Source organism: Podarcis vaucheri (assembly GCF_965113315.1).
Source record: "Podarcis vaucheri genome assembly, chromosome: 1".
Lineage (NCBI taxonomy): Eukaryota > Metazoa > Chordata > Lepidosauria > Squamata > Lacertidae > Podarcis > Podarcis vaucheri.
Window position 1 is genome coordinate 56,958,376 of NC_138759.1, and position 72,089 is coordinate 57,030,464.

The following is a 72,089-nucleotide window of genomic DNA, read 5'->3' on the forward strand; positions in this document are numbered from 1 at the left end:
CATTCTGCACAGTGAAGTCAACATTCAAGGTTTTGTACCACAGCTTTGTGTAATGTTCCTACAGGCAGGCAAGCTTCTTTCCTTGGGAGATTTCTGACTTTCCAGATACACCTTACCTTCATTATTCAATATGAGGTAACAGATGAAGCCTTGCATGCTTAATGTGTTTTAAGAAGGGCCAACGTGTGCATAGAATATCTGCTGCCACTGTTTCAGGACAGGCGGGCAAATGTCAGCAGGAGATTACTTGTCAGCTCTTTATTTGTGTGTGCCCCCAGATGGGATGCACAAAATGATGCTCAAAGGGTCTTCTTACCATTTGCGCATATCAAGGGGAATGTTCCCTTAATAAATAGTGAATGAATTCACTGCTGACTGCAGGATCAAGCACATCAGTAAATGCTGTGCTAACATAGGGGAGGGAGGAAAGGAGGAAGAGCACATTATCAAACTTAATGTTCCTGTGCATATTCTCTCTCTCTCTCTCTCTCTCTCTCTCTCTCCCACTCTCCTCCAGATCAGGCTGGGAAAAATATCTTTGGGGCATGTTCAATGAATGCATTTGTGTGTCTGTTGCCTTTGATCCTTAGATATATTTTTTAATCTGATTAGATCATGAAAATTCACTACACACCTAAGTAAATGCAGTTTGCCTCTCCTTGGGCTTTCAGCAAGTTTCAGGCTCTTGTGATCAATGTCCTTGGAATACTGCCAGCAGAAGCACAGTCAGGGATATAATAAAACACATACACACACCACAACCATACGACAGTGAGCCAGATTATCACCGCTATCAGACTATAGGCCTGAACAAACAGGATCTTTCTCTGCATTCCATTCAAAGCAGAAGCAAAATAGCAAGATTTCTTGATAGCCAGAGACATGCCACCCAAGGCCACTGTATCTCTCAAAAATCCAAGATGGGTTCATTGGTTTGTTTGCCATAGATGGCGAGGATGATGAGTTTGGTAATCTGCGAAATGTAATATCCTGTGTTTTTATCTACCCCTTCTTTCTTGGTCTGCAATATGATGAAAACGTTTTGAGAGGACTTTTGCAAAGTCATACAGAAGTTGTGGCATGCTTTTCACTGAATAAAAGTGGCATTCAGTGAAATGAAAGGAGATAAAAGGACATAGGAGTTGAGTTCAAAGGAGCAGTAGCCCGATAAAATGAGACAACCTGCTAAGGCATAGAGTTGAAGCCATCTTAACTGATGTAATCTGTACTTAACTGTTTATAAACAAACTTTATTTTTGACTGTATTATTTACATTGTACAAGTGTGATTTGTTTTTTAGGGTGGGTGTTTGTTTGCTATATGTATTTTTAGAAAGAAAGAAAGAAAGAAAGAAAGAAAGAAAGAAAGAAAGAAAGAAAGAAAGAAAGAAAGATTTAAGGGCAGCTTCTCACACCAATTCAGAACTATAACATAAAAGGCTGCATCCAGCTCAGTACTGTAATATTATGTATTTCAGATTCCTTATCTATTTGAAATAGAATAAAATTGGGCAAAATTATATCATGAGAACAACGTTTGGTTTTAGATCTATTTTTATTGAATTTAAGCTATAACTTTTCTTCTTTATTAAAGGCTTAATTCAATACAGACATTGCTTATTGCTTTCACTGGAAAGAAAATACTTGCTAAGATATCATTAACGAGAGAGCATACAGGAAAAAAAAAGCATAACTGCAAATCTAAGACATGTGGAACTGCTTATTGTATACCACAATGCTTACAAATTGTAAATTCCCCTTTGAGCAGAGAAAGAAATTGGCATTTTACGGATGTAAATCAAATGTGAATGTGATGTTTTCTCCTCCACTGTTGTCTCTGGGTGGTACTTTTTATTCCCTGTCTCCTCAGCCACTTTTCACAAATCTTCAAATCTGCCAAAGAATTTTCTCACATTTCCTCCCAGAATTTTCTGAAGAGTTTCTTTGTTTTAGAAAGCTTTCATTCACAAGGCATCCTGCAGGGGACTACACTTCACAGGGCTCCAAAATAAAGCTATAATGGCATAAGAAGTAGAGTCTATTGTCATATATATTTTTTAAAAAAGAGGACTAACTAAAGTAGACCAACAAGACTCAGTATTGTGTCTGAGCTCCAAGGGACTCAGCTACATTAGTAAAGAAACAGCAATTTGAATGCGCTATAAACATTCAACATCAGATGGCATCAGAGAGCAGGAAATTTTAAAACACGATTATCCATAGAGATTTTTTCTTTTGTTAAAACAATCTAATTTCTGTTTTGTTTTTTTTAAAGATATTTATTGAAGTTTTAAACAATAAAACAAACCTTCCAATCAAACCAAAGAAGTAACAACATTATCACACTCAAAACAAAACAAAAAAAATACAGTAAAAGACATAAAAAAGTAAAAGATAATGAAAAAAAACATAAGAAAAAAACATAAAAATCCAATTTTTTACTTATTATTTTCATAACCCTTCTTCCTGACTTCCTCACGTCTCCCTTTTCTGTGTTCCTTTTTACACAGTCATGTTCAGCAATATCTTACACTCTTTCAAATCTTGGTCTATATTATACATTTCAACCCATTGTGTCTCCAATTTTCCCCCTTTATATCCTTTTGTTAATTTCTGACTTATTTATAGTGTCTAGATCCAACCCTAGTCCTATTGAAAAAAGGAGCTATGTGATACTTCTTAACCTTCACCTGGTGTCCCAGACCCAGACCAGCCCTGCCCGCTGATATTCATGCTTTGAGCTTGAGTGGGACCTTCAGAAGAGGAAACTATATGTGTTCATGGGTCACTTTTCAGACATGGATGCTGAATGAATGGATATCAGGAGCAGGGCTACTCCAAGCAACTGATGGGTGTTCAACACGTGTATCATGGGAAAGGGCTCCTCCGAGGCTCAGATGTGAGACTCTGGCACTGGATCATTCATTGATGCCCTAGTAAGACAGCTAACAAAGCAGTAGTACAGTGGTCCCAGTAAATGGTCTGCAGCCTCCATGCTGAAGGTAAGCAGGTCCAGGTCTTGCCACTACAGTGGTACCTTGGTTCTCAAATGGCTTGGCACTTGAACAAATTGGGTCCCGAATGCCACAAACCCCGAAGTAAGTGTTCTGGTTTGCGGACGTTTTTCAGAAGCAGAACATCCAACATGGCTTCTGCTTGAGTGCAGGAAGCTTCTGCAGCCAATCAGAAGCCGTGCCTTGGTTTTTGAACAGTTTTGGGAGTCGAATGGACTCCCAGAATGGATTTAGTTTGAGAACCAAGGAATGGCTGTACTTGGAACTTGGTTCAGTGAATGCCTGGGTAGCAAATGTATGCCACCTTTGATTCAACATTGGAAGAAAGATATAAATGTGGGGAAATGAATAACATAAACTATTTCAAAAAGTACTAGTAGAGTCTCCTCCCACTCTCTCATCAACCATAATCTGTAAATCATATTACTAGCACAAGGATTAATTTGGAGTTGGCCCACACTAGAATCAAGCTCCTTATTTCCTTCTTTGACAAATGTGGAAGACTGCTGGAGAAAAAGTACCTCACACACTCATTTACAGATGCATACTGACTCCTCGGTTGTTTTATTTCCCACCATAAAATTGTGCATCCTTGAATATAACGGGTGAGGTTTCCTTCAGAGGCTGCCTTGCTCCATTTTCTTGTTTACAGCCAGCAAAGGTCAGAGAGCACTGGCTCACATCTTCATAGATGCATAAATGCTAACACCTTTTATTCAGCCTAGTAACCAAGGCTGGACACATCAAAGAAGCATTTCAGTTTAAAGCGTTGTAAATTTAAACAGGGGAAAACAGGTAGAGAAAAACGGGACTCTGCATCACCATCTGGTGGCACAATGTTATATCACACATAGAGTGCATATAAATGGCTTTTTCTTTACCCTTTATTCCTTTCTAGCTGATTTGTCTAGCTGAGTCCTGATTCGTCTGGTGGAGTTCATAGATCACAAAGTATCGATGCCTCATTCTTGCTGTGACAATTGTACTTAACAAGTCAGCTGCTGTCTTTTGAGATTGCTTCTCTTTACCAGCTAATGTGAAGAGTAGCCCTTCAGAATGAACTCTTCTCTCCTAAGCATTTTGGCTTCCACCTTGTATTTTAAAGCTGATAATTTCCTTCAGTAAGTGGACCACTTGGGTCATATTGGTCCCCCACTCCTGTGCAGGCAAGTCGAAACCTGCATTCAGAAAAGTTTGTCTAATAAAGAATAATAGAATTGTAGAATTGGAAGGGACAGTGAGGGTCATGTAGTTCAATCCCCTGCAAAGCAGGAATCTTTTGTTCAACATGGGTCTTGAACTCACAACCCTGAGATTAAGAGCCTCGTGCTCTACCGACTGAGCTATCCAATGCATCAGAATGACTGTACTAAGGCTCAAGATCAAAATTTATATTCTCCTCCACATATTATTAGCAATATTTACAGCAACGAGTGTCATCCACATCCTCATAAAAACAGCAGATCAATATACAGCAAAAGGTTACCAATGGCTATAAAACAACCATACTACCATTAATTTTAAAGGCAAAGAGAAGAAATAATTAACTCCTAAGAATTCTTTCATCAAACATAAAAATCAAATAAAAATCAGTTTTCATACAGAGGAAAATGGAAGAGATATATTCATGATGAATTCTGTAATTGATTCATATTTATTTAATACAGCAACACCCACTTTTCAATAGAGTTTAATATATTAGTGCATATGACACAATTAACATTTTCTTATGCTTTGGGGGAAATGAATTATCAGTGGTATATACTCAATAAATTAGCAGTTTTTATTTCACTAGAATTCACATTCATTCATTCATTCATTCATTTGTTCTTTCTTCAATGCCCAGTTTTCTTCAGGGTCCTCATAAGTTAGAGAAAGGCCTTCCCCCAATCTCTATTCACTGTTGGGAAATTAAATAAACCAACCACAATGTTTCCTTCCAAGAGAAATTTATATAATTTATAGGCATAGTAGACCCCTCCTATACCAGGATGCATTAAGCTTGCCAAACTAGAGAGCTATAGGTCCAGGGTTCATTTTTATTTGCATATGGATGGAGGGGTATCTATAACCAGCGGCAGTCCAATATGTTTGGCACCTGAAATGAATCACAAAATGCCCTGGCTGCACCATGGAAAAAGAGGGGCGTGAAGATCTACAACAGGAACAAGGTGGGGAATAAATATCATCATTGGTAGCAGCAGGAGGGTGGAAACCAGCAGCGCCACCAAGAGGCCACTGTGGAGGCAGCATTGGGGGCAGGGCTGCCAAGGAGGTAGCATATCTGGCCTTCAAAGAGCATGCTGTGTCAACTACTGCTGCCATTGGCCCTGCAGGAGTAATGGCAGCCAATGCATTCCTTGGAAACTGGATCTGCCGTCTCTGTGGATTCTGCCACCTGAGGCAGTCACCTCACCTTGCCTTATGGGTGGGCTGGCCCTGCCTATAACATAATTATTGATTTACAGAATTTGAAAAAAAAATGTGGGCAAAGTAGCCTCTACTAAAAACGAAACTTGTCATATTTCAGAAGGATAACCACAATGGTTTTCCAATGAGAGTATACCTGGAGGGGAAAGTTGCTGTCAGGTTGGTCCAGTGGTTTTTATGTTTTTAAAGTTGATTTGTGGGAAGAACTCTCCCCCAAAGCACTGGAACTGGACAGTTTTAGGTAAAATCAGCCCCTCTGACTATTAGCTTGACCTGTCAGTCACAATCAAGTGTCAGAATCATATGCAGTCCCTGCTCTTGTGCAGGAAGCACTCATGTGTTGTGTGTGCTTCATACACAGTTCTGTGCAATGCACAGTTGTGGGTGGAAGATTTAGTGTAGAGGCTTAAAGTGGGGCCCCACCCCTCTCTCTATCAACGCATGCACAGGGCTTCAGTAGGATTACATACGCAAGACATCCAGGATTGAAAGTGCGTCTGCATGCAAGTGTGTTTGCGTGGTTGTGTTTGTGTGTGCACAATGCACATCCAGATTATGCATGCTCTACTTCATGAAATTATGAAGCTGTAATAATTATGTTTTTGGCTTACATGAAGAAAAGATACCATTAAATCAGTACTTCATAGCTACATTCAGACTGCATTATATAATAAACTCTTCTATGGCATTTAACGATTAAAGTGCCCTTCCCTACCCCTACCCCAAAATAAGAGAGATCATGAAGCGGGGATTTAATCTGCCCAACAAGCTTTGTGTTTTCTTCACCAGTGTAAATGTTTGAAAAATATTCATGACAGGCAACATGACCAATCCATTCACGCATCTTTGCCCACATACAATTCCCTTTCAACAAGGAGAATTGTGGGCTTTTATGTGCCACTAATTCTTTCTGCAATCCATTAGCTGTTTGTCAAAGGCTGGCTACAGCTAGAAGGAGCAACTACTTCCCTGTAAAGCTGCCACTAGGGGTTAGCAATCACTTGTAAATTGCAAGGCAGCAAGAAAGCAGAAATTGCACACTCTTAGCCCCAGAAAATGTCGCTTATTTTGCGGCTGCTATTCAATGCTATATTGCCTTTCATGAAGAGGGCTAAGCTAGAAAGGGAAGTGGGAAATGAAAATATGATTTGTTGTGCATCGCTGCAAAAGAAGGGGAGCATTCACCTATTTAGGAAGCATTGCCTTGAGTATGTTTTGTATGAATTATTTCACAATCTGATTAGCTAGGATCACTCAGGTGCTCAGCCCAGGAAACATTTTCCTCAAGGCTGCAAGGTGAACTTACTTTAGAGTAAAGCAGAACAGAAGGGAATTAGGGTGTAAATCAGATTTATTAAACTGGTTATTTATTATTAGTTATTCATTAAGAGCATCTATATGCTGCCCAATAAAAGTGTTGTTGTTGTTGTTAATATGTTTATATGCCGCCCATCTGACTGTGTTGTGTGTTGTGCGTTCTGGGCAGCTTCTAACAAATTAAAACACTGAACACAATAAAACATCAAACATTTAAAACTTCAGATATCTTCTAAAAGTCAGAGAGTTATTTATTTTCTTGACATCTGATGGGAGGGCATTCCGCAGGGTGGGTGCCACTACTGAGAAGGCCCTCTGCGTGGTTCCCTGTAACCTCACTTCTCGCAATGAGGGAACCGCCAGAAGGCCCTCGGCGCTGGATCTCAGTGTCTGGGCTGAATGATGGGGGTGGAGACACCCCTTCAGGTATACAGGGCTGAAGCCATTTAGGGCAAATATGATTGGCTGTATAGCATCTGACATCTTCATTGCTACTATGATTCCTGATTAGTTTGGAACACACTTTGAAGGATAAGGATGCCTGGGATGCACGTGAGAGAATGGCACAGAACAACAGCCCATTGGGGGTACAGTAGCAGCAAACAATAATAAAGTAGAAAGAACAATGTGTAGGAGCAGTATTCAACTGCCACATCCCCTCATGGACTTTCCTCCTTCTATCCTGCATGTGCCCTGCATCCTTCCCAGATGTACTCCAGAGGGTTGGGGAAGCTCAGATTTTGGGAGTGCACAGGGGAAGGAGAAGGGGATAACATTCAGCTGCAAAAGGAGGAATCCTTGACTGACAGAATGAGAGTGCTACGTTGGATTATACCCTTGGTTTGTTTTTTGTTTTTTTGGGGTTTTTTTTAAGGAAATATCTTGGGGTCCAGGAAAGAACTGCTTTTGAACCCAAAGCCCAAATGAGTGAATATTTAGTTCAGCCTTTTTTTGCTCAAATGTTCTTGCCACATGGGGCATTTTGATGCATGTTGGGAGTAGAGGAAAGGGATCTTTACTTTAAAGCAGCTTGCCAAAATTAATTTTATACAGAAACTTCCTAAATTCAAGTTCTTGCATTACCCAAATACATTTGCATCTGTCTGTCATCCTGATCCTAAGCACATTACTTCAAAATCAATGAGAATTACTTCCAAGTAATATGCTTAGGATAGGAATGTTAATCTTGTTTGTCTCTGGATATACTTTAAAGAGAAATAATCCTTCCCTTGGGATGCTGTGCCTTCTGTCACCCCCATTAGAAAAGCTGGTGGCCAACAGCTGTGACAGGAGTGCCAACAGCAAGATGAGAACATAGCTGATGATTTCAAGGGCATGATCCAGCACCATCTAGTCAACTGTGTTTCAAGACACACTGATTGTAGGGGGATGTAAATGTTCTTAAACTGTGCTCTAGTTTGCAAGCTAATACGACACCAGGGACATTCTCTTCCAGCTTCATCCAAATTGCCTTAGAATGATTCAACAGTGAATAGGCGTGTCAAAGGTATTCAAACTGGTGTTCATGTGTGTGCTTTCACAGGTATACAGAGATTGGTCTGCTCTAATTTTTGCAAGCAGAATTGAGGAGAGTACAGTCTGTTGTGAAATGGCCCTCTGCTTTAATTCTGCTGGCACTCATTCGCTTGTTGCCACTTCATTCTTCCTAAGGAACCCAGCCAGAAGGGCAGGGTATAAATATCATCATCATCATCATCATCACCAAGCAACACTGGGGAACAGTAGAAGATAGGCAAATGTTATTAGGCCTCTCCTTCTTCCATAATTGCTGGCCAAGTAATGCTGGCAGTCTTTTTTTTTTCAAATGGAGGAATGAACTTTTCCTTTGCAGGAAAAAGACATCATAACTCCCTGTAGACTTATACTCTTTTCCTATAACCGAAGCTGAGTTTCCTCTCCCCTTCAGAAACAGGGATGAGATAGCAAGAGGCAGAGTACTGAAAGAGAAAAGAAAAAAAAAAGAAATAAGGAAGGAAGGAAGGAGCCCTTTGAGCATTTTTTGAAAGTTTAGATCTCCTTAAGGGGGTTCTGAATCTTGAAATGGAATTATGGAAGCTCCTGTTACATATCTGAGGCAAGCTTCATCCATGCCAAATAGTGTCCACCCATCTCAAAGAGTGAATATCGACACAATATTGGTGCAGCAACATTGCTCACCTGACTTAGAATCATAGAATCATAGAATCATAGAGTTGGAAGAGACCACATGGGCCATCAAGTCCAACCCCCTGCCAAGCAGGAAACACCATCAGAGCACTCCTGACATATGGTTGTCAAGCCTCTGCTTAAAGACCTCCAAAGTAGGAGACTCCACCACACTCCTTGGCAGCAAATTCCACTGTCGAACAGCTCTTACTGTCAGGAAGTTCTTCCTAATGTTTAGGTGGAATCTTCTTTCTTGTAGTTTGGATCCATTGCTCCGTGTCCGCTTCTCTGGAGCAGCAGAAAACAACCTTTCTCCCTCCTCTATGTGACATCCTTTTATATATTTGAACATGGCTATCATATCACCCCTTAACCTCCTCTTCTCCAGGCTAAACATGCCCAGCTCCCTTAGCCGTTCCTCATAAGGCATCGTTTCCAGGCCTTTGACCATTTTGGTTGCCCTCCTCTGGACACGTTCCAGTTTGTCAGTGTCCTTCTTGAACTGTGGTGCCCAAAACTGGACACAGTACTCCAGGTGAGGTCTGACCAGAGCAGAATACAGTGGCACTATTACTTCCCTTGATCTAGATGCTATACTCCTATTGATGCAGCCCAGAATTGCATTGGCTTTTTTAGCTGCCGCATCACACTGTTGGCTCATGGCAAGTTTGTGGTCAACCAAGACTCCTAGATCCTTTTCACATGTACTGCTCTCAAGCCAGGTGTCACCCATCTTGTATTTGTGCCTCTCATTTTTTTTGCCCAAGTGCAATACTTTACATTTCTCCCTGTTAAAATTCATCATGTTTGTTTTTGCCCAGTTCTCTAATCTGTCAAGGTCGTTTTGAAGTGTGATCTTGTCCTCTGGGGTGTTGGCCACCCCTCCCAGTTTGGTGTCATCTGCAAATTTGATCAGGATGCCCTTGAGTCCATCATCCAAGTCGTTGATAAAGATGTTGAATAAGACCGGGCCCAAGACAGAACCCTGTGGCACCCCACTAGTCACTCTTCTCCAGGATGAAGAGGAATCATTGATGAGCACTCTTTGGGTTCGGTCAGTCAGCCAGTTACAAATCCACTGAGTGGTAGCATAGTCAAGACTTCTTAACACTGAGAGCTTGTGGCTGGGAGTTTGTTGCAGTGCCAGAGCAGCACATAATCAGTGGTGGAGTCAATTCTAGGCTTCCCCTGCTTCACCTGCACCAAGCTCTCCACTGCCTTGCTCCTCTCCATATCCCTCTCAGAAACAAGCAGCAGTGTTCAGCGTTAGGAAGCCAGGTGAGCAATGTTGCCCCACTTGCCCTGCCCCACCAAATGCTCCTGTATTGTGTTGCTGTTCACCATTTGAGATGGGGAAGAAGACTGGAACTTGCTCTACATCTGAATCAGGAGCTTCAAAAAATCCATTTGAAGATTCTGACAATCTCAAGGAGATCTGAACTTCAAAAACAAAAAAAGAGAGGAAACTTTGTTTTTTTGTTTTGCCAAACCCCACCTCTTGCTACCTCTGTGTGAAGGATTCCGTTCTGAATTCTTTCTCATCTCCTGCCTCCTTTACTATCTACCTGCTCATGTGTACCTAAAGGCTATAGTCCAGCCCTGATAGCTGCCACTCTTGTGCTGAACAGCTTCCATGTCAGGTCTTTTGGAAGGAGTGAGTTCATGGATCCGTTCATGGCGAGGTTCATGGGATGGGGAAGGGCTGAACATGCTGTTAACAAGCTGGCAAATTACAGCAGGAAGGATGAGTTACTATAAGTTTGCAGCACGGTACCTTTAATGCTGTGTATGTAGTTTCAGCGACGGTCCCTTTGTACATTTACAGGAAATAGATCAAGAGTTTGCAAGTATCTAAAGCACTATGTAGTGAAATAAACTTCCCTCCGCTTTTATTTCTCATTTCTGTGGAATGAAATGTTTACCAGAAGACATGACCTCATTTCCCACTCCACCTGCATTTACGGTAATAATTCAGTCAACTTAAGCAAGTGTAAAAAATGTGGGGCTGTAAAAGTGATGGTGGCTTTAGAGAAACTTTTATTTGACTGCGGGATCATGGTGCCCTTGAATATGTTTGTTTATGTAGATAAGTGTGGCAATGCAATCATTTGAATCTCATTTTCATAAATATATTTTAACAGAGAGCACGCTCCCTTCTTTCCTTGGAGTAAACAGATATTCTATAAGCATTTTCCCATCCCTTCAAGTTGTATATAAGCTGACAAAGGCAAGAGCATTCAAGAAAGTTCATATCCCCTTCCTTTTCCTTGCCAAGGCACAAATAATATACTCAAACAGCTACAAAGATATACAATAACTGTGGTGAAGGGCACTGCTAAAGCTATCTAGCTTTACTGGCCAGGAAGCATTTTGTTTGCCTGGTTGGCATCATTTACAGTGGTAAACTGAGCAGAATTAAAGATGCAGCAATACTCCAAAACATATTGTGGATTCAAAAGGAAAACATACAGAGCAATAATGACTAGTTGAGCTTGTTGGATGTGTAGCAGGAAGAAGGAAGAAGCAAGAGGCATAACTCAGAAGCTACACTTCCATAAATGAAAGTCAGAGGAATGGAAAGTAGCTCCCCAAGGCTGATAAAAAATATAGCTGTCTGCATCTTCTAGTACAGAAATTGCCAACACAGTACCTTCCAAGTGTTGCAGGACTGCAACTCCCATGAGCTCCAGCCAGTATGCTCAATTATCAAAGATGATGGAAGTTGTGGTCTAACAACTGCTGCACTGGCCACCTCTGCCATAGTTGATACTGCAAACGTTCTTTCATTGTGCTTTTAAAAACTACCCCTTTCTGGAAGTCTGAAGATCAACATAACTCTCAGTCTATACACAGATAAACATATTTCCACCTGTCTCCCAAACTTGCTGCTTTGAGACAGCCAAAATGGACACCAAAGACTCACAAGACTCCCAGTACTTTTCTGCACATAATTCAAAGTGCTGGTGCTGACCTTTAAAGCCGCATTGTTCAGCCTGGACACTGAGGTTCAGCTCCAAGGGCCTTCTGGCAGTTCCCTCACTGTGAAAAGTGAAGTTACAGGGAACTAGGCAGATGGCCTTCTCGGTAGTGACCCCCTCGCTGTGGAAGGCCCTCCAATCAGATGTCAAGGAGATAAACAACTATACAACTTTTAGAAGACATCTGAAGGCAGCCCTGTATCAGGCAGTTTTCAATGTTTGATGTTTTATTATGTTTTTATGTCTGTTGGGAGCTGGCCAGAGTGGCCGGTGCAACTCGTTGTTCCAGGCCCATCATGCACAAACACATCATGCACAGCTGACCCTTGCTCAGATGGCCAGCAATTGGTTGTGTTGCTGCTGCTTACCAGGAGGTAGAGGAGGGGCAAGACTGGGGCAAGATGGGTACAGTGCAAATGCAAGAGTGCTGGATGGCCTCCACTGCTGTATTTTCATAATTTCAACCTTGTTTTCATGTACCCATTATGTCTCCATAAGCCCCTGAGGTCAGGTGAGTGTCAATACCAGACTATGTGGTCTGCTGCTGCTCCAATCCCCAGCACTCAGCTTCGGAGAGGCTTTAAAATCATGCATCCTCCAGGAATCTCTCTTAGGCACTCCGTCTCCGGATGGTGAGTAATTGCTTTGCATATTTTCTGTATTTTAAGCAGTTGGTTGTTGGCTATTTGACCAAAAAGCATAGTATAAATCTTTAGAATAAACAAACAATAAATAATATATCCCCTTAGCTAGTGAAAGCCCCAAATTATACAACTGCAGTAGCCCAGAAGCAAATAAGGCTTCTGTTAAAAGAGAAAGATGACATTATTTGCCATAGTCTCACTGTAATTATGAATGGTGCATGTATATCTGCATTCCTAAAAAGAAGAAGAAATAAAAAGCAATTGTTTTTATTTTTCTGTTGCATATGAGGGGAATCAATATATTGGAAGTGAGAATGATCAATTACTTAAACAACAATAAAGGGGGCAATGAGCTGTGAGCTCTCTACCACCTTTGGTTAAAACTAGGCACCGTTTGTTTATGACAATGGTGCCCTTTTACCCATTTTAAACTGCCCTTGTCTTACTTTTACTGCAGCCAATTATTTTTTGATAATTGCATGTGTTAAATTATGAAAATAAAGTCCTAGGCAACCTTTTCTGCTAGTAAAACTACTTGTGTGCCACCATGCCTGACTGATTTGCAAAGGACTCTCGGTAATATCTGTTCCAATCTTGTTCATTGTAAATCTACAAGTAAACGGGTTGTGTCTGTTGGCAAAATTGCAACAAGCCTTTCAGCTTTGTGGACCTAAGTCTGGTCCCCTTGATCATGACAGCTCAGACCTTTCTCCCATCACCTATGAGGATAACCAGTTTGGCTTTTCACAAGGAATTCACCATGTTTTGCAAGGTTTAGATGGAGGGTAAATCTGTCAGTATAAATCCCATGCTCCATCACTTTTTAAAACAGTAATAAAAAATATTTTTGCACTTCTAAATGGAGATATAGGTCTCTTAGTGCTTTATCTGAGAGTGCAGCTCATTAATTGCACAGTCTTCTGTTGTATGACAGTCCATCTGAGTAACAAGCAGTTTGCATCGATTTTCAAAGTGGCTAAAGGTTTCCAATTTTTATCCATATACTACGGGCAATAATAGCAACACAGGAAAAATAACTGTGGTCTTAAAATAATTCCATATGGTGTAGTCTTAAAATAATTATCTATGACAGCTTATCTTTCTAAAATTAGACACCTTGCTTTTAACTATTGAGCAACGATGCTTCAAACAGAGAAGGCACAAAAGAGGTACTTGTTCAGAGATTTTTTTTTAATGAGCTAGAAGTTCAAAAACCATTATTCATTAGTGGCCGGTGTAGTAGGGCAGAGCCCTGGAACTGCCCTCCTCAAAATGGTGTGTGTGCATCTTACTTAGATGGGGCCAGAGCTGGCTGGGGAAGTGGCGAGGTCAGGGTTGTTCGGATGCACCAGTAGAAGCTCCAGATTGGCTCAATTGGCATGTCCATTTTGCAGCCGCTTCTTTCATCTCTGTGCAAGTAAGCTGTAGAGGTGTCAGACAGGGAGGGTGGCTCCACAACTCTGTCCACCACACTGATCAGTCTGGCTCTCATTGAAATTAAAGTGAATTCCTTGCTTAGCATTTAGTACTGATAAACAGCAAATGTTTAAGAAAACAGAAAGAATACCTAAGGAAGCCACTGAAAGGGAATGTTCCCTCCAGCTAATGTTATCTAAACCACATCCCAGGCCTATCTGGAACTTCACTAAGTTGTAGGGAATCTTCGAATTAAAAGGCCAAAAGTCATTTTACTTTTTTGTGTTTACTTTCCCCCTTTTAATTCTACAGCTAAATATGTTGATTAGCATTAACCTTTATGAAGTGAAAAACCCATATTGAGGACCTTGATGGTGAAAGGCAGAGGTGGCTTTATGATGGTTACAATCAGTGTCCACAAGACCATCAATAACAGCAGAACCAACATACAACTTCTTCTTGGAACTGATACTTTTCTAACAGAAAAAGTTAGATATTGCTCCCCGTTGAAGGTATACTTGATGGCAATGCAGTTTAATGCCATATAATGTGTCAATGACAACAGCTTCAGAACAATTAACAGCAGGGGATATGCTTCCTGGCCAAAGTGAGAAGGAAATATTGTGATATAGATTTCCATAATACATCGAATAAAGTGAAGATTTATGCATTTAGAATAAGACCATGAATGAGAATGAATATAAAGTGGACTTATAAGAATGAGAAAATCCAATGCAAAGCATTGTTATTGAAGGAGGGGGGGAGTAGCAATTTGATTAAGCAATAGGCATTTTACAGCAATTACATTATGCATAATTTAAAACTGAGCATCTGAGCTAAACAAACAAAGGATGTTTTGTCCAGAAGGAAATATAGACAAAAGGGTGGGGGGAAGAACCACAATAAGGCATAATAAATAAATATAGAAAATCACTGGGAGTAACCCCAGGAGATTCAAATTGAAGTCTGACAGACACAAATTGTTCTTTCATTAATGAAGATGTATTGCCTTGCTGAGTTAAGAGGAAGCTGTCTTAAATTAACAGAGATATCCATTATCAAAACAGTGTCCCAGGTCAGCATTTCCATAATGCTCATGGTGTCAAAAATACTCAGTTTCACTGAAGGACAAATAAAAGAAAGAAAGAAAAAACAAGTATGGGCATAAGCACAGTTTGCTAGCATTTTTGCCCTATGCAAAACTTGCTTTCCTTTTTGCAAATGGATACACAGTTGCTGTCCAAAACTAAATTCATGTTGTAGACACACTGGGTTGAAATTTTTTTGTCCTAATTTTACAACTGTTTTTAGAGGTGTGCATGCGTGTTCATGCATGTGTGTGCATTCAGCAGGGGCAGACTTTGGTTTTTCAAATTTCACCAGCACCTTATGTGAGGCCAAAATTTGACGCACTCTGTATCTTGACTTCTGTTCTACTGAATACACTACATCATAGCTGTGACACCCTAGCAGCACCCCCTAGGCTTGGCACACAGAATCTTTTGCCCTCTCAGGCACTCTGCACAATATCTTGGTGTGCAGGAACTCTTCCCAATCATTCATAATGATGCCATTCCTTCCTGCTCTTCTTGGTCGACTGAAATGTGGGTGCTGTTCTCTGCTGAGAACTTAAAGCTCAACACTAGTTAAAACACAATCTTGCAAGATAGATTAAGCAGCTAATGCAGATACCAGCTTATCTGTACGAGTTAATTAAATATTCCCAACCTCCAGCATATAAGCGAGAAAAATCATTAGTAGTTATTTGGTCATAGAAGCCTCTCTAGACTTGAGGGTAGTATCATTATTACTTCTGCCTACCTAGTTAAAGATGATACTATTGGAAATAAGGGAACAAGCCAAGTTGTCCATAGGAAGACTTGGAAAAGAGCTGGAGGAAATTGATTAGTAGAGAACAAAGTCTTCATAGGGTTTACAGTCAGCGCAGAGCAGTAGAAACAGATTTTCTTCCTTAGTGCAATGCAGTTTAAAGATTTCACAGGGAACCTATGTATCATCATCACTGTTCCTTTGTATGTTGCTTTTCCATGGTGAACCATGCCCAAAGTGGCTCACAAACATAAAACAAACAAACAAACAAAAGACAATTCCTTAATACAGTGATCTTGGGTTACAAATGCTTTGGGTTACAAACGGTTCACGTTACAGACTCTGCTAACCCGGAAGTAGTACCTCAGGTTAAGAACTTTACTTCAGGATGAGAACAGAAATTGCATGGCGGCGGTGCAGCGGCAGTGGGAGGCCCCATTAGCTAAAGTGGTACCTCAGGTTAAGAACGGTTTCTGGTTAAGAACAGACCTCAGGAATGAATTAAGTTCTTAAACAGAGGTATCACTGCAATGAGAAGACATAAAAAAGTTTACATCACCTTAATATTAATGCTTAAGAAGAGATATAATTGAGGCACCTTGAACAGCTGTAGCAACCTTTGTAGTTGGAGTCAGTCAGGGCCCTGCCCTCTCAAGCCAAGTGAAAGCAGGCATGAAAGAGAGCAGGGGCCCGACCTTGTAGGCCTCACAGCAAGATGAACTGTGCAGCCTCTCCACAGATCAATGCACATATGAATCAAGGGAATTTACATAGGTGTCAAGGAGGGAGTTGGGCACAAGTCAGCAATAATTCTCAATGTGTCAGTAAAGTTAACTCTTTATTTAAAGAAACAAAACAGCTCAGGCCTAATGATCACAGCAACTCTTCCCAGTAGGTCTTCTCCCAATGGGACAGTTATGCGGACTGAAGGTCCCCACCTTCCACCACTCTCTAAGGCTCCTTTCCCCCCAGGTCCTTTCCCGGAAACCTGAGGCTCCTTCATGTTGTCTCTCTTTGCTCTGCCCTCTTCATTCCTTTTCATGCTCTGGGAGACCAGGTAGGAGAAGAACTGGTCACAGCAGGATGTGAGACTCCCAGGCTTCTTCAGCAGCCAGCCCCCATTCCTCTGCAGTCTCTGCTTCTGCCTCTGATTCTGGACCGCTCTCTGCCACAGCCTCTTCCTTCTCACTAAACCTTGTTACTTCTTCAGCATCCTCATTCCAGTCTGTTTCCTCTTTTCCCTCTGACCAGCTGGTTCCTTCCACCACTCCTCTGCATCCAGCCAGTCCATGACAGTAGATATTGCACACTCTCCTGCCACTAATTTCAGAATCCATTACATTTGAACATGTAAAATAGCAGAGATTTAGCTTTGAATATGACTACTAACCCAGAAAAACTGTTTGTGTAGGAAAAAACCTAATATAATATGATAATTGGTGTTACTAACCAAAGGTAATTACAAATGTATATTTGTAGGGCCCTATAGATGAAAGATGGCATATTAAAAGTACTGTGATTGTTATTCCATCCATTTATAATGAAAATTACAAACAAAAGCAGAAATCTCTTTAATCATCATTTCACATAAGTTCTTTTAATATTGACAGACCTTCATCTTGGGAAGGGCATTAGTGCAAGGCTTAACATGAAAATATTACAGATCAATGGATTAGCCCTTCAGGAGAGGGACTAATTACTTTAATGAGAACATTCTAATTAGGCAGGTTTGAACTGATGATTAAGGAATCTTGCACATTTGGAATTTTAATAGGGATGTCAGGTAAATATGATAATACATACAGGATTTGTGATATTTTTGCTCAAAAGCTAGGAGAATACATTGGAAGTGGATGTGTACTTCCTTTTATAATGGAACGAGCAGAAGAGACATTGATTTTAATAGGATTAATCATTGGCTTCAATGGGACTTACTTCCAGATAATTATGTTAAAAATTGCACTATCTGATTAAAGGATCTTTGAGAAAGAGCCTATACCTCAGTAGTAGAGAACATGTTTTGTATGTCAGAGACCCTAAATTCAATCCTGGCATCTATGGGTGGTGCTGGGGGGGGGGAACCCTGTCTGAAAACCTGGGGAGTTGCTGCCAGTCAGTGCAGACAATACTGAGCTAGATGTATGAATGGTTAGACTCCACTGCATATTTGGCAATGATTCCAAAGTGGTTTTATAGAATTGAAGGAATGGGTTTCCCAAATCTAAAGCCTGACTGTGCAGTCAGTCTGAAACGGGCCCCAAAATCCCCATTTTTCCTTCTCCAAGGGTCAATTAGCTAAAAAGCATTAACTTGAGCACTTGAGCCAATGTATAACAGGAACCCAGCTGTATAAACAAAGCCCTCTCCTTTATCAGTCCGTGATGCTTAATGGATGGCCTTGTCAGTTCCAAAGTGGAGATGGGACGGCAGAGCTGGGGCTTATCTTATTTTGAAAGTTGTAAATATCTTGACATACTGATGCACAGACTCTGCAAGACAGGGTCTGTCAGCCCCCATGGCTGGAGATAGAGATGCCGTCAAGGGAAACTCCTATAGCTGAGTGACCCTCCTAACCGCAAGATAAGAGTACAGGAACAGGAACATCCGTTTATGGTCATGGATGTCAACTTAAGTACAGGAACATCTGTTTATGTTCATGTGTATGAACGTATGAGGCTGGATTCCTGGGGAAGCGGGGAGAGGGTGCCTGGAGGATATATATACTGTGTAAAATTTCTCTTGCTTTTGTGCTTGCTGTGAACCTATCACGCAGTGCCTTCTGCTATCCGGAGAGCAGAATAAACTCTTTCTCTGAACCAACCTCGGTGTCATTTGACTCCTTCCTCCCTGCTCTGGGAGCAACGCCCACCCTACCAATCGGTAAAGTCTAAGAAGGCTACAGAATCATGGAATTGTGGAGTTGGAAGGGACCCTGAGGGGCATCTAGTCAAACCCCTTGCAATGCAGGAATTTCAGCTAAAGCATCCACGACAGATGGCTACATAAAAATTTAATCTTAATAACCAGGTTCACCATAGCTCAGAAAGACACAGGTATTTTTCTTTCCCTAATCCCCCACAGGTTTAGAATTCTGGAACACCAGGTGTTATATACAGAAGCAAAAAAAAAAAAAAAAATGAGGGGCTCTCTGTACCCAGCATCCATGCTCATAAATTTAATGCTTAGCCAGAGGAAAATGAGAGTGGGGCATGTCTGCAGCCAGGGAACACTTCTTGATCTGGACACAATCAGCCATTGGTGAGAATGGGGGGAAATGACATGCACTCTCTCATGTACAGCTTCAATTGATCCAAGGTGTGGACATGAAGCTCTAAATTATCTCAAAGAAATCTAGGATCAAACAGCAACTATACCACAATAAAAGGTAAGTGTCTGAGTGCATGTATTGGTGAATCACAAAATGCAGAGAGTGACAAAACGATGCTCTGTATTACCAATTGATGTGGAGAGTTCTTTGTGGTATGTGTTTGCACAGACTAAGTGACAGTCCACTGAGAACCCAATATTTACAGGTTTGAATATTGTATTAGGCTACATATTTTTCACAGCTGTTCTGTTATTGGCAGCTCTGCACTCTGGCATCCTGCCTTTCCGTTAGTTCAGATATGTGATCACAAGGAGAACAGATGGGTATTGAAAAGGGCTAACTAATGTGGCTGGTGATGGGTGTCTTCAGCTACTTTTCAGTTTTGATGAATGTAATATCCTGCATTAATATTACATTTTCTCGCTCTCTCAACAATTACTTTATTGCCATAAACAACAGAAAAGTGATAGAAACTGATGGGGTGGTGGTGGAATGTAGGGCAATGTGCTATTGTGGAGGGTGGCACTATTTATATATTTGAATGAATCATTCACCCTACCGATATGCAGCTCAAGGTAGACAACAGCATTCATAAATATATAGAATTATTTTTTTCTGTCCACATGCTAGAATTTTTCATCCCCCATGTTTTCAATAACTGTGAAATGACCTCAAAGCACTTTCACACTATTTCTTCAGGTGCTACCAATGCAGGGTGATCCCTGCAGAAAATGTCTGGATGAAAGAGGAAGTCTTCCTCTACTCCAATGGGAAACATAATGATCTTTACAGTTAGAAGTCAAGCGGAATCCATTCCATAAGTTCATTCAACTTCCAAAACACTTGGAAACCAAAGCGTGGCTTCTGATTGGCTGCAGGAAGCTCCTGAAGACAATTGGAAGCCACAGAAGCCCTGTCGGCCGTTCAGCTTCCAAACATAGTTCACAAACTAGAACAGTCACTTCTGGGTTTGCGGCGTTCAGGAGCCAAAATGTTCTAGAACTAAGCTGTTCAAAAACCAAGGTATGACTGTGTTCTACTTTGCTCATGTCCTGAGCATTCAGCTTCAGTCCCTCCTATAGTTCTCTTGTCCTTCTTGCCCCACACTTAGTACTACTTCTTTTTCCTTCCAGATTCACCAGCTCTGCAAATTTCAGCTTTTCAGTGTTTGATCATGGCATAATTTGCAGATTCTGCCCTTTGCTATATTTTGGCCAAGTGCAAATATAAGCATAAAGCTTCATACAGATTTGAAGCTCATGCCAAGCCAACATGATCATACCTACCACATCTTAGAGCACCTTCTCAAGATTTTCAGTGCTAAAAGTGAGATAAACAGTGATGACCTGATGCCATCATATAAAGGGCCTTGCTGTATAATATTTACTATTTATGCCATAGCACCACCAAATTTGAAAGATGGATATTCCTGGTATCAGGGCCTCTTGAAAAGCATTAAACTAGACACGTTATCCTTTCTCATCTTGTATGTATTCACTTTGTATACTCTTATAAATTAAATCAGGGCCATTCATTCATACAAAGGGGAAGGGAACGCCACCATTTTCTTTAAGAAAAGCCCCAAATTCCCTGAACAAAACTAGAGTTCTGTGTGTAAGCATAAAGACTGTATTCTAAAATGATGAAGGATGACACAGGGGATAGTTCTGTGGAAAGAAAATAAATCCAGTCAACAGCAAGGAAAACAACATCAAAAGCGAAGCCCCACAGGAGACAGAGTCTCATCAGAAAAAATAAATGAGAAACAAAACCACCTTTGCATGTGGTTACTGTATCAATGAGTGGAGTTAGCAATTTAATAACAAGGCATTTACAGAAACACTGACTTGTGTGTCTTCTTCTATGAGCCTTTATTATTATGAATTTTAAAGCTCTTCAAAATTATACTTTTTATGAACATAGTCTTATAAGCATGTGTAAAATGTGGCATTATTGCAACAGATCTCTCACCATATTTCCATCTGATTCAGAGCTGCAGCTGGGTAATAGTAGATCAAAGTGCTTTGCTATAGTCACTTAAAAACTGTAACACCAGCAATCAATCAAATGTTAAATTCAGTCCCTATCTACCAATAACCCCTGAGAATGTCTGTTCATACAAACTTGATAAGAGAATAGGATATTTTCTTCATAGGATACCATTCACCACTCAGAAAAGTTTTGCCAGATTGCTACTTGTGGCCTCAGTAGTGGCAGAGAAGTCAGCTTTCTTCACCAGTTGTGTAGCTTCACACACGTTCAGCCAGGTTCAGACTTACACCACCTGAGCTCTAACCACTGACCCTCCTGGTTCATTGCGCACAGGTCACTGGAGTTCCAAGGGGACAAACATGCTCCACAGCTCTCAGGAGTGATCATGTCAAAGACTCTATGCATCTCACCATTCCACCATGAGACAGGAGTGTCAGCCACTCTTACAGAATGGAGTAGTTATGCTCAACCCAAACCTCACCAAGGTAAAAAAGAGAAAGAACAAAGACCACTCTGTGAGATTGTGTGTTTGATACTTCACAGGAAACAAAAATCAAACTTAAATGTCAAGATGTGATTATAGTTCTCCTAAAAGAGGCTTACTTCAGACATGGAACCCAAAAAGCAGGGAGAGTTACAGCACAAACCTAATCATGTCTACTCAAAAGTAAGTCCTATTGAATTCAATGGAGTTTTCACACAAGTAAATGAAGTTAGTATTGCATCCCCACTTGGTAAATAAAGAAACTGTGTTTGGGCCTTTCCTGATTAGATGTCAATATATGAGACTGGGCTGAAGTTCTCTGGCAGCAAAAGACCAAAGCAACCAGATTCCATCACCTTTCTTTATATATACTGTGTAATTAATTCCCAACTTAACTATTCTCATTCAAATCAGACGACCTTCACGTGAAAAGGCACTGGAAACTATATCAAAACTTGTCCACCTCCATTGATGTAAATATAACCTTATTTTGTTTCTGTCACGTAATCTGTTTATAACCATAATTATTATTGTACCTTATAGAATAAGGGTATCCATAATTTTGAAATCTATGCTTTATACACAAGAGAGAAATAAGTTCATGAGTAGAACAAATTAGTGCACTTTATATTAATGGAGCAATTATTTATTACTCATTAAAAAGCTATTAGTAAAACAGTGTTGTTATTTATGATCAGAAATAAGCAGCTCACTGGAAAAACACTTGGTAATATGAATTAGTAAGTCATAATATTTATTAGTTGAAAACTCACAGGAATCCATCTAAAGGGGGATGTTTTCCATATGCATCACCATAAAACACTTTGTGTGCATACTTTTATTTATTCTTTTTATGAAAACTCAAGATTTGCATATACTGCTGAACACAGCTTCCCTTACCAGATATATTTCTTATAATATATTGTCATTAGGATGCAGTCTATTTTTCTAAGCCAAACCCATACACTCAATATCATATTCTATAATCTAACCTCGGCTTTATGCTTCTGTTAACAATATATAGAGCATTTTCCCATACGCTTCCATAGATATTTTCCATGCATTGGTTTATTCAGAAAATATGGATAAGCTGATAATGATACATTGTATGCTGTGCTGTACAAAAATTATATATGCTTTTATGGCTCCTAGATCATAGTTTTCTTGTGGGTCTTGTGAATAAGTCTTCATTCAGAAAACAATGCAGGCAGACTAATGATAAAGAATCATGTCAATTATACACACTTCCCAAAACTGTACCCAAAGAGTAACAGTATAGTTAACTGCATATAGACCTGGACAGTGCTTTTTTCGGGGGGGGGGGGGGTTACGCAGGGGTATGCACATCCCTAAACATTTTGTGAAACTAAATTTGGCCTTATTAAGGGGCAGAATTTCAATATGAGTAGGAAAATGAGAGTACCCGTAAACACTGGTGGAGGATTGGGGGGGAGCACACTCCCCTGGCACCATCGGGGAGGGGGTACCATTGTGGCTGCCCCCCGGACATGCACCGCACCCCCCCCCACCGCGCTGGGTGCCATGTCCCCACGGGCGACATGCCACACTCCCGGAATGGCACCCCCCACCCCCGGGATGTGTGCCAGCCATGCATCTACCTGCTCTCCGCCCCTGGTGCCAGAGCATGCAGCTTCGCCACTGCCCCTAAACATTTTTTTAAAGAAAAAAAGCACTGGGCATATATGCACATTACTGAAATCACAACTAATGAAGGCTGTCAGGATCATTGCTTCTTCTTTACACTACTTTCCTATGCACAAATTATAGAAGCTGCAGAGATGGTCCATAAACAATTGACTATCAGGGAACTGGGCAAAAGCATGAAGAACCATGTTGGCCCTCGTTATTTATGGGGAAAGATTTCTTGCTACCAGAATTATTGGTTCATTTTGACCCTTTTTAATAAGGAACCTTCCAAGCACAAGATTCATAACGCCCTTGAATATAGTTGTAGGTTGGGATCCATCTGCTGGTTTATCCAATCACTGTTGGTTTACCATATCAATCTTTATTGTTTTCTATTATATGGAAATTAACCATGAGAAAAATTGAAGCAAATGAAATGAGAAGATGCTGACCAAAATTATTTATGGGCAACCTAAAACAATAATTTCAGCTCCAGTGTTTCCTGGACCAGATCTAAAATACTAATTTAATCTCCAGTGTCTTGGCCAAATGCTTAGTTGTTATGCACTTGGCACATCTCTTTTGAAATCAATAAAGATTGTGACATAACTGAAGTCACTGAGCCATATACAGCTCAAGGGGAGAGTGTTGGTCCCGTCTATGGCAGCCTAAGAAGATTTCACACTCTGTATTCTGGTGAATAATAATATCTATTAGGTTACTGTACAGTTTTGGCCATCTGATCTGACAGACTCACCCTCTTCATTTTAATTCCATTCTATCCACACCACTTGGTTCTGCATTTAATCTGATTTGAACATCTGTACAGGAATGAATTTCTCTTGTGAGCTTTGGTTTTGTGTGTGCGAATTTGGTTAATAAAACTTTCTACAGTGCTAGTAATGATAACAACAGAAGAGTAGAGAAATGCTCATAAAGTTAAAGATAATGAGACATAATTATAACCAGAGTAAAACAGCTGAAGACACTGAAGGCATATTTTATGAACATGACTTCTCTTGTTAAATTAATTAATCCTAAAGAAGAAGCGATTCTATGTCAGCCCTGTGTCTGTGAAGCAACAAACAAAGGACATCATAATTTGCAACTGTGTCAGATAATTTGCTTTAAAATATTGTCTGGTTGCTCATTGTGAACAAATATCTTTTCCCTTCTGACTGCTTGGTGAATGGAAGGCTAAATACTAGAATTAAGCCAATGGGGAACATGCTATTTTGTGAAAACATATCTCTGAATTGAGACAATGCACACACATTTCTGGGGTTGTGAAGAGGATGAAAATTCTCATGCCTTCAGGAAGCACACTCTGAAATATCCTTTATTTGCCCTCACATTCCTAATAGGCTAGGCTCACCAACGTGACCAGTATAGGAAGCATTGCTTTGAATCTCAATCGATTTTGTTTGCCCTCAGTGACATGAAGCCAAATATGCCTGGCTGCATAAAATTGTAACATTATCATATTGATTATGTGATTCCTGATTGGCCAACATTATTCTATGACAGAGAAGAAGCTGTAAACAAGGAAAGGGATGATACAAAGCAGCAGCAGTGGTGGTGGGGATCATAATTTTGGAAACGGATGTCAAGATGTCCTGTGATTAACATCATGAGAACTATATTACCTCCCACTTAAAGCTTTATTCTTATGTTCTCTCAGCTTGGCTCTAGTCTAATTCTGAAAGTCCAATGGCTGAGCAGAAATGTTGCCCAACCCAAATATCACGGTGGGTAGTGCTGATGAATGTAAATATTTTAAAGACTAAAGCTGACCTAGGAAGTCTTCAAAGCTGAATGCTGGTCTTAAAAAGTTGATAGGGAGCATAGCCACCATCTCTATCCTCTCAGAATCCTGTTCTGCTGGAATGTTTGCATGCCTCTTGTCTTGGGAATCTGGGAATAGATCAGTTGCTTTTATCACATTTTTTCCAGAATACAACTCTCCGCTGAATGTCTCTCTTAAAATACTAAATAAAATGAGTCATGAGAAAAATGTCCATGATGCATACTTCTCTTCATAATCCAGTTACTGGGAAGAATCTGCCATTATTATAGCCCCCAAGGCATGTACTCTGATGTGAATGAGTTGGCACTAAGCAAAAGCAGCATTTTCTTCTAGAGACACATTTTGAGTGAAATTACAATATATATATTTTATCTGTCATTAAGAATTAGTATTTATTTTTTCTTCTTCTCATTACTTCCGTCTTCTGGTAGCCTCCAAGGAATGTACCAGGGAGCAAATAAAACAATACTTTTTGAAAATGAAGGGGTTTCGAATTAAAATGCCTTCCCCTTTTGTTCTAAATGTGCAACATGACACAACTTGGAAGGAAAGATCAGAACACTGATTCTTGGCTCCTGTCGCCTTGGTTGCTGGCTGTTGTGAAAAGAAGCATGTTTTTTAGCAGGCAGAAATTGACAGGAATACATAAGCTGTGCTGGCAAGGGTGCTCGTGTTTGGTATTTACCAGTTGGTGCACTGAGCAGATGGCTTGCCAGAAATAAATTAAGACAAAATAAAATATACCAAGCTAGTCTCCAGAAATACACATGACAAAAAAGAATGAAGGATAGCCTAAAGAGCACAGAAAGTAACTGTAAGGCCAGGGCTCCAATCTAACACAGTGCATGCAGAGAATTCCCCTCCCCCCCCCAAATACTTTTAAAGCTGAAATTCTACTAGTCATCCGGTTGGTTGGGAATGGGGAGCAGAGGGCAGGTAGCTGAAACTTGCCACCCCTCTCAAGCACCGGTTACTGAGATTTTTGCTCTTCAAAGAAGCAGTAGTAGATGGAGTGAATGGGCAGAAGTGTTTACCAGACCAACTTAAAATGTTCAGTGGGTAGCCACAAGAGCTGTGCAAGAAATGGATCTTAATTTTTACCCCAATCCTATCTATTACGCAGACCTGAATTCTACTATGGCCTTCATTTACTATCCCAAGTCATCTGCAATGTCAGTAAAACCTGAATGGACTGGATGAAGTGAATAAATGGAAACTCAAGCTAGATAATCTGGAAGGCCAAAGAGCATAGGGATCTAGATAGGGCCATACACTCTCTGAAAAAACAATATACTCAACTTTTGAAAAACCTTTCAGTAGAGAGGCACCTTCACTTTCCTTGATACTTGACTTATTGGGAAAAGCTGGTCATTCTCTCAAAACATAAGGTCAAAAATCACCAATAATTGGGAATGCAATGAGGACTAAAAAATTACTTGAACTTCTAAGAGGGCAAAACCCTCCTTTAGCTTTAAATTTACCTTTTTTAGGGCATAACACCATAAGGATATCCTGTCCTTTTTGCAGATCTCAAGAAGCAAGTTATTGGCCGTCTTCCAAGGGTCATGCAGTCTTTCGAAAGAGCTTATTTAGCATATTGTCCTGCATCGTTTAGGGATCTGCCAACCTCACTATATTCAATTTCCAAGTAGAACATTGTTGTTATTTAGAAATCCCCAACTTCCATTAACATACTTCAGAGAGTCCTTCACCAAAGATGTGCTCAAGCAAAGTAGCAAACAGTATGTGCCTTCAGCTTCATGGTTTCATCCAGATTTATCAGGATTGGGACCTTTACAGCTTTACAAAACATAAAAATCAAGTAATACAAAGCCGTTAAAATATAAAGATTAGGACTGTGCACACCCTACCCACCCCCACCAATCTGCTCTGTGGCCCTGATTTATGGCACCTAGATTAGTCTGATCTGCCATAATCCACCCTGGGGACAACCTGAAACAACTGGGAGGGGTTGGGCTAAGGACACACACACACATACACGCTGGAAGAGGCTCCTTCACAAATGGCTTCCCTGCACACTTGGAAGCCATTCATAAATTGGCATTGAAGAACATCATTCCAGGTCAAGTCCTCTGCATGACACCTGGTAAGTGGGAGGTTTCAGTCCTGTGCCATGTTTCTTCAGCAGGTGGGAAGGAGAGTCCTGACAAGAAGAATGAGAAGTCTAATGTGTCTAAAACACTTTCTGGCATCTACAGTATAAAACTAGAAACAAATCTGCAAGCAGCTACATCCAAATTCGTGAGGGACGCGGGTGGCGCTGTAGGTTAAACCACAGAGCCTAGGACTTGCCAATCAGAAGGTCGGTGGTTTGAATCCCCGCGATGGGGTGAGCTCCCGTTGCTCAGTCCCAGCTCCTGCCCACCTAGCAGTTCGAAAGCACATCAAAGTGCAAGTAGCTAAATAGGCGGTAAGGTAAACGGCGTTTCCGTGTGCTGCTCTGGTTTGCCAGAAGCGGCTTAATCATGCTGGCCACATGACCCGGAAGCTGTACACCGGCTCCCTCAGCCAATAAAGCGAGATGAGCACCGCAACCCCAGAGTTGGCCATGACTGGACCTAATGGTCAGGGATCCCTTGACCTTTACCTTACATCCAAATTCATATGCAAACACAGAGTCAAACTGTTCTCTGAAGGCCAGGTTCACACAACTATATCGTGCTGAATGTCACATTCATGTGTGCATTATTTGGCACACACAATGAAATGTCAGCTCACTCCATCACACAACTTGTGACTCAATAAACAGCAACTGCATTGCCACTCAGCTCACTTTTAATAGTTTTATTGTGGTGCAGATCTCAGGTAAAAGAGAAACGAAAGCAAGGAGGTTACAGACTCACTCACACCCTTTGTAATTAATCTCAACGACTAGAGTTAGTCTCAATCTCAATTTGATTCAAATCAGTTTTGGAATTTTTATAGATAATCTCCACTGGTGCGCAACTAGATCATCTGTACCTGCAGGAATTTTCTGGTACAGTCATCCCATAGTTGGGGGTGGTGGGGAGGTGCACCGACTCACCTTAAAAATGCACCTTAACAATGGCATATCTTAATGTCCTTTTGAAATAACATCTGCTTCTTTTCACGTGCAATGGTCTGATAGCATGGCAACCTCTTTTTCATACAAGTACAATGCTTGGAATTCTACTGAGAAAATAATGCATCAAACTACATGTTTATTGTTATTTTATTTATCTATTAAAATCTATCCTAAATTGTCATATAGTTATGCCAAGGGTGGCAAATCTGTGGCCTTCCAGAGGTTCTTGCACTCCAACTCCTGTCAGTTCCAACCAGTATGAACCATAGACAGAGATGGTGGGAGCTGTGGCCCAACAAAATCTGGAGAGCATCAGGTTAACTATTCCTGATTTAATTTACATGTCCACTATTGGCAAGTACTATGAATTCTTAAGTGTTCCTTGTCATTATTAAAATATATCACTGCATTTATTTGCTCGTCCCTGGGCCTACCCCAATAATGTTGGTCTTCTTGACCCAGAGACATGTTTTCAGACTTTTGTGCTTCCATACAAGTATTGAAACTGAAAGTCTAGTCAACCCCCTCAACAGTTAAATTTCCAGATGTCTAATATTAAAGGACCCTAATCACATCAATCCTATTGAAAAAACTGTTGCTTCCTCCAGAAGTCAGCTATAGGATTTGTGGTTTCCAAAATTGTTTTCAAAGTGTCAAACTGAAGCCTTGTCATATTTCTTGCATAAATGTGTAGGAACATCAAACGGCTGCTGTTACTATAGTTTTAAGGTCAACTTCACAAAAGTATTTACAAAACTGAAGCCTACTCTTTCTCTCTCTTGTATCCCTGAGTTGTTATCAGTGGGGAAAAACAATGAAAAGACAAAAAAATATCCCTTTGATTGTGACCAGAATGCATAGTATGTGCACTGAACCTGCCCTGTCCCCCCAGTGAACTTTAGCATGTTTCATGAGCAGTTGCCACCAGCCTGCTACCATTGAGCTTTTCCCTCATCTTCTATATCATCAGTACTCAAAACTATAGCACTGGTGGTGAAGGAACTTGGAGATTACAAAAGACATTCTGCACACCACTTTACTCTAGGTTCCCCTTAGTTCAGGAGTGAGGAGCTGAATCTGAAGGTTACAGGGAACCAGGCAGAGGGCCTTCTCGGTAGTGGCGCCTGCCCTGTGGAACGCCCTTCCAGCAGATGTCAAAGCAATAAACAACTATTTTACTTTTAAAAGACAACTGAAGGCAGCCCTCTTTAGGGAAGTTTTTAATGTCTGGTGCTGTACTGTTTTTAATATTCAGTTGGAAGCTGCCCAGAGTGGCTGGGGAAACCCAGCCAGATGGGCGGGGTATAAATAATATATTATTATTATTATTATTATTATTATTATTATTATTATTATTATTATTATTATTATCTGGTGACCCACTTGTCAATCACCAGACACTTCACTTGATCTTAGCCAAAAGGCCAAGAGGTGATGTCGGATAATGATGTCGGGTGAACCATTTTTGCATGCATGGTTTGAAATTAAAGTATGTGGGCAAAGGCACTGGACTTTGCAAGCTCCAATAATCAGCTGTGGTTTGTTGTGGCTTGGAAAGTATGGTGTGTGGTTTAGGATAAAATGCTTAGAGAACAGAACTTGCTGTGCCAACTATGGGATCACAAATAAGCAGCACAGCAGTAACAACATCAATACTAGGCAGTATAAATAATGTTGATGGCACAGTTTTACTTACAGAGGCAGAGTAAAATAAGGAAGAAAGGGCACTACTGATTCCATTTGATGTTTGAACTCTAGCTCAATTCAGATGTAATGGAAAACTATGATTTCCCCCTAGAAAAAAAATAATGCAGAGTAAGGTCTTGGTCTTCCACCCCACCCCCACCCACCCCAATTAATTGATAGAGGAAGAGATCAGAAACTAACCACATTTATCCATGAAGTCTGAATTAGATGGACTATGGTTTGCTTAAATTGTTTGTCTTTGAGAAAAAGCCAAGATTTGAAACTGTTTAGATATTGCCTTGTTCTCATGAACTTGAGTTTAAACAAATCACAGTTATCCATGTCTATGTCTGTCTGTGGTATTATTATGGCCTTATATCACCAACAGTAACCATCTTATTTCCAACTCATATAGTTTTCTCTGGCTGTTGTGCTTGTAGTTGAATCAATGCCAATCAAGATATAACACTCCAAAAGGCCTTAACCATTTCTTAATGTCAGCAGCAGGAACAGATGAGCTACCACATCATATCTCCTTGGTTGCATCCTGGATGGCTTTTGGATACCCAGTGAGATCAAGGCAGGGACCACATGTTCATGCCATTACTCTGCCACTATGAATCATGTGGATGGATGAAGAACTCATTGCCCAGAAGACCTGGTTTAAAAATAAAAAATGACCTCTTGCCAATCTTACAACCCCTAGAAGTTGTTTCACAATCCACAAGCAGAACCAAAGCAGAACTATTTTGGAGTATTTTTGATCATAGTCATATCTCAACATGTACTATTACTACAAAAACCATGTAACTTCACACAAATAAGTGCAGTGGTACCTCGAGTTACAGACGCTTCAGGTTACAGACTCTGCTAACCCAGAAATAGTACCTCGGGTTAAGAACTTTGCTTCAGGATGAGAACAGAAATCACGCTGTGGCAGCGGGAGGCCCCATTAGCTAAAGTGGTGCCTCAGGTTAAGAACAGTTTCAGGTTAAGAACAGACCTCCAGAATAAATTAAGTTCTTAACCCGAGGTACCACTGTACCAGGGGTACAGTAAATGATATGAGAAGGATGCTTTCATATAATACAAAAGCCCAATATAGATTGTACTTCCCAGAAGGAATGCACATTTACTGATGCAGAAAGACATGTTCTGGGAAGCCACAGCCAATCCCGATACCTCACCTCCCCTGTACACAGGAACTTTGCAAAGCAGTCCTTTGTTTCATGTAACTCAGGATAATCCTGATCAATTGTGTGTGGGTCATTCCTTTTTACTACATTCCTTTTTGTAGGACTAGATTCAGACTTGGCGAACTCCAAATGGAAGGATTCCTTATGTTCAGCGATAGGAACTGGGATCTAAGATATGCTCCTGCTGGAGGAAGGTGGCAGCAGTTTTCACTAATTCCCACTTCCCAGTGCAACACCATGGGCCACCTCTCACACTGTCTCTATTATGGTCTCAAGGTAATGTGCACCCCAGAAATAATTTTAGCCGTTCTATTTTAGAAGAAAAGGACTGTAAGTCTGTTTAATACATAATTTATTGTCAAGATTAGACTTTCATGAGACCTAAACTGGACAACTCTGCAGCTCAATTCATTCGGCTTACTTTTTTCTCTCAGAGAGATAGCAATAGCAGCATTAAAATATCCGTGTTCACATGAATAGCATAGAAAGATGTAGAGTTCATAGTGCCAATATTGCAAAAATATTATTGTAGTCAGCAACACTCTGTAATAAATAGGTTAATCATTATCAGTGCCTTGGGTTTCCATCATAAAAACATTAATCATGATGAATTAATCCGTAATTAAGGCAAATGCATTATTCATTATGCATTCATTACCATTTCAGGGCCACCACCATGTTGTGTCTTACATGAAATCTCTTCCAACATTCCACAATGGATGCCCATTCAGTACTTCTACCAACATTCATACAAGTTCATTTCTCTGTTAAATGCAATGCCATTTTACCATCTGTCTTCCCATTAACAAAGGCGAGAAAATGGTCAATCCAGGCAGTCACACCCCACACTATTTGTCTGTCTCAAATGGTAAATTGCAATATGTCAATCACTGAGCATCTATATTTGTACAGTGGCACCTCAGGTTAAGTACTTAATTCGTTCTGGAGGTCTGTTCTTAACCTGAATCTGTTCTTAACTTAAAGCACCACTTTAGCTAATGGGGCCTCCTGCTGCAGCCGTGCCGCTGGAGCACAATGTCTGTTCTCATCCTGAAGCAAAGTTCTTAACCTGAAGCACTATTTCTGGGTTAGTGGAGTCTGTAACCTGAAGCGTATGTAACCTGAAGCGTATGTAACCCAAGGTACCACTGTAATTTATTCTGGGAGACATCAGGAATATTTCAGTGCTACTAATTTTTCCCAAGCATAATTCTGGTGTGTGTGTGGGGGGGGAGAACTTAAATAAACCTGTAAATTTGCTGACAGGCCTTTGCATCTTTTTTTTTTGTACTTTATTGGGCAGTCACCTTAATGATTATCTGTGTTTTCCTTTTTTATTTTTACAAGATATTTATGTCTTAATGTTCTACACCATCCTTATATTTTATATGTTGGTACAGAAATACTGGGGTAACACAGTATTGTTGTGTTATTGGTGTGTGTATCACAGATCCATACAACAGCAGTTCTTGATGAGTTTCTTTTCTGGTTATCCTCTATGCAAGACAAAAAGTATAGAAGTAGGGACAATAAGGACACAATTCAGCAATTCAGGTTCAAGCCCCAACCTGATTCTGCTCCAATGAAAATGTAAAACATATTCATTATGATCACTCAAAATGGATCTACTTGAAAGTCCATATACACTTAGTATGAGCACTGATGGTGTCAAGGCCACCTTCATATACCTGACTCACCTGCCCATTCTTGGGTGCAGCAGAGTACCAAGTCAGTGTAGATTCCCACCACTAATAGGAAGATGCTTCACAACAGATTGTAATCCTGATACAGTGGTACCTCAGATTACAGAAGCTTCGGGTTACGTGTTTTCGGGTTGTGCACCGCACCGAACCCAGAAGTAAAAGAATGGGTTACTTCTGGGTTTCGGCGCTCGCACATGTGCAGAAACACTAAATCGCGCTTTGCACATGCGCAGAAGTGCCGAATCGTGACCCACACGTGTGCAGACATGACTGCGGGTCACAAACATGCCTCCCACACAGATCACGTTCGCAACCCGAGGTTCCACTGTACTATGATGCTCAGCAGTGCTCTTCAGAGCATCAGCTTGAAGCTATGCATGAATTAAACATGCACACACAAACACAATACCATTTGACAGAGAGAACAGATCTTGGCTTGAAGAAACACAATGGCTTGAAATCCAGCAGAAGCTTCCAATGTACTTTTCCCTTCTTTATTCCGCATACTGTACTGTGAGGGAGAGGTCTAACATTCCCACCTGGCAACTGCTTGACATAAATGAAAAGAATTTTAATTACTCCAAGAAAAGATGATTGATTAGAGCTGCCTGGAGTTAATTGTAGCTTCATTCATTTAGGATCTGACACAAGTGATTATTTTTTAATTACAAAAGCTTTAACTGTTTTCTGGAGGAAGTCAAGCAGAATGGGTATGGCACTAGTATTTGTTTTATAACTGTGTGCATGAGTAGCCCAAGGTATTTGGCTGCCCTAAGCAGATTGAAAAAAAATGTTCTGTCCATCAGCAGACATTTTATCCAGTGCTGAACAGGATAATCTTAAAGCTAACGTTTGCCAGGATGCAATTTTCTTACAAAAAGAGAAAGATCATAGAGAGAATAGAAGCGTTTATCATCAAAGTTTTAAATACTACTGAATTCTTACTCATGGACTCTTCCATATCCCAGCTAGGCTGCTATAGCCTAAACTTGGAACGAAGCTTCAGTATGTTGCAATCCTGAATTCTCGGAAGAAATCTGCTTTGCAGTCTATGTGACTTTACTTCCCAGAGCAGGTTTTAGTAAATGCAAGTGGGGGCCTACAACTAAATGAAGCAATATAGCCCCAACCCAAATTTCTGACTGCTGTGTAGTATTAATGCTAAAGTAAGTTGAAACTGGCTGCTCACCATGAAGCTGAAGACTTCATTCCTACAGAATATTTCCACCTTAAAGCATGCATCCTGCCAACCAAATGCATCCAGTATACCGCCCTGAAAATTTGTGGGTGGGTTGTATATTCATACACACACATGCACATATAATATGTTTGGGTTGAGGGTCACTCATCAGGAAGTTAAATACTTCAGGGGTCGCCAGTGTGCTGCTGGCAAGTGCCAGTGTGGCCACCAATACCTCTTATGGTACCAGTAAAATATCTCAGTAAATATCCCATCAAAAATCCACCATGCATGAAAGAGCGTTTGCTTTTCCTGCTCAGTTCATGGTTGCACTGGCTCAGTGTCTTCTTCAATGTCACTCTTAAATATGCCCACGTCTTATGAGATGACAGGAACTTTCCATCTAAACAGAGAAGAGGAGAAGAGCACACCAGGGACTGTTATAGGTGTCCTGTTGCCATTGATGGGGTGGTAAGGAGTGGTATTACCACTCAGTTGACTGGGGCAACCCAATCAGAAGGGTGGGGTACAAAAAATAAAATTCTTGTGGTGGGGGTGGTTCTTTTTCTGCTATTTCAGATGTGGCAGCCATTTTGTATTATGCCATTCCTACATGGGGTCTAACTGGTGTTATGCCACATCCCCACAGCCGCCATTTTATGACTGATGCTCACAGCACTTTCTCAAAATTTCAAATGGCCCCAAATGGTTGATAACTCCTGGAATTTATTTTCCTATATTGTTTTCATTTTCTATTCTGGTTGTTTTCATTTTCTCTTGTGGGTAATGGTTTCCTTTATGGCTTATTTTATGGTTTGAATAATTTTAAAATAAGCATGTTCCCCAAGAACAATTTTATAATAGCTGTTTAAACTATTGCCCTAACAAAATCTTTAATAAAAGCTAAATCTATTTTCAGTTTAACTTTGTCCAAGTCCTTTTTGTTCTTTTTACACCTAATTATCTCATTATCCAGTACAGAGAATTAGCAGGACAATAAATAAGTTTCAGGGGTTAAAGGGCTATTTAGTGCAGGCAGGCAGGGAATAAAAATCAAAGCAGCACTGAGGATCAAAGGAGGGGCTGAGTTATCTAGTGTCCCCTCCTTCCCACCCTCTTGCAGTTCAGGCTACAGCCTGTGCCATCAGAGTAATTTTAAAACTGACATATTTGACATTCCAGGGCTCAGTTGCCCCCAACTGTAGACCAATTTCTAGATTCACAAAGCCCCTTTCAGTAGGCACATCAGTTACACAATGGGAGCCAGTGTGGTGTAGTGGTTAAGAGCGGTAGTGTCGTAATCTGGGGAACCGGGTTCGCATCTCCGCTCCTCCACATGCAGCTGCTGGGTGACCTTGGGCTAGTCACGCTTCTCTGAAATCTCTCAGCCTCACTCACCTCACAGAGTGTTTGTTGTGGGGGAGGAAGGGAAAAGGAGAATGTTAGCCGCTTTGAGATTCCTTAGGGTAGTGATAAAGTGGGATATCAAATTGAAACTCTTCTCTTCTTCTTCTTCTTCTTACACCCAAGATGTGGAGGGAAAACAAAATTTCATTTACTGACTCTACCCTTGATGTCATGTACCCCACCCATTGACACAGACATCAAAAGGAATGGAAACTATGCATCTATCTGAAAGACTTCAACAATGAGAGTAGGATTCTTTCCATCAAGATGGAGATTCTCTTGGAATACTCTTTCAGCAGGGCCCAAAATGTCACTGAATAGGATCAGAGGTCATAGCTGCCAACGTTTCCCTTTTTTAAGGGAAATTCCCTTATTCCGAATAGGACTCATTGCAAGAAAAGGGAAAAGTTGACAGCTATGTCGGAGGTTGCCAACAAACCTGCTCTACTTTCTTCCCAGCCCTCTTTCTGCTAACGTGGCAGAGTGGAATGATTGTGCTCCGAGCCCCAAAACCCATCCCTCATGGAAATAAAGACAAAGTGGAGACAGAATTTAGTTTAAATGTTAATGGGCAAATTTTGGCCACAACTTTACTGAATACAGAAATGTGGCTGGTATTGACTTAGGCATTAGTACCAAAACTATATCTGGTTCCTGCCCCACACTGCAGGAACCCTGTAAGGGCAAACAACCAGCAGGAGGCTCTCCATCAGTGTATATTGACTGGTCTCACCCCTGGGGTTCCTGGGGGTCCTGGCATGGCCCTAGCCCCTCTCTAGGCTTCGGACGAGATCCAGACCCCCAGATTCCTTTAACGGAATACCCTATTCATTGGAAAGGCCCCTCCCCTCCCCACATTCCCCCCAAACCAATGCCTAACCGCCAAACCTTACAAAGTTGTGACGATTGCTAAGAGGTAGGCAAAAACCAAGTGGCCACAGCCAATCTGCCACATTGGGGAAAATTCCTACCTGGCCCCCGTTCCAAAACGGGCAACCAACCAAAGTCCAAAGGAAGGCCAAACACGACCTAATTAACAGGTGGGTGGGCAGGTATTCGGCAGCATGAAGCAAAAGGAGGTCCCTATGTTGCACTGCTAAATAGATAGCCCCAACCCCCAACCTTTGCCACGATGCCAATTGGCTAAAGGCCAGTGGCATAACTGTGGCACCACTGGCTTGGAGCGGGGCAAGCCCCACCCACAAACCAGTTGGGGAAGAGTTTCAGGGGCCAAGCACAACATGGACCCTCTGTTAGGAGGATCCAACATGTCCAAATTGAAAGTCTTCTATTGCTAATGCTGGTGGAGCAGAAGGAAGTTCTAATTCGGAAGTGGGAGTCCATGTTTTGCTGAAGTCACTTCCTGGGTATGACAGCTCCAGGGCCAATTAACTCCCCCCTATATTCTGTGGGGACTCTAAGGCCTGATCCATTTTCTCCCTATCCACTATTAGAGCAATTGCAGCAAATTAAAAAAATGGCTATAGATCTTTCCATCATCACTACAGGAATACAACCAAGTGTGGAATTTCCTCTCCGAAAGTGGGCATCCCTCTTTACCTGTAGAGAGGAAGATCCATCATATTACATGACCCCTGGGATGCCCTTCTAGGATATCATGAAATATTCAATGGCTATTTCAATATTTTATTGACTTGAACAAGTCTGTTTGGTACCTGATAGATTCCATAGATACATTTCAAGTTATACTTAATCTTATTTTATTCTGCTCTGCAGATTGGTTGCTACATTTAAGAATAGGTCAAGTTGTTTATTCCTTGCCACAAACAAATCTGTACAATGTTTAATACTGGCAGTTTTAGATAGCTATAAGGTCTGTTGGTTAATTGACATGGCCTTTAACATGAGATGCTATTAGTAGAGGAATCATCACAGTAGAAAAGTGTATGCCACTATTTTTATTTAATTCCAAAAATAAAAAATATTTTTTTCAAAGGCGAACTATTAATCACACACAGTAAATGTGAAAACTGCCGATTATTTCTCTGAAAAAGAAAAGGCTAATTTGCTGAAGGCAGTGGGAAAAAATCATTAGAGAAATGGAAGAATTACTAGAGTCACTTGAAAATACCATTTAAAAAACTCTGAGCAATTCTACAGAGACTTTATGGATTTTTACTTTATCCAGTGGTTGGGGAACTAAGATCGGAAAGGTCAGTGCCATAATACAAAATATGACTGGGTTTGGGGGGGGAAATTCTGCTAATAGGAGCCATTTTTCCATATTACTCCCATATTGGCCTTCAGGATTCTAAGCTCCAATAAATGGTCTTTTTAACAATGGTTTATAAAGCAACATTAGATACAATTGGTAATAATATTGCACCTCAGTTTTAAATGCATTTACTTGCAAGTAAGAGTCATGCTTAACTGCCTACTTAAAGAAACAGACACAGAGAGATATTTAAAGCTATAGTCTGAGCGAAATGTGGCATATCATTTTGACCATATTGTCTCCTGGGCTTTAAAGTGGCGTGGCCTGGATCCAAAATGTCATCCTACTTTTGAAGGCCCATCTCCAGGGTGGAAAAACTGAGGGGTGCGCGTGAAGCGGGGACAGTATTTTCAACCATTTACTTGTGGCCCTTGTATGGAAAGCTATATATAAATCCTAATAGTGTCACTGGAAGTGATATTACATTATGACTTGGTGCCTTTCTCATTGGGCTACTGTGTGGGAAATATGATTGGAGTTGGACAGCTCTGCTCATGCTTGATATGACAGGAAATATGCCTTAAATGGATAAAATCTGAGCCACGGCAGGTTTTATCAAGAATTAAGGTTCTCAAATTGTAGGCAGTTAAATCTAGGGGTTCTCATGCAGGGCACCTTGGGGTTAGTTAGTTAGTTAGTTAGGGTTTTTTTAGAAAAGCAAAGGAAAAGTCTATAACTTTTTTTGTTTCTGTTCTTGCAGAATTGGACGCAGTTGGGAGGGAAAGTCACCTCTTTTGAGGGGATGAAGCCTGGCAAATTTCAGAACGATAGCTGTGGTGGTTCACTGTATAAAATCATATTTTACCACTTGTGGGTATGTACAATAGGAATCCCGGTGTGTGTGTGTGTGTGAAAAGAGCATGCATTCCCAAGAATGCCACCCCACTGCAAGGAACCTGATACACCAAGGCTTGGTGGTGGGGATCCACTTGTGCTATTTCATTGATCGTTGGTGAGTAGTGAGCTTCTGTCATCTCATGGATCTCTCTCTCTCCATTGACTTGCATAGGGGAAGGTATACATTCACATGAAAAATGAGCAATTCACTCTGATTAAAAGCTTAATCATCTAAGTAGAAAGCTTTGCTTGTGGTCTCTTCATGTTAAATAACTCCAATGGGGTCAACCTGGCAGAAGATGGAAGCCAACAATGAGATGTAAAAGGTAAAGGTAAAGGTACCCCTGCCCGAACGGGCCAGTCTTGCCAGACTGTGGGGTTTGTGCGCCCATCTCACATTTATTGGCCGGGGGCCAGCGCTGTCCGGGGACACTTCCGGGTCACGTGGCCAGCGTGACAACGCTGCTCTGGCGAGCCAGAGCCGCACACGGAACGCCGTTTACCTTCCCGCTGGTAAGCGGTACCTATTTATCTACTTGCACCCGGAGGTGCTTTCGAACTGCTAGGTGGGCAGGCGCTGGGACCGAACAGCGGGAGCGCACCCCGCCGCGGGGATTCGAACCGCCGACCTTTCGATCGGCAAGCCCTAGGCGTTGAGGCTTTAGCCCACAGCGCCACCCGCGTCAATGAGATGAGTGTGATGCAAATTCCAGTCTTTTATGTTGTAAACACATAGGTTCTGGTAAAAGTGGATGAAAGAAGTGCAGAAAAGGATGGAGTGAATTTCAAATGAAGCAGAACAGAAGGAAACACAGTGAAAGGCCATCTACCTTAAATTCTTTGAACGGTTATGGAAAGAGATGCAAAAGACTCAGTAATGTGCTATAGGCTGCAAATGTAGTCCATGAATGGGAATAAAATTTCACATAGGGAATAATAAATGATAAATACTGATGTCCTGTCCACCAAACATGTGGGGATCTATTCTTAATCAAAGTGTACATGCCACATGTAAGAGGATTTCACTCTGTGCTAGTGAATCAAACTTTCAGAGAGGCAAGTGCCCTAGTCTACTCAAATTATAAGGCATATATTTATATATGAAGCTTTGAACTCATCAGACTCAGTGAACTCCTTGGTTCATCATTTTCCCTTGTGTTCACCCTGGTGCAGCTTAATGATATGTGCTATAAACATGCAAGAAAGGAGAGTGGAGATTCAGGGGGCCCTGTAGGATTTTGTCTCTGTGTTTATGTCTGCAAATGTCTTGTTTCTGCTGATGAAAACACCTTTCCAACTGGTTGAAAATAAAAGGTGTGGGCATTGGCTCTCTGTGTACCCTGTGCACCTTGAATTAGAAGCCCAACTGACAGCCTGAAAAGCCTTGAGCTTCTGTGTCAGATTTTTTTTTTTTAAAAAAAGGTAAAGGTAAAGGACCCCTGGACAGTTAAGTCTAGTCAAAGGCGACTATGGGGTGCGGTGCTCATCTCGCTTTCAGGCCGAGGCAGCCGGCGTTTGTCCACAGACAGCTTTTTGGGTCATGCATCTGGTTCTTCCTGCCTAAGTGCAGAATCTTACATTTGCCCCTGTTAAAATTCATGTTGTTAGCTTGTGCCATGTTTTCCAATCTGTTACGGTCATTTTTAATTCTGATTGTCTTCTGCAACATTAGCTACCCCTCACAGTTTGATGAGCATTCCCTCAATTCCTTCGTCCTAGTCATTTATAAAGACATTGAACAACAGTGGGCCCAGGACAATACCCTGCAGCACCCCACTTGTCACTTTTTTCCAGGACGACAAGGAATCATTAATGCGTACTCTTTTGGGTTCAGTCTGTCAACCAGCTACAAATCCACCTAACAGTTACCTCATTCAACCCACATTTTACCAGCTTCCTCACAAGAATATAATAGGGGACTTTCTCCAAAGCCTTACTGAAATCAAGATGCACCATGTCCACAGCATTTCCCTGATCCACCAAGTTTGTAATTCCATCAAAAAAGGAAATAAGATTGGTATGACATGACTTATTTTTGAGAATCCCATTCTGAGTCTTAGTAATCATAGCATCTTTTTCTAAATGCTCACAGACTGACTGTTGGATTATCTGTCTTAGGACCTTCCCTGGTATTGATGTCAAGCTCACAGGTTGGTAATTACCTGGGTCTTTTTGAAGATGGTGACAACATTTGCCTGCCTCCAGTCTGTAGGGACCTTACCTGTTCTCCAAGAATTCTCAAAGATAATAGACAAAGGCTCTGAAATTACATTCACAAGCTCCTTGGATGCAGCTCATCAGGCCCTGGAGATTTGAATTCATTTAAAGTTGCTAGGTGTTTCCTTACTACCTCTTAACCTAACATTTATCCGTGTTCCCCACACAAAGGACCTACCACTTGCTTGTTCTTCCCCTTACTTCAGATGAAGAAACCTTTATTATTATTTTTAACCTCTCTTGCAAGCCTGAGCTCATTCTAAGATTGAGCCAGTCGGACCTTCCCCCTGCAATTGTTGGCTACTGATGTATACACCTCCTTTGTGATTTCCCCTTTCTTCCATTTCTTATGCATGCCCTTCTTAACTCTCAGCTCATTTGTAAGCTCCTTATGCAGCCACACCAGTTTCCTTAGATGCTTCCCACTTTTCTTTCTTGTTGGGATTGTCTGCAGTACCAAGTGTTTGTAACCTTTGATGCCACAATCTTCAGCACTCAAGTCCAGTGACATGTTCGTTTATTTTAGAAAATTGTTTGGGCTGAGAAAGGGGGCTGTGGTATATGTCATATGAAGGGTGAAAAGAAGATTGAGTGCAACCATTGCTCTGTTGGAAAACAAGCCTTTATCAGGAGAAGCTGGCAACTCTCCCAGGCACACAGCTTGGTCTCCGGCGACCTCCCTGTCTGCAATCCCCGCAAGCTCAGGCTAGGTCTCGATAGGCGACTCTTCCCAGCATGGGAAGAGCACACCCACTCCCTCCTGCTTCCCTAGCAGGGAAAGGAGATAGCCAGAAACATGTGTTTACATCCTTTATTTCTGACTTTGCAGCACTACAGAAAACGTGTCCGATCACTTCAAACTTCAGCAATCAAGTGAGAGAGACTTCCTGTACATACGCAAGAGGAAGGTCTCATATTACACTCTTCACAAAGACTTTTCTAGCCTGTGAACTTCCAGGAAGATTCTTTCCCACAACTAGCCATATCACATGATGTCAACAAGCTGGCTGTCTGCAGCTGTGATGAGCTCATATGCTGACATGCTCCTCCTATGACTCAGTGCATGGGATTTATGGTGTTGTGTGTTTCAACCCTCTACCGGTTGAGTTCTATGTAAAATAGTCTCAGAGTTGGTCATGTTTATCACCTGTCTTAAAAAGCAACTGTTCCATTGTTGACCGGGAGTCTGCTGTTGTGCACAGTTAACTGGAAGGGGTGCAACTGTGTGAGTAAATGCACAAGTGACCTGTAGAATAATATTACAGGAGTGATTTGGTGAAGGTTCTTGCATGCCCTGCTGAGAACTTACAGTCAACCCTTGAAGGTGACAGCACCCTGTCCTGTCCATTTGTGATGTAGATTGGTGAGCAGTAAACATGAGTGGAAGACGGTGATTCTCTAGTTCATGGTAGGACCAATGCCAAGTCTTCCAAAACCTGCTTTAGTTCATAAATGAATACAATTCAATGGGAATAGTCAGCTCACATAGTCTTTTTGCCTGATTCTGTGCATCATCTAACAAGACAGAAGTACTCTTGACAGAAGCGCTCTTGATTTTCAAGACTAGCTGGTCTCTGAGTATGTGTACCACTTGATAGGGTTGCACTTGGGTCTGCAGCTTAGGGTGCTGTAGGATGTGGAGCTGCTTTTGGAGGCCTAGGTAGCAGTAGTTACCAGATTAGGCTAGAACATCAATTGTTATCTTATCTAGAAGAAGCAGACTGGTTGCAATAATATATGCTTTGATAACATCTAGGTGGTAATCTGCTCTATATGGGACTGTCCTTGGAAACCTCTTAAACTGAAATAGGTCCAAAATGCAAATAGCTAGACTTCTAACTAGGGCTTGCTGAACTAAGCACATAACTCCAACAATATTCCAACTCTATTTCAAGTTGTTGGTGTTAGCCTTTAAAGCCCTGAATAGTTTTGAACCAGGCTAACTGTAACACAATTTTTTTCCATTTGTGCCTGTTCAAGTAAGGCGGAAGCAAAACCATCGGTGGTGGTGTTCCTGCTGGCAGTAGCCAGTGGGAGACACAAAATGAGCCATTAGGAGTCTAGAGATGAAGCTGGGCTGCCCACAGATCTACTGAATCCGATGCTAGTTTATCTCCCAGAGAAGGGCCCAATTCAGACTGGTCTGCTGTGCCAGCCTGGAATTGGTGAAGCAAAAACAAAACAAAGGGTTGCATTGAACTATGCTCACAGGTGTTCCATTGAAATCAGCAGACATGACTAAATTAAGTTCATTAATTTTAATAGGTCTACTGTTAGCACGACTGAGACTACATTCACATCATACATTAAAGAACTGTGATACCATTTTAAACAGCCATGGCTCCCCCCAAAGAATTATGGGAGCTGTAGTTTTCTTAAAGGTCCTGAGAGTTGTTAGAAAACCCATATTCCCCTCAATTTTCAGAGTTCCCTGTGAAGAGGGATTGTTTATGAAGCCACTCTGAGAAGTGTAGCTTTGTGAGGGGTAATAGGGATCTCCTAACAGCTCTCAGCACCCTTAACAAACTACAGCTCCAATGAGTTTTTGTGGGAAGCAATGATTGTTTTAAGTGGTATCATGTATTCTGTGAATGTGGTCTGAAATGGATACAACACAGAAGTTGGTCCTTGGCTTCACAAACCGATTGGGCTTCACATACAGTGGTGACTCCACACTCATTAGGACTGCTTTTGGTCTTGCAATAGTACTATAAAAGCTGAAAACAAAGAAGGATTCTTTAAGGTATAAACAGAGGCTCCTCAGCATGGGCATCACGTTAAGGCCAACTTAAATCAACACACATAACAAAACCTTCCTTCTGACTACATTTTAACACATCAGATAACTTTTGCTTTATTGAATACCTCCTGCCATCCATTTTAAAGCAAGTTGGGCTTGGTGATTATTAAGTATACGATTTAGGCTTTTCATTGTCCACAGAAACTATGCAGCTTGTTTTGAAAGGAGTGCAAATTAAGTCATAGTGAAGAATAAAATTATTGACCATTATTGATCAGATTCCCCTCCCCAAAGAGAAGACTCTAGCTTTAAAATGTGTTGGTGTTTTCTCTTTTCCGCTTTTGCCTTCAAAATTAATGATTTTGAAACTGGGATCTATCATATATGTATTCTGATGAGAAAAGTTGTTCAGCTGATACTGCCGGTAATAATAATAAAAAACAAGCTTGATATATTTTTATTTTTATTATTGCATCTGCTTCATCTTCCTGTGGAGAGTGTTCTTCTAAGTATGTGACAACTTAATATTCAGCAGTACCAGGACATTTGCCATTTGTGAACTAAAATGGCATTTTTTACCAATGCAAGTGGAACAGGGAAAGCTCAGAAAATCAGTGGACCAAATACATCCCTGAATTGAAATGGACTCATTAATAAATTCATCTATATGTGGTTTTGACAAGCTAATTAATTTGCTTGGAAAATATCTGTGGAAATTTGTAAGAAGGGCTCTCAGCCTGAACTTCTCTTTATTTAAAAGGGGCTGCTTTAAGGGGTTGGGGAAAATTCACTCTACCATTAATTTACAATGCAAATTGTTCCTGTCTCTTTTAAAGTATGAATCATTTTGTTCATCTCTGCTTAATACTTGATGAGCTCTCGGTATTATCTCTGTGTATCATCCTTTAGTTTATGAACAAAATGAGGTTTTAAGAGCTGCTGTAAGAAGGAAGCCAAGCCACCCCCCTCCCCACCCCCTTCAATTCACTTACAGAAGCTACTGAAGTGCATTTCAAACTTAAACATGTACTGCCACCTGTGGTCCGGGTCCAGGGGGCTACTCTAAAAATATCTTGTATCTCTGCAAGGCTTTGAAGATTCAATCATAGCAATTGCATGTTAGGTAGTGGGTTATAAAAAGATGAAGAAGAAGCCAAAGGAAATTTGTATTTAACAGGGAGAAAAAGTTTGGAGGACAGAGTGGGGTGGGATGGGGGTTGCAAGTTTAAAAACTTAGGTTAGGATTTCAAAATTATTAAGTAGTACAGTGGTACCTCTGGTTACTTAATTCGTTACTTAATTAAATAATTAGTTCTGGAGGTCTGTTCTTAACCTGAAACTGTTCTTAACCTGAAGCACCACTTGAGCTAATGGGGCCTCCCACTGCTGCCGCGCCACCGGAGCACAATTTCTGTTCTCATCCTGAAGCAAAGTTCTTAACCCGAGGTACTATTTCTGGGTTAGGGGAGTCTGTAACCTGAAGCGTATGTAACCTGAAGCGTATGTAACCCGAGGTACCACTGTATAGAGCCAGGGCAAGGGAGCAGCAGAACCACTGCCACATGTAGAATCACACCTCTTGTGCAAAGGGGGAGAGAGCAAAACTAGCCTGGCTTGATCTTTGGCTGACACAGCTGTCTGCCTGCCCTGAACTCTCCCTCCCATTTTGGAGCAATATGCTGATTCCAGTGGGAATTCCATGGGAGGTAGGCTCATTCCACCTGCAGTTTAAGTTGGGGCAGTTAGAAGGTCCAAGGTGTCAGTCCCCACTCCCACTTCTGGAAGACCTTCACACAGGGGCAGCCCATCCTGTTTTGCCACCTGAGGCAAAACAGAAATGTCCTGCAACTCCCCCAGCCGCCACTCCCATCCTGCTGAAGACTTGCTTACCAGGGTTGTGTGGTGGTAGCAGCAGATCTCATGAGATCTCGTTAGAGTTTCACGAGATCCCACAAGATCTCATGAGAAGAAGCTGCAGCAGCTGGGCAACCATGGTGGTGGCAGGGATGAGCAGGGCACCCACAGGGCACTGCATCATAGGGTTCTGCCACCCAGGAAGGCTGCTTAAGCCAACCTCATGGGCAAGACAGCCCTGCCCTGACATAACCAGGCACAGCTGGGAAGAGAGACACCACCTCCATCATCCAGATGCTCTTAAGAAAAGCTGGTCAGAGTTTGGACTGTTCTGAAAGTTAGTTACCATTAATTCCCACTGAAGTCAATGAGACCTAGATCCTGACTGATTTGTCCCATTGATTTCAATGGGACAAGAGTTCAAGGAAGATTTTTAGATTCATACGGAAGAAGGTGGAGCTTTAGGTACTGTATATTCATTCCAAATTGTTTAGGGCTTTGCAGTTTATTGCAAACCAACTGGGAGCGAATGACATTCTTTTCAAATGGACATCACATGTTCTTTGCAATCTATCCAACTAAATAATCTGCATTTTTAAACCAATTACAATGCCTGAGAAATTTTTGAAGGCATTCTTATCCATAGTATACTATACTCAGTAATCTAGTCTGGGTCAGATAACAGTATCATTTTAAATATCTCCAAGCTATCAACTAATGAGGGTTCTCATTTCACATCACCAGATTTATTTACTACTCAGGGCTGCTTACTTTATAAGCCAGCCATTAATTTGACCAATGGTTGGAGCAAGAGTTCTGAGTCAGAATTACGAGCATGCACTTTTTAGAAGAAAGGATCTGGATATTTTTCTCCCCCTCTCTTGTGATATTAGAACTCATGAATGTCAAATGAAGCTGAATGTTGGAAGATGCAGTAGTGGTGATTCTAAATCATAGTTGCAGCATCACCTGCAGTGCCTTCAAGGCTCTGCTCCCCAGAACCCGTCAGGCTCCCCTAAACCCACCTTTGGATACAGGATAGACAAAAGTGTTCTTCTTCATACTTAAACTGTGGAATTTGCTCCCACAAGAGGCAATGACTGACACCAACTTGCACGAATGGCTTTAGAAGGTTTATGGAGGTTAAGGTGATCAATGGCTACTAGCCACTTTCAGAGGCAGTGTACCTCTGGAAACACAGGTGAGGAGAGGACCTCTGGTCCTGCTGGTAGGCTTCTCCAAGGAACCTGGTTGTCCCCTGTGAGATGGGCCACTGGCTGGATCCAGCAGGGTTATTCTTGTGTTCTTAAGAGACCAAGTCTTGTTTGTCTTTCTATGAAAAGTCTCAAGTTCCTATTTCTAAAGAAATGCAGAGAAATCAGCAGGAACATTTAGAGGAGTCGCCAAGATATATAAAATAGTCATATAGTGTAGGAAGCTTTCCTTCTAAGAAAGCCGTAGTGGCTTATAAAATAATGCATTATTTTTATGCTTTCATGTCCCATTAAATCTTTTTTAAGGCAATGTTCCTTTGAATCAGTGCAGCTTTAATGTACCAAAGTAACAGTTTGGGCTGTGGTGTGTTTTTTATAAGTAGAAATCATTATTTAGAGAAGTCTCTTTCTTATCATTAATTCAGTAAACAGCATTAATTTCGTAGTTAAAAATATGGTTAGTCTATTTCGTGTTAAGGCAAGCAGAGATTTCAAAAACATGGTACTTCATGAAGCATAAAAGTTACTTTATTTGCACATCTGGCTTCTCTTAAATTCTGCTTTTTCCCCCCTTACAGTACTGTATTTGTTCCTCAAAGATGTATTAGGTTACAGTGTGTGGGTGCAACACATAATAGCTTTGATTGAGATATTCTCCTACCCCAATATATGTCAGAAGTCAGCCTGGGGCAGAAAACTACATAGTTTTTGTCGTTTGCTGTTGTTCAATTTTAGTTTCCTGGTTGAAAGTTGAGCAAAAAAAGAGAATATTGCATGTGCCTTGCTCTTAGAAAGAAAAACAAAAGCAGGTTACCCAAAGGATTTGAGGAAGGGGCTACTATGTTTGGAGCAGCCTTGGCACCCATCCCCAAAATGCCAAAATGAAGGGGGTGGATGAGTATTGATGTTGTCAAGGCTACCAACAATCACCTAAATAACACAGCTGGTGTCCATTTTGTTCATTGTCTCATACTATGTAAAGTGAAGGTGAAGTTGCATTTAAGTGCTCTTATGCACCCTACCCAAGCTGCTATATTTGAGGTTTTGTTCTTAAGAGTCAGTCTTATCCTTTATGCACCCAAGCAATCTGTGAGAGAGTTTCTCCAGTAAGTTCCAAAGATTACACAAACCTACTCTATAGCAACCCAGAGCAGCACCTTTAGTGTGGCTGTTTCTGTTCCGTGGTATAACATTCCTTTCAAGATATGAAAGGTATCCACTATCTGCACTTTACACGAATGATCGAATATGTTTTTGTTCCAGCTGTATAAACCAGGCTTTGTCCTGAGTGTCTGTTTAGTACAGTTTTAGTTTATCTGCTTTTCGGGGGGTGTTTTTAATTGTTCTTTGCTGTTTTTACTGTACACCGCCTTAAGGTGATTTCAGGGAAGGCTGTTAATATAATCATCATCATCATCATCTCACTGAAGTGGTAATCCTATGTTTGTGCAGTAGCAGACTATTATTCTCCACATTATTGAACAAATAATCCTGCACATAGAAAACTAATCTGTAGACAGAAGTTTAGACTATGATCCTTCTGCTTAATAGATTAAGGTTACCAGATGTCCCCGTTTCCCGGGAACAGTCCCCGGATTTACAAGTCAGTCCTCATACAAAATCCATTGAAGTTGAAAAGTGTCCCCGGATTCACTGAAAAAAATCTGGTAACCTTATAATAGATCATTTATTTGGAGATAATCTCTAGATTGATAGGTAGATAGATCATATCTTCGACATATCAGGTAGAAGGATTATATTTCAATTTCCCAAATTACCCATATATAGCCATGTAAGCCACCACCTGCAGCGATACCAAACAGACATAGATTTTCTAGGTTGGTGAAGCTGAGGCCAAAATCACAGGAATTAGAATGAGTTCTCATTTATGCAAAATCTGATCAATCCCTTTTGAACACTGAAGCTGGCAGCCATCCATTCACAGTTGTATCATGGCATTTTCCAAACTGATGGCCTGGATGGCAGAGTTTAACTTTCTATGATGGTGCAATCTCTATGTGTATTAGATAGTAATTTTCCACTAGGTCATAATTGCAAATGGTGACATTAGTGTGACTGATTTGCGTTAGGTTATTCCACTGTGATTCAAAATGGAGAGGCAAGGGCCTTTATGCTAGAAGCCAAACTATGAGGCCAGAACTGAACATTAGGCAGAACTTTTATAATGGCCTCCATGTGTCTCCCTGGTTTAGAACAGATGCTCAGTGCCCAGCATTCACCCATGCATGCACAAAGAGGAACTGAACAGTTTCTTTATTGACGTTCACAGCGTCTGTGACTTTGGCACCACTTCTAAAATGTTAAGAGGAAGGGGCAATTTCTAGATATCCAAAGTGATGTTCTGGCTTAAGTGAGGACCTCAGTTAACTGGGAGGTCTGTATTTAGTACTCAAGATGTACATTTTCCTTTAGAAAGTTGTTTCCAAACAATCCAGTATCCTAAGTTTCATAACCTATGAAAACAACCGGTTGTGTACTTTCATTGAAAGCACCGCATAATATATGTCTATCTGGTGGTGATTATATTGACTTCTCTCTGCTGCTATATTATTGCAGCAGTGTGGTTTTGTATTGGGGTAGCAGGAAAACAGGCAAAGATCAAGAGACCTTTAACACACAACTATTATTTATTGGTACATAACATGCCTGATCCGTATAGTAAAAACTATGTAAAAGGTCTGTATAGTAAAAGCTATGGTCTTCCCAGTCGTGATGTATGGAAGTGAGAGCTGGACCATAAAGAAGGCTGATCGCCGAAGAATTGATGCTTTTGAATTATGGTGCTGAAGGAGACTCTTGAGAGTCCCATGGACTGCAAGAAGATCAAACCTCTCCATTCTTAAGGAAATCAGCCCTGAGTGCTCACTGGAAGGACAGATCCTGAAGCTGAGGCTCCAATACTTTGGCCACCTCATGAGAAGAGAAGACTCCCTGGAAAAGACCCTGATGTTGGGAAAGATGGAGGGCACAAGGAGAAGGGGACAACAGAGGACGAGATGGTTGGATAGTGTCTTCGAAGCTATCAGCATGATTTTGACTAAACTGCGGGAGGCAGTGGAAGACAGGAGTGCCTGGCGTGCCCTGGTCCATGGGGTCACGAAGAGTCGGACACTCAGCCAAGAGCATAAGGTCAAACATATTCCTCACTGGCCTTGCAGATAACTTCATTGTCCAGAAAGTGGGAGAAGCAACAAGAGGAACAGCCATTTTAGATCTGGTCCTAACCAATGTTGATGACCGGGTTAGTGGGGTAGAAGTGGAAGGATCATTAGGCGCGAGTGATCATGCTCTTCTGAAGTTTACTATACAGCGGAAAGGAGCAGCCAAGCATACTAGGACTCAATTTCTTGACTTTAAGAAAGCCGACTTCATAAAACTTAGGGAAGTGCTGGGTGAGATCCCATGGACAGTAATACTAAAAGGAAAGGGAGTTCATGATGGCTGGGAGTTTGTTAAGAGGGAGATAGTAAAAGCACAACTTCAGGCAATACCAATGAGACAGAAACATGGAAGGTGCCTAAAGAAGCCAGGGTGGCTATCTAAAGAACTTTTAACTGAGTTAAGATTAAAAAAGGATGTGTACAAAAAATGGAAAAGGGGGGAAACCACCAAAGAGGAATTCAAACAAATAGCCAGCACATGTAGACACAAAGTCAGAAAAGCTAAAGCACAGAATGAATTCAGGCTTGCTAGAGAGGTTAAAAGCAACAAAAAAGGCTTTTATGGGTATGTACGTAGCAAAAGGAAGAACAAAGAAACAGTGGGGTCAATCAGAGGAGAAGATGGTGAAATGCAAACAGGGGACACAGAAAGGGCTGAACTCCTCAATGCCTTCTTTGCCTCAGTCTTCTCCGATAAAGAAAACAATGCCCGACCTGAAGAATTTGGAGCAAATGATTCAGCAGAGGAAACACAGCCCAGAATAACTAAGGAGATAGTACAAGAATACTTGGCTAGTTTAGATGTATTCGAGCCTCCAGGGCCAGATGAACTGCATCCAAGAGTATTAAAAGAACTGGCAGATGTGATCTCAGAACTATTGGCAGTCATCTTTGAGAATTCCTGGAGAACAGGCGAAGTCCCGGCAGACTGGAGGAGGGCAAATGTTGTCCCTATTTTCAAAAAGGGGAAAAGAGAGGACCCAAATAATTATCGCCCAGTCAGTCTGACATCAATACTAGGGAAGATTCTGGAGCAGATCATTAAGAAAACAGTCTGTGAGCACCTAGAAAGGAATGCTGTGATCACCAATAGTCAGCATGGATTTCTGAAAAATAAGTCATGTCAGACTAACCTGATCTCGTTTTTTGACAGAATTACAAGCCTGGTAGATGAAGGGAACACAGTGGATGTAGCCTACCTTGATTTCAGCAAGGCATTCGACAAGGTGCCCCATGATATTCTTGTAAAGAAGCTGGTCAAATGCAGACTTGACTATGCTACCACTCAGTGGATTTGTAACTGGCTGACTGACCAAACCCAAAGAGTGCTCATCAATGGTTGCTCTTCATCCTGGAGAAGAGTGACTAGTGGGGTGCCACAGGGTTCTGTCTTGGGCCCGGTCTTATTCAACATCTTTATCAACGACTTGGATGATGGACTTAAGGGCATCCTGATCAAATTTGCAGATGACACCAAACTGGGAGGGGTGGCTAACATCCCAGATGACAGGATCACACTTCAAAATGACCTTGACAGATTAGAGAACTGGGCCAAAACAAACAAGATGAATTTTAACAGGGAGAAATGTAAAGTATTGCACTTGGGCAAAAAAAATGAGAGGCACAAATACAAGATGGGTGACACCTGGCTTGAGAGCAGTACATGTGAAAAGGATCTAGGAGTCTTGGTTGACCACAAACTTGACATGAGCCAACAGTGTGACGCGGCAGCTAAAAAAGCCAATGCAATTCTGGGCTGCATCAATAGCATCTAGATCAAGGGAAGTAATAGTGCCACTGTATTCTGCTCTGGTCAGACCTCACCTGGAGTACTGTGTCCAGTTCTGGGCACCACAGTTCAAGAAGGACACTGACAAACTGGAACGTGTCCAGAGGAGGGCAACCAAAATGGTCAAAGGCCTGGAAACGATGCCTTATGAGGAACGGCTAAGGGAGCTGGGCATGTTTAGCCTGGAGAAGAGGAGGTTAAGGGGTGATATGATTGCCATGTTCAAATATATAAAAGGATGTCACATAGAGGAGGGAGAAAGGTTGTTTTCTGCTGCTCCAGAGAAGCGGATACGGAGCAATGGATTCAAGCTACAAGAAAGAAGATTCCACCTAAACATTAGGAAGAACTTCCTGACAATAAGAGCTGTTTGACAGTGGAATTTGCTGCCAAGGAGTGTGGTGGAGTCTCCTACTTTGGAGGTCTTTAAGCAGAGGCTTGACAACCATATGTCAGGAGTGCTCTGATTGTGTTTCCTGCTTGGCAGGGGGTTGGACTCGATGGCCCTTGTGGTCTATTCCAACTCTATGATTCTATGAATAAATGACTAAACAACAACTAAAGGGAAGTCTTCTTTCTGTACATAACTGTTAGTCTCTTTCTGCACAAAACTGCTCCATTTTGGGGAAGCCTTGCTCCTCTCTTCTCATGCTTTCTGAGAAGTTTTGCTTATAGGCTTTTCCCTGCTTTTGCACACACTGTACGAACTTGCTCTTCATGCCTAGCTGACCACAAAACCTGATTGTTACATTGTTACATGCTATGATCAATCATTAGTAACAGACATCCCAAGCTCATGGAAAACAAACTGTACCTGTTCTCCATGCCTAGCTGATTGTTATATTGTTTGTGCCATATTAATCTCTAGTTATAATTCAATTAGGAGGCTTCATGCCTGTCTAATTCTAGCTCCGATTCCCAGCCTTTACTCCATCAATGATAAATGATCACATGTAATCCCCACCTCTCACATGTAATTCCCGCCTTAGTACTTATGTTAACCAATCACAAGTTTCTGTGTGTATGTATCAACCAATCAGCCACAGGCCCACCTGTGGCAATGCTTGTAATATTCAATAAAAGAGGCTCTCAGGGGTCCGCCCAGACAGACGCCTCATGTTACACCTGCCTCTCTCGTCTCCCGTGATTTTTCATTTCTACATCTGGTGACCCCGACGTGCCAGATCCCTTGCGCAGCCGAGCAGTCAGCCAGCCTCATACTTCACTCGACTGGAGAAGTCTTAGCCGGCTACACCGTGAGTATGGGGGGGGGGAGCTTACAAAGTCCCAGAAAGTGCATGCTACTGAACTGCTTCATTTAGTCAGACAGAGAGGTGCAGGTGCTCATGTTTCTTTAAAGGAAATTGAACGTTTGTTATGTGAGATTGCATTTCAATGTCCCTGGTACCCTGAGGCAGGCTCCTTGGGGGTAGAGGCTTGGCAAAAGATTGGAAATTTTTTTTTTGCAGAACCCAGGGCTCCTATCCACTGTCTGCTAACTTGGCAGAAATGTGCAGATGCCGTGGCAAAATTTGGACCTCAGGCGTCCCAGGCGTCTCCCTCGGCCCCTGCATTTCTGTCTGTTGGAGACAACCCCCCTCCTTATCCTAAGCTTTTGCCTCCTGCACAATCCTGCCAATCCCTCCCTCCTTTGCCTGCTTCCAACCCATCCACCCCCCCTTCCCCCCTCCTGCATCTGCTCATACAGGAGCTGTCCCTCAGCCCACAACCACCCCCCCATCCCCCCTTCCCTCCCTCCTGTGTTTCCTTTGCCTGCATCCACTTCTTCAGAAGCTGTGTCTCAGCCAACATCCACTCCCCCCCTCTTTCTCCCCCCCCCACTTTCTTCCCTCCCTCCTTCCACCCCTCCCTTGCCTGCCTCAGCTCCTGCCTGTTTCACGGGAGCTGTCCGTGTTGCACTTTCCCAGGCAAGGCAGAAAGGGCTCCTATCCTTAGAGGAAGAGTCTGAGTGGGCTGGGGTGTTGCCATCTGCTTTCCCTATTTCTTATGCAAACCCAGGCACAGCACAACAACAGGTGCTATATGAAGCCCTTTCTTATTCTGTAATGCGAGAATTAACAAGGGCCATTGTTGATTCTGGATTAAAATCCACCTATGTAACAGGAATGCATGCTGATATGATTAAAGCCTGTGCAGATGTTGTAAGCCAGAGTCATGTGATGTCCTTGCTTGCTGGCGTGATCCAAGCTTCCAATAGGCCTACAGGTAATTGCTCTAGCTGCAAGTGCCCTGGCCATTTTGCTAAACAATGCAGAGCCCCTGACAGGGGGGGGGCTAGCAAGGATGGCGCTGCCAACAAGGCTAGACCTTCCAAAAAATGCCCGAAATGTGGAATTGACTAATGATTGTGATGCTTTTGTCTCCTTTTTCAGTAGGTCTGAATATATCTCTTTAGTTGTTTCTCTCTTAGGAGTCCCTGGATTGGCTGTACCGAATCGTGTGAACATTAATTCTTCAACTTATTCTGCAGAAAAAGCCCTGAATTTTATTTCACAAGCTTCTCACCTTTTGAATAAAGAACAGAGTGAATTTCACTATGGACTTTTACAAAATCGTTCTGCTATCACTATTTGCTGATGCTTCATCATTATGGATGTGAATCATTATGGATTGCAAAATCTTACACACCACATTACACAAGACGTTGGATTTTCTGGCCTCTGGGATTCTTTCACCCAGTGGCTTATTACCTAATCTTACTTGGCTTCGTAATCTCTTTCAATATGCCCTTGTCATTATATGCATCTTAATTTTGTTATGTTGCTTCCTTCAATGCGTTCCTGGCCTCATAAGTCTTTTCTCTCGGCTTCTCTCTCCCCCTCAACCACCTAATAAACTCCTTGCTGCCTACTTTGCGAAATGGCAACACCAACAGTAAACCTAAGGTGAGATGTGGACGGATTTATTTTGGGCATGCGTTGGCAAACCATGTATCCCGAAGTATTCTTGTCCCATCGATCCTGGACGGATTTATTTTGGGCATGCGTTGGCAAACCACGTATCCCGAAATATTTTTGTCCCATCGACCCTGGCGAACTTATTTTGGGCATTTGTTGGCACACCACTAATCCTGAAATATTTTTGCCTTATCTACCCAGAATGCCTCGCAAACAAGAAAAGAAAGGGGGAGATAAAGGGAAGTCTTCTTTCTGCACATAACTGTTAGTCTCTTTCTGCACAAAACTGCTCCATTTTGGGGAAGCCTTGCTCCTCTTTTCTCATGCTTTCTGAGAAGTTTTGCTTATAGGCTTTTCCCTGCTTTTGCACACACTGTACGAACTTGCTCTTCATGCCTAGCTGACCACAAAACCTGATTGTTACATTGTTACATGCTATGATCAATCATTAGTAACAGACATCCCAAGCTCATGGAAAACAAACTGTACCTGTTCTCCATGCCTAGCTGATTGTTATATTGTTTGTGCCATATTAATCTCTAGTTATAATTCAATTAGGAGGCTTCATGCCTGTCTAATTCTAGCTCCGATTCCCAGCCTTTACTCCATCAATGATAAATGATCACATGTAATCCCCACCTCTCACATGTAATTCCCGCCTTAGTACTTATGTTAACCATCCACAAGTTTCTGTGTGTATGTATCAACCAATCAGCCACAGGCCCACCTGTGGCAATGCTTGTAATATTCAATAAAAGATGCTCTCAGGGGTCCGCCCAGACAGACGCCTCATGTTACACCTGCCTCTCTCGTCTCCCGTGATTTTTCATTTCTACAAACAACAACAACAACATGCCTGGACTGAGCTAAAAGCTATGAGCCATGGCAGGGAAAAAGGGAGGGAAGGCTACAGGCATTCAGAAGGTCCAAAACCAAAAATAGACATTTAAAGCACATTTATACCACTTTAATAGTCATGGCACCTGCCAGAAATGAATTCTGGGAACTGTAGTTTACTCCCCACAGAGTGTGACAATTCCCAACACCCTCAGCCGACTACAATTCCCAGGATTCATTTCTGGAGGGTGCCATGACTATTAAAGTGGCATAGGAGTAATGTAAATGTTTGGTATGGGTGTGACATGTTGCAGGACAGAAGCCCTGGTACTGGTGGGGAAAGTGGTTCAGTGGGGGAAGAGACAGACATAGAATTGTAGCTATCAGGAGATTATCATGTGACCTCTAATTACCATTCTGACCAATCGGTTGCTATGTGTGAGCTTCAAAGGCTTTTTGGAAATGTGAGAAGGGAACTTTGAAGAAGTTTTTGCATTTTCCCTACCTACCTTTTCCTGCAAATCAGTGAAAATGGTGGTGGTGACATTTCCATGAAATAATCCTCACACCTCATACAACAGAACTACCCTGCTATAGCAATGATGAGAAATAATCATAGAGTAAGGATTCTGACCTCTCAAGAGCTGACAGTGGTAGTACAGCTTGGTACATGTACACAACGATTCTGAATTGTGGTCAAACACCTCTGGATCCTGTTTACTTTTGAGCAGACTAATTAAACACCTGAAAATGTAGAAAGTCATCAGGCTGGTGTTTTAAGGAAGTTCAAATAAGAGAGCTCAATTTGCTCCCTGTTATTACTAACAGTGAATGACAGTAAACGCCATTTCAGCACAGGGTTATTCAAAGATCAACACTGAAATTAATCAAACTCCCTTGATTAATCAAAATTATATATTATCATTCTGATTGCAATCATCTATCAAAGTATCATTTTCCTCTGTAATTTATAAGATACATAATCAGCGGCAAGAAACCTAGGGCTTTTCTAGCCTAAATGCAAAATGATAGAATTTGTGCTAACAAAAATTTAAGCAAATATAATAAAAATTGTTGGCCAGGAACAGACTAGCCCACGAGGGCCCCCAAGATGCCTAGTAAAAATATATCCATAGCTTAATTAATATATGAATTGAATTTTATCTCTAACAATATATGAACACATAACCTTAGTTAAGTTCTTCTTTGTAATGAAAGGTCTTGTTACTTTATAATACCCTTCCTATTTTGAGTGACTTAGTTCCATCAAGTTTTATTGAACAAAAATAATTCTAAAATAATATTTATCTGCCTGCCTCACACCTAATTTATAACGCAACTTTAAATTTTCAGAGATTTTCTTAAGCCAATTGAATCACCTACTTAATCCTCTGCACTCCCCGTACTTTAATTTCTATTTCCCAGATGTGGGAAGACCAATGTTACCATCTTTGCTCAGAATACATGTCTCTGTACATGTCTGAAACCTTTCACTCTCCCCCCCCCCCACCTCCATGCTCAGGGAATAATCCCTTCCAGAACACAAATTGGTGAAAGAATTTAGCTGAAGTGTCAGGGAGACCTCTTTTCTCTTCAGCTGTTACTTTATTTTGCCAGAGGACAGGCTGCTATCAGTCTAGTAGAGCTGATTGAGAAACCAGCACATTTATGAAAATGTGGATCACATCATGCAATCCTCAGGAATATATTATCTAGGTGGCAAAGTGACCTCAAAAAGTACTCACAAACACCATCAGTGCTTTCTCAGAAAAGAACCTTTTATTACAAAAACAAGAGAGATGGCAACTGCTGAAGGTTGTTCCAGAGACAGGAGGGATAGAGGGGGAATGAAGTTAAATGGCAGTGAGCCAGAGGAGGGTTCGCAGTGGTGCTTTGACATTTGTGGGAAGGTGGGGATGAAGCAGTGGGAGCTGGGAATTGAGTCCCCCCCCTTCTCTTTTATAGCAACATCCCTCTTTCATAATCTGTTTTCAGGACCCTCAAAAACCCTCAATAAGAACAGCTTGGGTCTCCACAGCCAATCTACCCTGCAAAAAGAGGTATCTTAGGATCATCAGATGAAGGGCATTAAATACAAATTGTAGTTATTAAATACAAATTTAATAAGTCATTACCACCATACCACCATACCTCTTCATTAACTATGTACAATATACATAGTATACATAGAAACATGGACCACTTGTAAACGCCATCTCCAGCTCCTTGAAAGATTCCATCAATGGTGTCTCCGAAAAAATTTACGCATCATTTGGGCAGACAGGCAAACTAATGCCAGTGTACTGGAAGAAGCAAAGATCTCCAGTGTCAAAGTGATGATTCTTCAACATCAGCTTCGTTGGACTGGTCATGTTGTGCGGATGCCTAATTATCGTATTCCAAAGCAACTACTCTATTCCGAACTTTAAAATGGTAAGTGTAATGCTGGTGGTCAACAAAAGAGGTTCAAAGACTCTCTCAAGGCAAATCTTTAAAAATGTAGTATAAACACCAACAACTGGGAAACAGTGGCCTGCGAGTGCTGGAATTGGAGAACAGCCTTTACCAAAGGTGTCATGGGTTTTGAAGACACTCAAACTCAGGATGAAAGGGAGAAATGCACTAAGACGAAGGCACGCTTGGCAAACCCTCACCATGATCAACTCCCGCCCGGGGAACAAATGTCCTCACTGTGGAAGGACGTGTGGATCCAGAGTTGGCCTCCACAGTCACTTACGGACTCATTGTTAAAACCGTGTCTATGGAAGATAATCTTACTCGGCCAAAGAAGAAAGAAGACAATATACAATCAAAGTTTTGGATCTTTCTATGGTATTCCACATTTTTTATCTGTCAAGGAGGCAAAGGGGAGGGAAAATGAATAGGTCGAGTTTCAAGAGCCCATAACCTTTTACCTAAAATGAATAGGAAGGGAACATAGCAAGGTTATCCACACAGATTAAAAGGAACAGTTTATTGATTAGATGTTTCCTAACACATTTCACATGTTGTTACTCCAACTGGATACGCTACACCAATCATGCCAAAGTGTAAATCATGCCTCTTGCATTTCTACTTAAGGAACATTGTCTCTACAGATAAAATCAATTGCAGTAATGCTCTCTAAGATTTATGTTTCTCTGATTCTATCTCTACCTTGTGGGTGGAGTCTATCTGTCTTTATTTAATGAAGCGTGAGCTTTTATGCCTGCTGTCTTCTGAAGTTCTACTGAGAGAGCTTGCCAACTTGAGAAGGAAAAGATGAACTGGTCTTTCATCCTTCCTTCTAATAAAACTGCAAAATCGCCCAAAGAAAGGAGGTTTTAAATGCAAGCCCATCTTGTAAATTTTCCTGAATAATCATTCATCAAGTTCCTGCTAAGATCTGTGTTAAGAAATGTGCAGGTTAGAATTAATATCTGAAAACAGCATCCCATAAACTGAAAATTTGTGAGTAGTGTGTTATCTTGGGAAAGCAAGTCCCTCTTTCCTGCATTTATCAAAGGCAAATCTGTGGGGTGGGGGGAATCATAAATTTTTGTTCTGTATTTTTAAGCAGAGTATCTCCCAGATCTGGGACCAGTGAGCCAACAAACTCTCTTTATTGTTGACCAGTCACTGTGTTTGCTGTAAAACTCTTCTAGCCATCAGAATTGAATAAATGCACCTCTTCCTAAGTTTATTTGTTCACCATAAAGTACTGCTATCTGCATTTATGATCATGACTGCTTTTGAATCCTGTGGATCAAGCCAGCTAGTGGCCATTTTTCTTCTAGCCATTTCTAAGTGTTCTGGCAACAACGATAAGTGAGCAGAGGAGAGATCATATATTCAGTTGTCATTTTTGTTGTTTTTCTGCCTTCATTTCTTGGAATGAGCCATTTGGACTTCCTCCACACCAGCTCTGTCACATCTGAAATCACTCTTCTTTCTGCTATTTGCCTTAACATATGACTTGGGGTCAACCTAGACCTGATAGTGGGTGTGACATGGTTCTTGGGAAGCAGTGTGTCCAATGACCTATGTCCAGTGAGGCATGAGTTGTTGCATGCCAAATGATCAAGAGAAATTTCTCCCAGGCAAGTTTGATTAGGACTGCAACACAACTATCTTTGATTTTTGTGACGCTTCCTTCATTTCAGCTGTATTCTGAAACACTCTTTCTGGTGGAATCTACACACATGTGAAAAACATTGTGAAAATGTTTTTTTTTAAAAAAAATCGTTTTGAAAAATGCCTTAAATTTGCTATAGCTCACAGTTGTCATCTAGTGTCACAATTGTATATTGCACCTTACAACACATTCAAAATGTTTTATTTGCAGCTGTATGGCTGAGTACTCCCTCCCTCTCTGTTACAACTCTCCCCAATAGACAATAGAAGCAGAAAATAAACAGTGAACTATTTAAATCATTTTAATGCTTTATGTATATGTATTTTGTTTACATTTCTTCAGTCATTTAAAATAGTTTATATTTATTCATTTAAGCAAGAACTCTGATTTATTTGATGAGCACCAAAAGCCTCCTTAACAGCTTGGAAAATCAGAGTGCTCATTTTAGTGTCTAAATACAAAAGTGGATTCCTAAATTTGATTATCTGATTGCATTTGATTGAGGATGTACATTGGCTGTGACAGGCAGCCTTGATTCTACACACTGGCTAATTAATTTGAACATATTTACAATTTTTAGATTCACATAATGTTCTAAGCAAGTAAGTGGATAAATGAAAGAACTAAGGAAGTAACTAAGCTGATGACACCATGGTTTAGCATGAAAGTTGGATCCCAGAGAAGATTGCAGCCACTTGCCTCTGTTCTGGTCATTCTGCTGCTCTGCAGTACTCAGGTAAGCCATGGCTTGGCTGAGTACATCATCTGAATCCAACCTCATGATTTAGCTATCTCCAGATTTATCACAAGCCGAAACATGATTCATCCTATAGTTTGGGGGTTGTGGATTTGTATGGGAGAACTATCTTCTGAGTCTTGGTTTGGATGTCACACTAAGCAGCAAATCAACATGGGGCAAGCAAAGCAGCCACAATCTCCTGTCCAGCAGCTCTCATGTTGTTGTTGTTTAGTCGTGTCCGACTCTTTGTGACCCCATGGACCAGAGCACGCCAGGCACTCCTGTCTTCCACTGCCTCCCACAGTTTGGTCAAACTCATGTTTGTAGCTTCAAGAACACTGTCCAACCATCTCGTCCTCTGTTGTCCCCTTATCCTTGTGCCCTCAATCTTTCCCAACATCAGGGTCTTTTGCAGGGAGTCTTCTCTTCTCAATGAGATGTCCAAAGTATTGGAGCCCCAGCTTCAGGATCTGTCCTTCCACTGAGCACTCAGGGCTGATTTCCTTAAGAATGGATAGATCTTCTTGCAGTCCATGGGACTCCAGCACCGTAATTCAAAAGCATCAATTCTTTGGCTATCAGCCTTCTTTATGGTCCAGTTCTCACTTCCATACATCACTACTGAGAAAATCATAGCTTTAACTATATGGACCTTTGTCGGCAAGGTGATGTCTCTGCTTTTTAAGATGTTATCTAGGTTTGTCATTGCTTTTCTCCCAAGAAGCAGGTGTCTTTTAATTTTGTGACTGTTATCACCATCTGCAGTGATCATAGAGCCCAAGAAAGTAAAATCTTTCACTGCCTCCATTTCTTCCCCTTCTATTTGCCAGGAGGTGATGGGCCCAGTGGCCATGATCTTTGCTTCAGACCATATTTTGTGCTCTCCTCTTTCACCCTCATTAAAAGGTTCTTTAATTCCTCCTCACTTTCTGCCATCAAGATTGTGTCATCTGCATATCTGAGGTTGTTGATATTTCTTCCGGTAATCTTAATTGCGGTTTGGATTCATCCAGTCCAGCCTTTTGCATGATGAATTCTACATATAAGTTAAATAAACAGGGAGACAATATACAGCCTTGTCGTACTCCTTTCCCAATTTTGAACCAATCAGTTGTTCCATAGCCAGTTCTAACTGTAGCTTCTTGTCCCACATGGAGATTTCTCAGGAGACAGATGAGGTGATCAGGCTCTCTCATTTCTTTAAGAACTTGCCATTGTTTGCTGTGGTCGACACAGTCAAAGGCTTTTGCATAGTCAATTAAGCAGAAGTAGATATTTTTTCTGGAACTCTCTAGCTTTCTCCATAATCCAGCACATGTTTGTAATTTGGTCTCTGGTTTCTCTGCCCCTTCAAAATCCATATTCATGCTAAATCATGGTTTGATTTAGCATGACATGCAAACAAGGCCTTTGATTTCAATTACAAAATAAGATCTATAGAATGAATGTACCTCTTTACGAAAACACTTGGGATTGAACGGTGAGACAAGTTCATTCACACACTGATTATTCATATTATTTTATTATAGTTATATACAATCTTTCTTTTCCCATAGAATCTAAGGTAGTGTACATATGGTTCCAGGTTGTCACCTATGCAAACCCTAACCAGACCCAGACTATCAAGGCTTCAGAAAGGTGGTGGCTTCATGTGCCTTCAGTACACATCCTGGGGCCACTTTGAGACTCAGAGGAACTTAAACATAGCCCATTACTTCCAATAGATGAACTATAAAATATGTCACGTTCTGTCTTCACGCCTCTTCAGGTATTGCCTCTCACATGATTACCGTCATGTGAGGATGGAAAGCAGTGGCAAGCTCCATGACCCTTTCCTCTCCATTGCATTACAGTTGTTGCTCCTATTACCATACATGTGTTGGGACTGAAATTTATTATTTGGTGTTTTTTCTCATTCACTCATAAAATTTCTTACCCACCCTTCTGCATACAGCCCTAGGGTGGTTTACAACACTAGAATATACAAGTATAAAAATCAATCATAGTGTTATGGTTATAAAAGAAGCCTTCCAAATGGAAAAGAACAGTATAAATTCAATAAAAAGAAGTGGAGTCCCACAAAACAAAATACCTTATTTGTCACAGGCCAGGGTAAAGAGGTATGCCTTGTATACACTGAAAGCTATACAAGGAACGTGCTAGAAGCAGCTCTATTGGAAGCATTTCCATTATTTAGATGCCACCACCAAAAAAAGTCCTCTCCTGGCTCTCCATTCACTGCATGTCTAAGGGTGGTGAAACTGCCAACAGAGCCACCTCTGCAGATCTTAACACCTGAGAGTATAGACACTAAGAAGTCTTTTCTTCTAGTCATATAGGCTTCTTGCTCAGTTTAGAAGCCTGCCTCCATGAATAAAGCAAGCTCCTCGCTGCAGAAGTTCAGTCCTCAGTTTGTGAAAGGCTGCTGAAGTGGTGGTAGCCGTGCAACAGAATGTCCAGGGGCAGAAAGTTACATCATGGTGGTTTTTATTTTTATTTATGCAGCTGCTAGGCTCCATGAAAACAGACGAGACAAAAATCATACACATACTCATACAAGGGAGGGAATGACTGGATAGGGTTAGTGTTTCTTGAAGATAGTACATTAGCATCATATATCCTCAAGCTACTTCTTCGTGTATAAGTAACACTCAGCTAGTTTTATATGTGATTGCAAGATGTAAAATTTAAGGAAAGGACCTCCCATTCTGGCCCAGCTCTGTTTTCAAAGGTATTCTGATTAGACTTAGATGCCATTAAATCAAGCCTGACTGAATGAATTATAATACAACTCTCAGCAGACTTCACATTTGCTGCAGGCACTGTATCAAGGAGTGCTAGCATGAAGAGGAGAATGAGAGAAAGTTTAATTTCATTTTTTTATTTAAAAAATAGAGGGGGAAATATTTACTTTCTAAAAAGTAAACCATGAGATTCAGGGAAACTTGCTGTAATATACTCTGAGGAACATACTAGGCATGTTGCTAAATACATCAGTAGAAGGCGCATCAGGGTTTTCTTTTCATTTAACAGCATGAGTAGGATGGTTTTAATTGGGACCACCCTGTTCAGGGATGACAGCATAAGCCTTCCCTGTTTATGCATGATCCTGACAAAAATCCCCCCCCCCCGCACTGCTATCAGCCCTTGGGTGGGGGGATACCTGCCATTGTGGCAATGAGACCTTTGGTTCTAGAACTAATAGCAGAGGGGGAGATTTTTATTAGGACTGAAATTGGGAGTGAAAAGTTAATCCACCCTTCTGTGGATACTGTGGTCTCAGTGAAAACCATCTGCTCATAACCTTGTGGGTGGTGGAGTGAGACTGTGTTGTGCTTTCTGTTGACTTGCATAGCCTCACATCTAATTTGGTCCTAGCAATCTTCTCACAATTGGGTCGTATTCTCTGTCTCTCTCTGTTTCTGTTTCTCTCACTCTCACACACACACCCCTTGGAAAAACATCGCCTGCTTTCCCATGACAAAGGATCATTTTGATTCCTGAATCTTCCATGATGCCTAAGAAGAAAAGTTCACAGAGATTTCAGTTGCTGCAGGCAGATGTTTTGAAATTACACAGAAGAGCAAAGGTTGCGGCATTTTAGGAGTCAATGGGAGGCCAGGATGAGTTTTCTTCTCTTTTGTTTTTGTTAAGCCCTTGTGACAACCATTGCATTTATGAACCCGTATCTTAAACGTAGGCATTTCTCATTCACCCATTACATTAGTATACATTATTCATACAAAACACAGTGTGTGTTGACATAATGCTGCACCATTGTACAGCAAAGGGGTGCCCAGAAGGGATTGTTTCCAAGGACTGGCAGGCTGAGGATGCAAGCTACTACCATGAAAGATAAACTGTGTGACATCTGAAAAAAAATGGTTGGGAATAGATTTTTTGTTTCATTTTAACAATTAGTAAGGATGGGGCTATTCTTATCGGTTCTGAGAGTTGTTAAGAGACCCATATTCCTTCCACAGATCTACACAGAGCTGTCTTTCCCATAGTGCTTAGTGGTGTGTTGCACCAGGGTGCCGGCCTCTCAGGTGCACCGCAGCGAGTGGGGGAGCTGCATGGCTTTGCCAGCGGCCTCCCCTTTCCCTGCACGCCCGCCAGCTGCGCCCCATCAGCCGCATGGCTGGTGGGCATGCAGCTAGCCTTCCAAGCCTCCGCAGGAGGAGAGCGATCCCTGCAGAGGCTTAGGATGGAAGCTGTGCCCCAACTATATGGCTGGCAGGTGCACAGTTTCCCTCCCAAGCCTCTGCAGGGATTGCTCTCCCGCAGCAGCATGAGGGAGAGTTGTGCCCCCCATGGCTGTCAGTGCGCAGCTTCGACCCCCCCTACCTGTGGTAATTTGGGGGCACTGGGCGGATATTTGCAACCCTGACACTGCATCTGCTAAAGACGGCCGTGGATCTACAAGCCTGCTCACCCTTTTGCATGCAGCGGCATTTCGGGACAGAGGAGGCTTCACTGGGGCCCCGACGGAGGAATTCAACCCTGCTGGGCCCTTCCTGATTGGTGGAAGGGGCATGAGCCCCCTCTGCCTATCAGGAAGCAGATCCTATGCTTGCACCCTGCTTTGGAAAATGGGGTGCAGGCTGGGACTTGGGCTGTGCAAGGGGCGGAGCCAATGGAGCCAGCAATGGGCTTCCCTTGGATCTGCCCCTCACTCATTTACACAGCCTGTGTCGGGTTTTCTCCACCCACCCTTGGTTTACACTGATAGTCAATGATCTTGCTGTGGCTACAGTGGTTGCCGTCCTTTGATGGGACCGGGTAAGAATTTGCCCACCAGGCTAATTGGCACTGACCCGGTGGTTTTGCCCACCTCATAGCAAATTGTCACAACTGGTTGGGCATTGGGGCAATCCTTTGTTTCGGATGGAGGGGAGGTTGTGGTCTTCACCTGCCCCTCTAAAAGCTGGGTATCCCATTAAAGTGATCGGGGGGAGTGGCCATGTCCACGGGCCCAGGTGGGGCCAGGGCCAAAGGCACTCCCCCAGACGGTGGTCCCTGTGGGGATCACCCTATTAGATGTAAGTCTTAGGAACCCCCACCTTGCGTCGCTTCCGGCGGGCGGGCCAGAAGTATTTTGATTGCCCCATGCCTAAGCCAAACTATATTCAATAAAGTTGTCGCCTGTTTTGACCCAAAACCAGTCTCTTTGATCTCTCATTATGCAGGTCGGGGATGGGAAGTCCGATGCCTGGTCCTGCAAGTCCAGAGTGGTTTAACAATCAATCCCTCTTCCTAGGAAATTAATAGTTTCATGAGGCAGAAAAAATTGTTTATGTATGCTATGACTGCCGTCCAGATACTGTTAGCCCAAAGATGGAAAGAGCAAGCAGACCTGACCAAAGAAGATTGGCAAACCAAGACTATGCTGAAATGGCTAAAATTAGCTGGAAAGCTCAGAAATGAAGATGACAAGAAATTTAAAAAGAATGGGAAATGTTTATTTGGTACTTACAAAAGTATTGTAAACAGGTCAATACATTGGCAGGATTTTAAGAACACGTGTAATTTCAAATGTAAGAAATTTGAGGTAGAAAAATAATTTAGAGTAGATATGATATGCAGTTGAAAAGGAAAATTAAGGAACCAGGGGAGGGGGGGGGAGTCACGGGATTCGGAGAATCCCATTTCATGCATTTTATATTGTTTTTATTTACAATTTTCTTTGTTTGTGTTTGTTGTTGTGTTTGTTGATGTTTGTTTTTTATTTCTGTTATTTTTGTTGAAAAATTAATATATATTTTTTAATAGTTTTATTAGGGAAATACGCGTATCTTAATAACTCTAAGCATCCTTAACAAGCTGGGAAACCCAGCCAGATGGGTGGGGTATAAATCAATTATTATTAAATTATAGTTCCCGGGATTCTTTGGGGGAAGCCATGACTGTTTAAAGTTGCATAATGGTATTTTAAATGTGAAGTGCATAAGGAGCCTGACATTGTGACTGAGGTCCAAGGAATACATATTTTCCCAAAAGGCCCTTTATATATGTATTTGTTTATTTGCTTATTTGCTTATTTCATGAAACTTATTTACTGCTTCCTAGTGTTAAAAAAATAAGATAAAAACAAAAAAGATCGAGAAACATTTACAATTTTTAAAAACATACAAAAATTTGAAATACTAAAACAGATTTAAATTTGCATCAGCATTTCTAAGCATTTTGGTAGGCTTTCCTAAACAAGGTGGTTTTTCGCACAAAAAGGTACAACCTTGTGGAAGTGTGCATGTTCACAGGCAGTGAAGGGCAAAGGGTAAAACTTTTCAGAACTGCAATATAATATTTTCCACGTACAAGGGTTGTGCTCACAGTGGACTGGATCTACCGTTGTTTGGCAGGCACAACCACTGATTAAAATATTGCCAAAATCAAGATTTGCTAGAGTACAGAATGCTTGTTGGAGCTGTAATAGCAGCCAAGACAATAATGTGCTTCCTGGAGAAGTATGCAAATGACCTCCCTCAGACATGCCAGGTTTTTGATGCATTGGGTCACAATTTTGGGTGCTTGACTGTTTTACTGGCCTTGGACCTCAATGTTACTTGAACTTCTACAGTAACTTTAATTAGTAGCATCTCTTCGCTTGTGTTGTGCAGCCTGTCAGCTTCCCTACTGACCAGCTGTTTAGCAAAGAAACCTTTGCATTTTGGCGTGCAGCTGAAAGAGGCTTTCCACATGCCACATTAACCTCAGAGTGCTGTCAGCCAAACTGATATAAATACAGAGGTGTGACCCAACATCACTGGAGCACAGAGATTTCCATAGGAAAGCTTCACTGCCCACAAGTGCATTTCCATTGTGAGTGCAGAATATTCCCCTTTAGCTATCACATCTCCTCTGTTTCTTCTTACTTTGAAGCCAAAAACAGAACCCAAATAGCACCCAGCCTCTTGCTAGAGCCATCACATACAGTATTTGAAAGTCTTGTTGCACCATTCAAATACCAGTTCTTGCCTTGCTTTGTCTTCCCTTCATAGTCCGCCTGAAGCAGACCACTTCACCCTGCTGAATGGCAGCGCTGGCCTGACTCTCCAACAACAGCAAGCAGTCTAAAATCATAAACACACAAGTGGCTATTTTGACCCAAATGTGAATTCAGTCTTATTATTTAGTAACTCCTAAAATAAGAGAGCCACAATTATTCAAAGTGTGCTTAGAGATAATTGTTGACTCAGCATGAATGCCACCAGTTGGACTGCTAACCCTTTGCTTCTTGCATTCAAATGGCATCTATTCATTTCCATTTTGAAAATATATGGCAATGATCCAACACAACCTCCCTTATGCACAGCCTCTTTTCAGCTGAAGTACACTAACCAGGCAGAGTGTCTATCCTAGCTTCATGGCAGGTAGGCTGATGTTGCTAACCGGGAGGCAGTGAGATAGAGGTGAGGTGACAGGGAGGTTGGTGCAGTGCAAACACACCCGCAGCAGCACTGGATTTGCATCACCCAGCTCTGTCCAACAGGACAAGCTGTTTCTGACCCTAACAATGTAAATACACACACACACACACACACACACACAGTGCTGTGGCCACTGCTCACATAGCTCTCGAATCCTGCTTACACACCACCCTCTGCCAATCCTCATTGCCAACCTTTCATTACACCTGGCAAACCTCCCTCATCTTACAGTTCATCACACCCCTCATAGATTGCTCTCCCAAAGGCAGTAGAGTAGGATAGTTAATGCAGAGCTATCCTGGTCTGCCTTGCCTGTTCCTCTGCAGCTTGCCTGGGCCACCCTTCACCCATGCGACCTATTTACTCCAGCCTGGGCTACCCTCCTGTTGTTCTCTCATCACACTGCTGTTTGTATGGCCACTTATTGGTGACCATGTAAATTGCAACATGATGACAACCTTACAATTTTATGATACACCCTCAGCACTAGATCCTATTAAGTCTTACTGATCTCGGTGGAATTTGATGTGGATCAGGCATGTATAAGAATGTGCTATAACAATGCAATCCTAAGCAGTGCTGGCCTAAAAGATTATTCTATTTTTAAACACTATTTCTCATTAATTAATGAAAAAGGAAATTGAAAGTGAAAATTACAGAAGGGGAGAGACATTTCACTGAAATTCTGATGGATGGAGTGCAAGGTTTATGTTGTGCCTGCCATTCTTTCAAGGCGACCAAGGGGCTTTCTGAATGCCCTTTCTACCAATCCTTTCACAAATACTCTGTATTCTGAAGTCTTCCAGGAAACCTAATCTTCCTTAAAGTCCCATGATGTCCGCAGAAGTGCTTTCCAGTAAGCATAGCAAGCTGCAAAGTCTGTCTATCAGGGTTCTCTTGGCAGCTGTCCATTGTTCTTTTTTAGAAAAACAATGCCCTTTTATTTTAAAATAAGTCAGTGTGGAAATATTTTGCTTAACTAAAGAATGGTGGGGGGAGTCACTAAAAAGCACAATCAGCACACAATCACAGGTGCTTGGTAACCAGCTTCTTCAGCTTGCTATACTTCAGTTAAATCCCAGAGGGATACTTAATGAAGTAACTCCTGTTAAGGGCTTTTTCAAATCAGAAATCGTGGGAGGAGTGTTTTAATGGAAAGAAAAACACCCTTCTGCATTGGCCACCTTGCAACAACAATGTACATTCTGCAATTCCAAATTCTAAAGAATTATAAAGAAATCCTAAATTGCCCTAAAAATGTGACGGGTGTACAGATGCCTTTTTCACAAGGGAAGAAAGCTTTTTGCAAAACTGGAGGGTAGGTCTTGACACAGCACTAGGCCTAAGGATGAACATCAACCAGAGTGTTGTATATGTGTTTGACTATTCAATTAGGAGTGACTCTGAGAATGCTTGTGGTTGGATTCAATTTTTTCAATTACCCTGTTAATATGAACAGAGTGCTTCACATCAGCACAGGCTTTGCGCATATGAAATGCATTAGGTGCACAAGCTGACTAGAAAGTGAACACAGAAGCTGTTTAGCACAAGGCAGCTCCCTGTGTGCATTAAGGTGCTGCAGTTTTACATTGTTTTTATTGAATCTTTTTTATTAGAATTACATCCCACCTTTCTTCCCTAAGGAGCCCAGAGCAGCAAGCAGATATCAAATTTAAACACAAAAACATTCTAAAGCAGATTAAAACGTTCTAAAACTGCAATTAAAAACATCTAAAAGCAGTTACAGGTTTTTTTAAAAAAAAACATTCTAAAAGCAAATTGGACGAGAAATGTACTTCTAGCCAATGATCTGAAGGTGGCCAGGAAGAGTAAACAGGTTTATTTATTTTTTTTTCAAATTCCTCCTGAAACTGAATAATGAAGATAGGCCCACCTCACTAGGGAGGGCACTGCACAACTGCACAACCACCAATCTGAATGTCAATGGTGATACTTGGTCACAGACGCCAAATTTTGCCCAACATTGTGGGGGCTGTGTGTGTCTTCTCCCAATGCTACTTTCATATGCCAGGTTACGCTGGTTGGCCTGGGTTGACATCACTCCAGGCCACTTCAGGCCACATTCCTTCAGGCCTCCTCTGCCCCTCAAGATTGGGGAAGGTGAGCCCTCTCCCAGCGGACAAGGGGGGTCTATAGAGACCTCAGCCCCATAAAGTTGGTGCACCTGTACTCAGTTGTTTATACAGTGGTACCTCGAGTTAGTTACGCTTCAGGTTACAGACACTTCAGGTTACAGACTCTGCTAACCCAGAAATAGTACATCGGGTTAAGAACTTTGCTTCAGGATGAGAACAGAAATCGTGCTCTGGCGGCGCAACAGCAGCAGGAGGCCCATTAGCTAAAATGGTGCTTCAGGTTAAGAACAGTTTCAGGTTAAGAACGGACCTCCAGAACGAATTAAGTACTTAACCCAAGGTACCACTGTATGCTACTGTTTATGTTTGATGATTCTTTTGTGAAAAATTGTGGTGATATAAAACCTACAGTATTTCAGAATATAGACCAGATTACCAAAGAGGCTAGAATAACTTTAAATGAAAATATTTCAATGAACATTTTTTTAAAGGATTTTCATGTAAAGAATAATGATGATTATGACTAATTTGCATTCTTAGAGCTAGTTTTAGCTAAGGATTTCCAAGTGTTTTAAAACAGCAAGTTAATTAAGCTTCAGAATACCCCTGTGGGGAATTATGGGAGATGGAGAAATTACTTTATTCACCAATGAAAACCACCCATCTCTGGGGTGGAATAGAGCAGCTGTTTAGCAAGGCACAACAGTTAATTGTTTAGGACAAGAATATTACTTTAACCGCTGGAACTGCAACATGAAATAGAGGAGAAACATAATTGTTTTATCTGATTTTCAAGCCTGAGCACAAAGGGCATTGCTTTCCCAATGCCAACCAGTGGGATTTTTATTAGCCACAAGGGGTGAAGAGCTTTGGGGAATCACACCAAGAAGCTAAATGTTTTTAAAGCACAAACCCTCCAATTGCCTTCAGTTAATTGCAGCAATGGGGAATTTCAGCTGTTCTCTTTCAGTGTTGGGAGTGCAAAGCATCCATTGTATGCAATCGTATGAAAACCAACAAGCAAAATATTTCCTGTACCTAGCTGGAAACCATAAAAGAAACAGCAGTACAAGCCTTCAAATAGATATGAAAAACCTATTTATTCCTAGTCACTTTTTTCCCCTTGAAAGTCTATGGTTATGCACATCACTGTCTCTGATTAGCAAGAGATCTAAGCGGTCCAACACACATCTTGGGTTTAGTGTCCTTGGGTGCAGTGTCAGGATCCAGTGCAATGAATCTCACTAGGGCAATGATATGACTCGTGCTTCTGTCAAAACTCTGGCTAACCTCTGGAACATCCACAACCTTTGAGCCATCCAGTGGCTCAGGGCATTGACTTGTTTGTTCCTGAGCGCCCTCTCCCACTTCGTCATTTAGCTGCAGCACATAACCACTGCAGTTTATTTACATGTATATACAGATTGAGTATAACATGAAAGGTTCATAGTATTAACACTTCAACAGATCTTCCCCATTATGTTTCTGGATGGCTCCCCAATGTGACGGCGCTGGATTCTTGCAGAGAGCAAACCAGACCTCTGCAGATTTCCTGCTCCGGGTCTAAGACTGACTGGCTATTGTTCTAAACACAAAGAAATCTTGCCAACACCACTTCCAGTCAGTGAGCTGAAGAGTCACAATTGACTTTGATGTAACTGAGAAATAACAGATGTTACAGACAAATGCAGCTGACTGTAATCTGCATATTTATGGTGTTTTTATGGTGACTGTTTTTATCAAATATTGTGATTTTTTTATTCTATGTTTATATTATGGCGTAGGGACGCAGGTGGCGCTGTGGGTTAAACCACAGAGCCTAGGACTTGCCGATCAGAATATCGGCGGTTTGAATCCTCGCGACGGGGTGAACTCCCGTTGCTCGGTCCCTGTTCCTGCCAACCTAGCAGTTTGAAAGCATGTCAAAGTGCAAGTAAATAAATAGGTACCGTTCTAGCGGGAAGGTAAACGGTGTTTCCGTGTGCTGCTCTGGTTCGCCAGAAGTGGCTTAGTCATGCTGGCCACATGACCCGGAAGCTGTATGCCGGCTCCCTCGGCCAATAAAGCGAGATGAGCGCTGCAACCCCAGAGTCGGCCACAACTGGACCTAATGGTCAGGGGTCCCTTTACCTTTTTATATTATGGCGTATACCACTTTGTGAGAACTTGATCCTAAAAGATGGCTTAAAAATACCTGAAACAAAGAGAACAATAACTGTATGTTTTATCTCATAGGTCTCAACAGAGTGATATTTAGAAATCAGAGAAGTATGTTTGATTACAAAATAAAACTCCCCCCCTTCTGTCCCCCCTCAGTCCCTTAATCTGTTCTAGGGGTTCCTCCAATCCTCTGGAACAGATATGGGAAGAGGGTGGGTTTCACGCTGGGGAAGGTCTGTTCCGCAAGCAGAAATCCCTGTGATAATGGGACAAAGTAATTGGGAACCATCCTTGGAACCATTGGTGTGTGCTACAAATAGAAACAAGGTTTTAAAAAAGTAATCAATTTGATAAATATAAATACTTCCTTCAATTCCTAGGAAACCTTCTGGTGCTTTCCTCATAAATATTCATTACGTTATTTTAGTTGTAACA